Genomic DNA, 72089 nt, shown 5'->3' with positions numbered 1-72089 from the left:
GGATCTGGCCAGGAGGAAAGAGAAGGTGAGTCTGCAGAGAAGGAGGAAGAAGGCACATGGTTCTGCAATGTGCACTGGAGAACCATGGAGAAAAGCCTTTTCGGGTAGTAGCACTGTGATCCCCTCCCTGAATCCACCCGAAAAGGCTTTCCTCCGTGGTTCTCCGGTGCACATTGCAGAGCTGCGCGCCTTCCTCCTCCCTCTCCACAGACTCACCTTCTCTTTCCTCCTGGGCCAGGAGCAGAAGCCGATCACCTCCACCTGGGTCGTCAGAAGAAGGGGCAGGCAGAGCAGCTATCCACCTTGCCTTACGCCCCCTGCGCAGCACCCAAAACTGTGGTGCTCTTGTTTTGCCTGCGTATGCCTGTTTTTTGGATTTGGAGAGGAAAGGGTTTTCGGGAGGCAGTGCTGAGATCCCCTCCCTGAATCAAAAAAGTGCACTGCGTTTCAGGCGGTGGATCTGGCCAGGATCTGGCCTTCTGTGGAGAAGGAAGAGGAAGGCAGAGGAAAGCGTTTTCGGTCAAATCCAAAAACGGGGCGTGCGGCTGGCCGCGTGCCCTTCTCCTCCTTCTCCAGACTCACTTTTTCTTTCTTCCTGGCCAGACCCACCGCCTGAAACGCATGAATAATGAATATGGATGAATAATGCTGGAAACAATATGGAGGCTGATTGGAAAGATGGTTTATTGAACAGAACCACAAAGACAGTTCTGGGTCAGCTGAACAAAATGGTTGAATGAGTGGATGGATCTTTATAGGTTTCTGTGACTTTGAAGTTTGAACTGTACTGGGGTGCAATGAAGGGACTTGTGTTCTGAAAGAGTGTTGGGCAATTCCTATTGTGGCTAGTGACTTTCATCCTGTGTTGGATCTTGGGTGAGGGGCTGTTTTCTAATCCTACCATTCTGCCAAGGAGTTTCAAAATATCCTGTCTTGAATGGATTTCTGCCTGCAGTATTTGCTTTGCTAATGAATAGAGCTATCTAGATACTTGCCTTCCTCTTTTAATAAGCTCTCTATCTCTTAAGTGCTAGCATCTGCTGTGGGCTATTAAGAAAGACGTGGGGGGCTGCTTTTTGTCTTTAAGAACATGTTTCTCCATTTCTCATTTAGGGAAATATAATACTCTGCCTTTTTAATATTTCCCAAAACATTTCATTCTTCTAAGAGGGGGAGCTTCCTACAATACCTACCTACCAGTGGTGGGTTGCCTCCGGTTCGGACCGGTTTGCAAGAACCGATAGTAAAACCGGTGGGACCGCCCCGGATGTCATCATCAGCGATCTGCGCATGCACAAAAGCAAGGCGCGCGTGTGATCTCGTTGCGAACTGGTGGTAAAGGTAAGTAGAACCCAGCCCTGCTACCTATGACTTGCATTTTACAGCACTGAGAGCCCTGAAAAGGACTTGGGGGTCCTTTTGGCAGTCCAAAGGCCTCAGGTTGCCCTCCTGTGGTTAAAATTATTGTGGGAAGTTAATCCTAGGCCTGTTTCAAATATTTCTTTGAAACGTGACATGGTTAATGGCTTAGGATATTATGTGAAATTGTAGTTGGTATGCTTTTCAAACCAGCTTTTTGTGCTTAAATAAATCATAGCTTGTAATAATAAGTAAACTCAATCTTAAACTTCTTTAATCCAGTTAGAGAGTTTGTAGGATTTGTTGTTTAAATTGACATTTTTGCTTATTTGATAAATGTTATTTACTTAAAAGCAGGTCAGTAGCTTATAATCATTCTCAATTAAATAAATCTAAACTATTTATAATTCACAAATAAACATGCATTATGTATTGCAGTAAAAATAGACCTTTATATGGTGATGATGTTAGCACATAGTACCTGTGACTCATTTCTAAATATAGATCACTTTTCATTAAAGAAAGGAAGGCAAAGAATTTAAAGGCAAGCTTTGGCACCCTTTGCTCGCCTTTAAAATTTAAAATCTAAGCTTTCAATGCTTACTCTTCTGCAGCTACTGACCCCTGGTCTTTCCACACTGCAGAGGTTAGCATTCCTTATTTCAACACACCCTACACAAAGTATTTTTAGCCACATATTCATGCTCCTCAGATGGGAATCAGAAGTAGGTAATAACTCATTCTGGAAGTATTATGTCTAACTATTCACATCCAATTGCATTTATATTATGCCCTTTCAATTTTATTTGACAAATATGAAGGCAGAAATGTTGCTCGTGAAAGTAAGCCTAATTAGTCGTGCACAATTCAACAGTAATATGCTCAAAATGTATATCCTTTGAGCACACAACCGTATTTTTCTGGACAGGCAGGTATCAGCCATTCACTTACCAGATTAACAAAAGCTACCAAAAAGCTCTGTCAAAGTCCAATGGATGCTTTTCTTTTCTTTCTAAATTTATCACCTTGGTGACAACAGAAAGTCATTGTTTTGCTTTAACTGCATTGGGTCTTTTTGTCCTAGGAACTGCCTGGTCTATTTTTCCCTAAAAGGTCTGAGATTAAATGTTATTACTCACCATTTAGCTCTCAGGAGCTTTCTGAAGTAAATAGGAAAAGTAGTACAGATCAAAATAACAGAATAACAGAGTTGGAAGGGACCTTGGAGGTCTTCTAGTCCAACCCTCTGCTCAAGCAGGAAACCCTACACCATTTCAGACAAATGGCTGTCCAATCTCTTCTTAAAAACTTCCAATGTTGGAGCATTCACAACTTCTGGAGGCAAATTGTTCCACTGATTAATTGTTCTAAATGTCAGGAAATTTCTTCTTAGTTCTAAGTTGCTTCTCTCCTTGATTGGTTTCCATCTATTACTTCTTGTCCTACCCTCAGGTGTTTTGGAGAATAGCTTGACTCCCTCTTCTTTGTGGAAGCCCCTGAGATATTGGAACACTGCTATCATGTTAAACCTAGTCTTTCTTTTCATTAAACTAGACATACCCAATTCCAGCAACCGTTCTTTATATGTTTTAGTCTCCAGTCCCCTAATCATCTTTGTTGCTCTTCTCTGTACTCTTTCTTGAGTCTCAACATCTTTTTTACATCGTGACAACCAAAACTGGATGCAGTATTCTAGGTGTGGCCTTACCAAGGCGTTATAAAGTGGTATTAACACGTCACATGATCTTGATTCTATCCTTATCTTAATGCAGCCTAGAATTGTGTTGGCTTATTTGTCAGCTGCAGCACACTGCTGGCTCATATTTAAGTGATTGTCCACTAGGACTCCAAGATCCCTCTCAAAGTTACTACTATTGAGTGAAGTACCACCTATACTATACCTGCGCATTTGGTTTTTCTTGCCTAAATGTAGAACCTTACTTTTTTCACCATTGAATTTCATTTTGTTAGAAAGCACCCAATGTTCAAGTCTGTCAAGATCCTTCTATATCTTAAGCCTATCTTCTGGAGTTTTGGCTATTCCTGCCAGTTTGGTGTTGTCTGCAAATTTGATGAGTTCCCCATCTATCCTCCCATCCAAATCATTGAGGAAATTGTTGATGAGTACTGGGCCTAAAACAGAGCCTTGGGGTACCCCACTGCATACTTCCCTCCATGTAGATGCAGTTCCATTGAGGACTACATGTTGAGTGCAGTTGGTCAGCCAGTTACGAATTCATCTGGTGGAGATGCTGTCTAACCCACATCTTATCAAGTAATAGGTTGTGGTCTACTTTATCAAATGCCTTACTGAAGTCCAAGTAAATTATATCCACAGCATTCCTCTGGTTTTGGCTCCATGTCTGGTTTCTAATAAACTGGAATAGTTAGGTAATAAGCATATCAGGAGCTAGAAAAGCAAGTTCTACAAAGTGAGATGTTGGATCTAGTCAGAAGAAGAGATTGAAGTGGGAAAGAGCAACACCCTAAACAATCATCACACCAAAGAGTGCATTAGCTTGTTGCCTATTATCCCAGAAAGGAGACATAGAATAAAATAAATCAGAATAAGACAAACATTGGTTGAATATTAGGAAAACCTTCCAAAATGGTTATACCAGTCTAGGCGTGGAATAAATTATCTAGGGAAGGGAACAGGTCCTCTTCCACCAGTTTAAGCAGAGACCAAAGAGACATTGTGAGAAAGCTTCAGTTTGGGTGTATGCAATGAGCTGATTACGTGATTCAAAAAAAAAAAAAAGCATCATGTTTGCTCTTAGTAGCAAAATATTTTGGGCTTACCCTGAGTCAGTTCTCTTATTCTCAGAGGCTGGGAACAATACTGAGGTGAAAAATGCATGCTTAAGGACAATCGGTGAATTTACAGCAGAGATGACACTCAAACCAGGGACTTTCTGTTCACTGAATCTGAATCTCTGAGCAATTCTGCTATCATGTCCTATGTGTCTGAGGATGTGTCTGTTTTTAAAATGTATATCCTACATTTTGATTATTAAAAACAAATGCAAACCACATGATTCCCCTTGTTTGTTAAAGACATCTGGAATGCCGTTTTCTTCTTATGATTTTCTCAACATGTCTTGTTAAGTAATCACATGCAGCATATGGCAGGATCATATACATCTGTTTTAAATATATGATTGCTGTTAAGCACTGAGAAACCAGCTGCACATATTAAACAGTCTGGTAAGCGAAATAGAGAGTCAATTTGTCATAGTGGTTAAGATGTTAAAGTAGGAATGAGAAGATTGAATAAAAGGGGTTACAAATCTAATAAATACATAAACATATTGGCCCAGATAATATTATATTCTCTGGACACTTCAACTAGAAAAAGAATATCTGTCTGGGAAATAGAGGTTTAGTGATGACTCATATGGATCCAACTTTTTTACTACACAGTAAAAAAGTTATGGAACATCAGAATATCTCATTTTATTGGGCTTCATTTTATTGCATGTCACAAATACTGCATTTTTTTTTACAACACTCTCCACCAGCAAAAAGATTACGACTCGTTGAAGGCTCAGATGATGGTTAGCAATTTTAGCAATCAAGTATTTTTTAATGTACGTGCATTGGATTTTTTTTTAGACATAATGCTATTGCACACTTAGTAGATTACTATATAGCATAAACGTAACTTTTAAATACACTGATAAACCAAAACATTCATATGACTTACTTAATTGTGATATTCACCTATATTCAGTGGTAGGATTCAAATAATTTAAGAACCAGTTCTCTGCCCTAATGATTTCTTCCAACAACCAGTTCACCAAACTGCTCAAAAAGTTAACAACCGGTTCTCCCGAAGTGGTGCGAACTGGCTGAATCCCACCACTGCCTATATTACAGTGGTCTGGAAGCAATTCCCCAATATCTCTGAGATATGCCTGTATACTAATGATTGATAGGTAGATCAAGAGAATGAATGATGATTGGAAATTCTGACTTTATCCTATAATTTCATTCATTAACCTAAACATATCATTCACCATCCCCACTGCCAAGGAGACAAGCTGCCTATTTGGTCTTTGCTGCTCTCACAAGCAAAGAGTGAACTTTGATGATGAATTGGAGGATTAGGAATATATCAAGTTTGGGCAACTGAATGGAGCTAGCAGAGTATTTAATGCCCTTCCTGTCGCCAATGAGGAGTTTTGTTCAGCAGATATATTTTCATTGTGCCCAGAGAGAGAAATATCTGTTGTGGTCCGCCAGCAGCCTGAGGAGCTGGCAGCAGAGTCGGACAGTGAGGAGGCTGGGGAGGAACATGGGCCAGTCCTGGAGTCTGGGGAAGTCTCGGATGAGGGCTCTGCGTCAGAGGCAGAGATGGGGCCAGGGCCATCTGGGAGTTATGCATGGACTCCAAACCTCCAGAGTTGGATATCAGAGAGGCAGAGGAACAGGAGGAGCCTGTTCCTAGTGCACACATGTACAGAGCTGCCAAACAAGGGACGACTCAGGAGTAAGGCCTGGAGATGATTGGCCCGTCCCATAAGGCTTAAAAGAGGAGCAAATGCACGTGAGCCCTTTGCAGCAATAAATAAAGAGGTTTTTGGGTGTTTGGAACTACTCATCTGTTTTAATGACTCAGGAAGCCTAGGTCACAACAATATCTGCCTCTACCTAGGATCAAACTCACAGCTTCCTGATTGTGAGGCAAGAGCTCCACCTATAGGCCACCACACCACTCCAACCTCTGTACTTTTATAATTGGACTGTTTGGTATAAATGCCATATTTTGCTTCTTCCATATCAATAAACTTCTGTGGCTCTCCAGATGTCACTGAACCTGCCAACCTCTCCTCCCTCATCATTGAGGAAGCCAAGACTAATTATAATAAGTCAAGAATAATTATAAGACCTTGAGAGCCGTTCTGCCCATTGTTCTACATCACCCTTCCAAGTACTGTACATTGATTTATTTTCTCTACAGGAAGGGACAACACCTCTTCAATTAAATGAGGCCAACTAAGATGCTTGTGTCAGTATTTCAAGCTGTATTTACTCTCCTGCTGACATAAGAAGGAGAAGCGGAGGCGTCTGGAAAAGGACGTTTGACTTTTCACCTACTTATTTTCCCTGGAGATAATATCCCTTAGGAGATGGGATGGGAAGGGGAAAATTCCTTTGAGCTGGAGCAGTAGATCAGGGGTAAAGTGACTTGGAAAATGGCCAATGAGTGCAGAGGAGTGGGGAAAGGAAAGGGAGGATTTTGGGTCAGGAAGTCAGTGTTGGCTACGATGGAGTCGGAGTTAGAATGTCGTGCTTAATAAATGGGAGTTTTTCATCAAAGACTTTGTTTGAAATGCAATTTATTTGAGACGACCTCGAAACCTGACAGCTTGCTTTAATCAAGAAAGCCTAAATTGCATGGACAAATGAATTAGTCAGTTGATTTTCTAGTTCTGCAGGTATAGCCTGCCTTTCTTCAAAAGCAAACATTGTACTTCTCTCTTTAATCTCTCCCTAAAGCAATAATTCTGTGAGGTGGGTAAGTTTGAAAAATAGCGACTAGCCCATTCAATGAACTTTCAGGCTGAGGGTACCCTTGAGCCTGAGAATCCCTGAGTCTAATACAACACCTCACTACTTATACTAGCTCTAAACCATCATTACCAATACAATTGTAGAAATCAAAATGTATCTCAGGGACAATGACAGGTATCTCAGGAAGTGAAAACATCTTTGCGGTTTTAAGAACATATGAGTTTGTTTTTCCTAAGGAGATTCACCCAATGTCAAGGGTGAGTAATACCTTCTCATTTCAGCGAAAGCCTTTTTTTATTTTTGTCCTACCCTTCTAATCAGTTTAATTATTTTACCTAATGTTTACCTTTTTCTTCTTCCTTGAACTGTATTTTGTACAGGTGGATAATTCACTGAGAGGTTTATCTTAATTGGGTGCTCTAGAGAACATTGGATAAGAGCTTTGTCATCGACAAACAGTATGGATAGTCCTTGACTTATGACAAAATTTAAAGTTACATGGACCTCTCCAGGGTTACTAACATCCCAGTTCTGATGTTCTGGTGGCTGCCCTTCTCTGCAGTACCACGACCGCATTTCAGGCACTTAGCAACTGGCCCACATTTAAAGCCATTTGCTGGGTCCTGCGATCACGACAGTGTTTTATGACATTTTTGCCCAAAACTGGCATTTTCAGTATAACCAGTCCTTTGTGAACAATTGGTTTGGTTAATGACTACCACATTCGCTTTACAATCACAATGTCCGCTTAACGGCTGCTGCAAAACAAGGTTGAAAAATTGGATCAGTCATGTGTGGATGACCTCTTTTCTGTCTGGCACAATTTACAACCTTAATGAGCAGGTTCCGTTACCGTCATAAGTCGAGGACTACCTGTATGACCAACGATTGCATTAAGATGACAGTAGAAAAGTATTGTAGTATCAGCATCAGTGATGTTACCTAGTTTGGTATGTCTGCAAGAAAACAAGCAAGCTCAGAGAGCTCCAAGGACCCCTCATTTCAACCCTGAGCTACAAATATTCTCCTTTATTAGTATTGTAGTAGTTTGAAGAAAGTTATTCTAACCTAAACAAAGAAGCACACATCTACTCCTGCTGACACCTCCCTGAGAATTAAGCCTGCTATTGTAATCTCTGTCCTATCACGTAAAAATATGGCTTTAAAAAAACTCAGAACGTTAACTTAATGCTGTCATTTTCTATCCCACCTCTTGTGCAAAATACTCTGGGCTTTTCTGGACAGAAAAGCAATATAGAAATTTAAAGGCAATAAACCATGCAGATAAGTGATCTGTCCACCTCCAGTCAAAATTAACGATCAACTGATGACTCTGCGGAACAAGTTCACTTGGTTTAGCAAACCAAACCACGATGACAAAGTTCATTTTCTACAGATTGTTTCCAAGGTGAGCAAAAGGACCACGTTCCTCCGTTGTTGAGGCAAATGCCTTGAGTGGGAAAATGTCTCATTAACTTGCTGTTGTAGATGCACACCAACGCTCACAACTCCCACTTCGTTCAATTGATTTCTGGTAAGCAGTCAAACATTTGATAGAAGCTAAGGCTAGATGGTCTTTTAATAGCTGGTAATCTATTTAAAGGATTTGGACTGTAATACATGCCAGAATCAGGAAGTAAACTCCAGAAGGGAAAAGGGGGCAGAGAAACAAACATCAAGGGGGAGGGGGGAGCAATCTTAATTTCAAGAATCTGAGCCTTGGTAGCACAGTGGACTAATGCACTGTTATTAACATCTGCTGCTTGCAATTACTGCAAGTTCAAATCCCACCAGGCTCAAGGTTGATTCAGCCTTCCATCCTTTCAAAGGTAGGTGAAATGAAGACCCAGATTGTAGGGGCAATAAGCTGACTTTGTATAAAAATACAAAAGTATGAAGGCTATTGCTTAACGCATTGTAAGCCGCCCTGAGTCTCCGGAGAAGGGTGGCATATAAATTAAAGCCAAAAAAAAAAAAGAATCCAAGTAAGAGAGAACTTTAGGTAGAACAGTGTACAAACAGCCTGGTAAAACTGCCTAGTTAATTGGCTAGCAGAGTAATTGAAAGAACCCCTTTTGGGAGAAATTCTCTGACATTTTCCAACAGAATGGGTTTTTTTTCCCCTTAATTGTAAGAGGTGGTTGTTCTAACAGCCTGATTGCTATTTTGCATCCTCCACAATGCACCGAGAACAATGCTGTAATATTATGGAAGGGGATGGGTGAATACCATCACTCTCTCAACTAAATAATAATCCATCACCATGGGTTGAGATATCAATATACTGATGATACTCCGCTCAACATCTCTACACACAGTGACCTGAGTGAGGCTGTCTCTGCCTTCTCGCAATGCCTGGAGGCTGTAGAGATGAGGGACAATAGACTTCGACTGAACCCTGGCAAGACTGAGTAGCTTTGGATGCATGGAGCCTCAGGCTCCAAGTGTTTGTCCTCCTTACTTGTGGGCAGGGTAGCACTACCCGTTCAGACCCAGTTCGCAACCTAGGGGTTCTCCTGGACTCACGTGTCCTGCTCAAAGAGACTAGAAGAGATTTTGCACAGCTCCAGTTAGTACAACAGCTATAACCTTTCCGGGATCATGACTCCCTGCACTCAGTTACTCAAGCCATGGTCATCTCTTGTCTGGACTATTGCAATGCATTCTCCATGGGGCTACCCTTGAAATTCATTCGGAGGCTTCAGCTGGTGCAAAGTGCAGCGGCCAGAGCAGTCTTTGGAGCCCCTAAGATGGTTAATATTACAGCTCTGCTCTGTGAACTTCATTGGCACCAGTTTGTTTCCAAGTGCAGTTCAAGGTGTTGATTGTGATCTTTAAAGCCCTTGATGGCATAGGTTCAGGCTACTCAGTGAACTGTTTCATCCCACCAGGACAAGCCTGTCCTACTCATGTTGGCAGACAGGGTCTACTTCAGATATCGGCGGTCAAAGAATTCCAACTATCAGGATCCAGAAGAACTTTTTCTCCTGCAGCACCTACTCTTTGAAACATCCTATCCACTAAAATAAGATCCTCCCCTCCCCTCCTATCCTTCTGCAAGAGCCTGAAGACATGGCTCTGCTGGTTGGCTTGGGGACCAGATGGGGAGTTACAGCTGGAGGTGGCTGCTGGATTGATGGCAGACTCCCCACGCCCCCCCCCTTGCTCTCTGCTCTCCACCAGTCCATCTTTTTGTTATCATATTAATATATCCTCATTGTGTTCTTTTTCATTGTTTATTTTATTGTTCTATTATTTTACTTCTGTTCACACTGTTATCATTTCTTCCTTTGTATTGTTGTAAACTACCTAGAGTAGCCCCCATGGGGAGATAGGCAGCAAATAAATTTAACAAATAAATAATAAATAAATAAAACAAATTCCTTTCATTCTGTCTTTGATTTTGCTGCCTAAAGCAAATGGCAGGTGTATTCTAACTATCTCTAGAAGACACAAATTCCCCATTTCTGAAAATTTCTCATGCTTTACTGAAGTCTACAAATTCATCTACGAAATGTTTACAGTATTCAATATTACTAACTAATATTGGCAGCTAGGTTAGAAGACTCCATATTAAGGTACCATCTTCATTGTTTATATAACCTTTTGCTACAACCATTTTGATTATTTCTGGAAGCAAAGAGGCCAATACCTAATAAAACTTCTACTTATTTTACCGGCTTTATTCAGCTTGAATTTGCAGATCTATTGGCTGAGATTACAGGTTTTTCTTGTACTGCATCACAACTAATAGGATGGAATTGTGAGTAGGAAGTTCGAAGGAAATGTTTAACGGCAATGCTTTGGCAGGATGTTAGCCATGCAGCAACCCACTTTAGAGGACCAGATGCTCTGAGAGTGGGAAGAGAGGAAGGAATTATGGAAATGAGGGATATGAGAAGGCAGGAGAGTCATTGACAGCAGAAAATGATAGGAAGAGGGAGTACCACTCTAAGGAAACCTAGAAGAGAAAAACTGAGGAAGGGAATCGAAGGTGAGAGAAGTGCAGTTAAATGAAAAGGACCAAAGTAAATAGAAAGAGGAGCAAAGAGGAAGAGCAAATATATTATTATCATATTGTTTACTCCATATTCCTGAATGAGAACAAATATCTGTCAAGTAATGAGCTAGAGCAGAAGTGTCAAACTCGATTTCATTAAGGGCCGCATCAGGGTTGTGTCTCACCTCGGGGTGCCAGGGAGCATGGCCAGGGTGGACATGGCCAGCTCGACGTCACTTGTGGGGGGGGTTCCTGTGGTGGCCCAAGTGCTCTGCCAATGAAAACAGGCTCCCGAGCTCCATTTCCGGCTGCAACAGCCTCCTGCAACCCTCCTGCGGCCCTCCCGAGCCTCTGCCATTTTCACTGGCCGGTGGGCCGGTCCTTCGCTGTTTCCAGGGTGGCCCCATGGGCCAGATCTAAGCACACCACAGGCAGGATCTGGCCTCCAGGCCTTGAGTTTGACACTCCGGAGCTAGAGCAATGGTTCTCAACCTTTGCTTCACCACCAACCCCATTTAAATACCTTTTGTGGCCTTGGACCACCAAAGACTTAATTCAAGATTTAAACCATAACATTTCTTCACGGCTTTACAGATCCCCTGTGATGACATCGACCCCCCCTCCCCAGGGGTCACAGGGCACAGATTGACAACCATTGAACTATAGCATTTATGATCTTTTTTGTATAATCAGGGCTGCTGCAATAAAAAATATCTGCACATATGTTGTAGGCTTATTGTACAGAGAAAAGTAACAAAGATAATGAAGGGACTGGAGCCTAAAACATATGAAGAACGGTTGCAGGAACTGGATATGTCAAATTTAATGAAAAGAAGGACTCGGAGAGACATGATAGCAGTGTTCCAATATCTCAGGGGCTGCCACAAAGAAGAGAGGGTCAAGTTATTCTCCAAAGCACCTGAGGGCAAGACAAGAAGCAATGGGTGGAAACTAATCAAGGAGAGAAGCAACCTAGAACTAAGGAGAAATTTCCTGACAGTTGGAACAATTAATCAGTTGAACAAGTTACCTCCAGAAGTTGTGAATGCTTCAACACTGGAAGTTTTAAAGAAGAGACTGGGCAACCATTTGCCTGAGCCAAGGGTTGGACTACAAGACCTCCAAGGCCCCTTCAACTGTTACTCTGTTTGGGGATAAATACTTTTGTATGGTGACAAAGATTTTATATTCCACTTACACAATCAAACTTGGGTGCCATAATAGATGTAAACCTTCAACTTAATCTTTCAGTGCTGAATAAGCATTTTCAAAACTAATGGTATTTGGATATATAAGGAGGGTATATGTCTTCGGCAGCTCTAAATGAAGCAGATCGTAAATGTTGCTTATAACCATAGCCACAAGCTATTTGAAAAGTTGTTATAAATAGAACTTTTAAACTCACATTGAATAGCAATGACATAACCACTTCACACATAGCAACTTGGGGAAAAAAGGGAAAGAATACTGCTGAATATTGCCTGATTGTGATCTCAAATTGCAGAGATTGTCTTCTTATGTACAACCATGTTAATGGGAGAGTCACTGAAGCTGTGTGAAGATTCAAAGAAGACAGAGAAGTTGCTTGAAAGAAAGAGACAATGAGAAGGTTTTTTTAAAAAAATGGGATGTAAAACAAAACAGAACACAAATAAATGGGTATATGGTTCTGGGCAGTCCTGTCCACAAATTAGATGCAGCCCTCAACCCTCAGCAAAAAAATTCTTATAACCTTGATCATAGTTTTATGACACATTTACAAGCGCAACGGTAGCCCTCTAGATGCATTTGTTGAAAAATGTATTTCCTGTCACCCAGTGAAGTGAGTGGAGTTTCTGTAGCATGGTTCCAGCAAACTGTAGTCTATGACTGCCACTTGATGGCATGAAGAAGAATAGAATACTGTCACCTGAAGTGTTAGTTCTGTGCTTCACCTTTTTTTCCAAAACCATACAAAATGAAATATATCCATGATTCTTTTTAGAAGTTGCAGAATTTCGTTAATTCACATTTTTTTCTTTTTTTTAAATTCATACAAAGTATTTGGATTTAGACATCTTTGCCATGGAAAAATTAAACCAAAGTAATATGTAAAAAAGTTTTGGATCAGTATTTGCATTCCCACCCACCCACCCCCTCTCTCTCTCACACACACACAGTTAGATACCATTTACCCTCTCTTCCAGTGGTGGGTTGCCCCCGGTTCAGACCGGTTCACAAGAAAACCTAGTGAGATGCCCCGCACACTGCCCCAGATGTCATCAGCAATCTGTGCATGTGCAGAAGCTTCTGTGCATGCGCAGAAGCAAGGCACGCGAGCGAGAGAAGCACACACTCACGTACGATCCCGTTGCGAACCAGTAATAAAGGGAAGTAGAACCCACCCCTGCTCTCTTCCCAGGAAACATTTAGATCATTAAAGATATTTTTTTAAAAAAATATACGGTTCCTCCTGGTGGTTTTGATTTCTGCACCAAATATTCTTCTGATAATGACAACCCTAACCAATTAAGGTTCAATAAATAAATAAATAAATAAATAAATAAATAAATAAATAAATAAATAAATAAATAATGCATATTCTATATATATATTCTGTATATTCTATTTATTCAACCAACAGACTGAATACACATTTAGGGAGGCAAGATTGGAAGATCAGCATTGTTTTAAAATTTGGGGGAAGAAACATCACTATCCTGTGCTTTGCTGATGACATTCCTCTGATAGCTAAAAATGCAAATAATCTGCAAGCTTTAGTAATGACAGTTACAGAGCACAGTGAAAAAAAATAGGACAAATTAAATATAAAGAAAACCAACAGATATAACAACCAACTTTAGAACTGACAGTGAAGATATTGAATTGGGACAGTTTCTGCCTTTTAGTATCAATTATCAATATTAAAGGAATCAGCAATTAAGAAATATGCCCACTTGATAGATAGCAATAAAGGCTTTGGAAAAGATATATCAATGCAGTGACATATGTCTTTGCCATCACAATTATGCAAGGAATGTGATAATGTATGGAAGCCAAAGTTGCACTTTGAAGCAGCAGGATAAAAGACTATCTTTTGAATTTTGATCTTTTGAATTTTGACTCCTGAAAATACTATGAATGGCCAAAAAACCACAAAACAAATGGATCATTATGGGGAAACCATAAGTCTTTAGAAAAGTGTATAATGCTGATATTACAGAATTATAATATTACAGAAATACAATATTATGGAACAGTTTCTCATATGTTTGACATTCATTCTCTGATTACACAATTTTGTTTCAATCTTATCAATATGGCCTTGCGAACAGAGAAGAGAAATACGAGTTAAAGATATCAATATATTTTAAAATTATACATTGAAAAAATTAGAATCCATCGAAGTATAAAAATTCTGGATGGGCATGGTCTATAACTGAAATATGGTTTTATTGTGATGTAAAGACTATCATATACACAATTTCATAGCCATTGAAAACATGCCTTCAATGTATACTTAAAAATTATTATTTTATCATTGTAGTGACAACTTTAGTCAATATTACTGTCTAGTCAAGATTTTACCCAGTTTAAGAACTGAGATGTTTGTTTCATGTACATCTATGATAGTACCTATTATTATGTCTTTTCTGTCTATTTCTGTTTGTATCTGCATTTTTTCTTGCATTTTATTAATATTTAAACAATACCTGCCATTTTTTCTAAAGCTTAAAAATCCACACAACAATCTATGTCTAATGGTTAAATGGTATTCCAAGTATGACTGGAAAGTGCTGGCAGACCACTTATACCAGTGTTTCTCAACCTTTGTAGCTTGAAGATGGGTGGACTTCAACTCCCAGAATCCCCCAACCAGCACTGCTGGTTGGGGGATTCTGGGAGTTGAAGTCCACCCATCTTCAAGCTACAAAGGTTGAGAAACACTGACTTATACCATCTATTATTCTGTTGTGTCCCGCCAGCGGCCTGCACAGATCGTGGCTGATCCCGACGAAGAGGAGGCTGGTGTGGTGTCGTGCCAGCAGCTTGTGCAGCTGGTGCTTGCGTCGGACAGCGAGGAGGCTGAAGAGGATGTGGTGCCAGAGGCAGAGACTCAGCCAGGGCCTTCAGAACCTCCAGAGGCTCCTTCAAGTGGAGAGAGCGAAGTGGAGGAGCCTCTCCTCAATGCTCGAGCACGCAGGGCTGCCAAAAGGCAGGAGTGGCTACTCAGGAGGAGGAGGTCTCCTCAAGAGTAAGGCTTGAGGATAATTGGCCACTGCCTTAGCCTATTTAAGTCACACACCGTTAGTAAGTTTCTTGCTAGAAACAACTCGTATTTATTATCAGAGTATTTTGGTTTATCACATCTTGTTTTCTGGGCTGGTTGCCAACCTTTGCCAGTCTTGTTTATTCTCGCTGCTTAATAAATTTGATAAGGACCGTTGGTGTGTGTCAATATCCTCAGAGATCCGGAGCTGGGGCAGAACATACTCACTGAACCAGGATCATAGAAAAACCCTATAATCCTATCACTAAAGATAACTTAACAAAGACTACCTGTCTTGAATTGATCATATGGATGGTATTGATCAATCCAAACCCACAAAGCAAAAGCAATTACCTCATACCATATAACTACCATTTCAGGATATAATAATGTCATTTAGACAAAGCATGATATAAAGAATTATGTAAGGACAGTCAAGTGGGGTGGTTTCAACATAAAATATAGAACATAAAATAACAGAGTTGGAAGGGACATTGGAGGTTAATTAGTTGAATACCCTGCTCGATGAGGAAAGTCTATACCAGGGGTGTCAAACTGGAGGCCCGCAGGCTGGATGTGTCATATGCAGGCCGTGCCCACCCGAGCTCCGCAAAAGGAAAAAATATTGTGATACATCATGTAATGCAACATGATGCGGCGAGTTTGACACCTGTGTTCTATACCATTTCAGACAAACGACTGTCCAGTCTGTTCTTGAAAGCCTCCAGTTATGGGGCACCCACAACTTTTGAAGGCAAGGCATTCCACTGGTTGATTGTTCTCACCATTAGGAAATTTCTCCTTAGTTCTAGGTTGCTTCTCTCCTTGATTAGTTTCCATTCATTGGTTCTTGTGTTGCTTCTGGTGCTTTGGAAAATAGTTTGCCCCCCTCATCTTTATAGCAGCCCCTCAAATACTGGAAAACTGCTATCATATCTGCCCTACTCCTTCTTTTCACTAGATTAGATATACCCAATTCCTGCAACAGTTCTTCATATGTTTTAACCTACAGCTCCTTAATCATTTTTGTTCTTTTCTCTGCACTCTTTCCAGAGTCTCAACATCTTTTCTATATTGTGGTGTCCAAAACTGGATGCAGTATTCCAAGTGTGGCTATACGAAGACTTTGTAAATATATGATCCATCAGAACTTCTGGAAGGGATATTGGCAGTGATGATCACTGACTTCAAAATAACAGATACAAGTTGGTAATCAAAGCCCTGCTTCTTTTTAATTGTCACATACAGTGCATGCAAGTAAAAAGGAACATTGCTTCTATTGTCTGGGCAGCATGGTGACTCAGCAGTTATGCTGGAAAGCTGGCAGCCCGGTTTCGAGACCCAAGCACCATGTGACAGGGTGAGCTCCTGTCCTCAACGCAGCTTCTACCAAATTCCCAGTTTGAAAGTATGCAAATGCAAGTAGATAAATAGGTACCACTTTGATGGAAAGGTAACAGCGCTCCACAGTTATGCTGGCCATAGAATGGTGGAAATGTCTTCAGAGTGCTGGCTCAGTGACCTTGAAACAGAGATGAGCACCGTCCCATATAGTCAATGACTAGTGGAGTAAAATCCGCAGGGATTACTTTACCTTTATTTTCTATTGTTTGGTAATAATCACCATTTTGAAGTCAAAGACTATTGCTGCAGATTCCCCTAATTGTGTTTCTGTGGACCTTAAATGTTCCATGGTAACAGCTGGAACCGAAACAAGCTTTTTGATCTATAGTGTATTGTCCTGGCAAGAACAGAAGCAGTGAATCTGAACTGTTGTGTAAACATGGAACAGATGTCTACAACTTGCAAAGATGATAGCCAAAATCTCAGAACCAAAGATCCTCTGTAAAGTAGGTAGAAACTCTTAGGATTAAACTCTGGGATGGACAAAAATTTGGAATTTGATCTTGTGCTCTTCATTAGGTTTATGTTCTGTACATTATATATATGAATTATTTATTTGACTACAATAAAGCAATTTATCAAAGTTTATGAAGCCTCTGTTGTTACAATATGCAGGAGTTTTTGGAGACTTATTTATTACCAGCTTGACAAAGTTAATTGAGATAATGGTCTACTATTATGAATGTTTCTTATTAAACACAATTTGTCCAAGAGGATAATTATAAAAAAATTCAGCAGGACTAAAATTCCTAAATAATAAAGATTACAATACTTGTTTGCAAACAGCTACCCAAAGGAAAGCAACAGAATATGCAAGAATACAATACATTAAAATGAATAGTAAACAATACTGTATATGCTTTACTGCTTCTTCACCCCCATTGTATCCCTCCCCCACTTAATCAGCTCCAGACCGGGGAAACAGGGATGGAAATTATGAGTGCCATTTTATTGTCTAGTGCACTGACTTCCTTGGCTTGGAAAAATATTATTTAAAAATAAATCAGTCATGAAGCACCAGAATGCTTAAAATAACTGAAACAAAACATTCCATTTTGTCCCCAAGTTAGTGCAAAAGTCTGGAACATGGTATGCTTTGTTCTGAACTCAAAAATATGAAATCTGTAATTTCTAATTTACATCCAAAACTTGTTCATGCTTCTTTGGGTTAGAAAAGACTAAGTTTATCTCTCAATCTGGACAGCTTTCAGTTAATCTGGAATGTTCTTTGCCATCCTGACTTGATATGAGCAGAATGAGAGCAAGTCTTACAGCTATCCAGCATCATATAACAGAGACATTTTAAACAAGTTTTCACTAAGTGCTTTTTACTGTCATATTTTTCTAGGTGAATACCTTTTTCATATAGGTTTTCTTCTTCACAAAAAACATATTATAGAAATGATAATTAAATATAAATGGTTAGCTTCTAGTGACACTGAAATTTTCTGATTTCAAAATAAAAATGAAATTTATTTCATTTACATGTCAATGGTTTTATTATATACATTAAAAAGATTTCAAGTAGATAAAAGGACTTTATTTTGAATATTGTAAAATGAATTTGAAACAGAACTATATACAAATGATGTAGACATTATTGCTAAAATGTATAAACTTTTAATGTATGATAAAATCGGCTGAAATTTTGATTGTAATATCTAGTGTAGAGAGATACTTTAAATTTCAAGGCCGACACCAGTCAGAACATGAAACAACTAAAAGAAGCCATCCAAGATCTGAAAATGTATTATTAGCTAAACCATGGATTGGATACAATTGCTTGTATTTCATCATCATTATCACTTCAAATATATGTTGGAAATGTGAAAAAGTCTGTTGACACCCAAAGCAGTAAAAGAGGAAGTAAGGAAGACTGGGAACAGTTTTTTATTGTGCTTGGTGGATATGTAAAAAAGTTAAAACATTTTGGATTTAAATACATATTTTAATTCAGAAGTGCCTATGGAGATTCATAATTATCCAGGTTGTCCCAAAGGTGTTTTTTTCAAGAGGCAACTGGACTTTCTGGTTTTTCTTTAAAGACGTTTCACTGCTTATCCGGGAAGCTTCTTCCCACCATCCAGTCAAAGCTGATGAAGCTTCTTGGTTAAAAAGCAAAATGTCTTCAAAGAAAAACCAGAAAGTCCACTTGCCTTTTGAAAAAACACCTTTGGAGTTTTAATTCAGAACTTCAAGATTAATATACAACAGAAGCCATAGATATTTTCTTGATACTGAAAAAAAGCTGGAGAAAGTTATGGTACTTTGTTTTTAGATATGATTACAGCAACAAGACTTTTATATGCACATCGATGAAAAGATTTGACAATGCCTACAATGGAAGTGTGGTTTCTGAAAATAACAGAACTTGCTCAGATGGCGAAATTGATAATTTTAATTATAGAAAGCACATTAATTTATTTTAATGCTGATGGGACTTTGTTTGAGACAGAAAAAAATGAAATTTGATACATAGGTTTGATGATTAGAAAAAATAATAGAAAATAGAAAAAATGAAATCAATGTTGTAATCTTAGAATAAGAAGTCAAGTTAAATTTATACTTATAATTTATAAAAGAAAATTGGAAATAATTCCTTTATATTTTTACTTCTTTCTCCCCTTTTGGCTTCATTCGTAACCTTTTTTCTAAACCTTTTTTCTTTCTCTTGACTATTTTTATCTTTATAGCGTAAAAAGTCTTAAGTTATTAAGAAAATAAGTTTACTTCTATTAACTGCATAGCGCAGCTATTGGATTTGAGGTGAAACTGCACTTTTCAACTTGCATTTTTTACGAAAACGAAATGTATTTGGTAACTGTTAAAGATGTGGTAACATTTAAAACGTGCTACACAATATTTGCCATTTTAAGCGTCTTCCGTTTCGTAAAAAGTGAACCCTATAAAACCCAATTAAAATATTTATATACTTTCATAAGAGGCCTCAAAGGTATGTATTGTGCTGCATATACAAATAATAAAAGTACATTCATCAGCCTTTTTCTTTTTCTTTTTTTAGAAAAATGGAACCGCTCCAATTAACCAATATTCAATGGGACGGATCAGATCCGAAGGGGATCATCCGGGCAACCATTAGGTGACCGCAACGTCAAGCCATGCACAAAAGCTCTTTAATTTGTTGCAGTCGTCTAGTGGTCGTCCGGATTTTTGCAGCCGCCGTGTATGCAAAGCCAAAGTAGGTCCCTACAAAAACCTAAGGGAAGAGGAGAAAGAAAGAAACGAAGAGAAAGGCAGGACAACCGGTGATCTTATTTAGGTTTCATCCTAGCTAAAGAACCGCGCGCGTCCTCCCCGCTCGAACTAGCAACCTGTCGTCCGCCTTCGCTCTGCGTGACGTCAAACAGCGCTATTCACAAAAAAATAACAATAATCTCTGAATTGCGGCAGTTGCGTAATGAGAGCTTCCCTTCTCTCGCTCCAGCTCGGGAAGCCTCTCCGACAATACGGAGTTTTCGTAACCGGTGGGCGATTCTTTCTCCCACACACCCGGCTCTTCTCGTCGCCCCTCAACTCTTTGCCTCCCAGGAACAAAACATGGCGGGTTGGGTTTTCGAAGCCTGCTGAAGCGGGAAAGGGTGGGGAAGTGCGGACGGAAGGAGGTCGCGGGCGAGGCAGGCGAGAGGAACCGCCGCAGTCTGGCAATTCGACTGACGGGTCTTCCTCCCTCACCGCCCGGTGGGGAAACAATGAGGGAGATACTGCCACGTCTCGCCTCTCCCTTCACTGTTTGGACCAGCGGGGGGCTGCTTGGACCAACGCGCTAAAAAAAAAAAAAAAAAAACCGCCACCGCCGCCTCCGCTCCACTCAGGGCAGGGAGCGCTTAGTCAGGCCCTCTTCAGACTGCGGAGGAAAGAGAGAGAGAGAGAGAGCGAGCGAGCGCGCGAGCATCTCCGCGGCGGTTGGGACGGAGCGGGGAGCTTTTGGCGGGACGGGGAAGAAGCGGCACGCGCAAGATTGGAGTTCTTTTTTTTTTTTTTTTTTTTTGGCGGGAGGTTGAAGGGGGGGGAGAAGGATAAGATAAGGGCGGGGGCGTTAAAGCCCCGCTCCAGTGGCCGCCGCCTCCGGGCGAGCGCGGAAGGTTGCCTGAGGTAACCGCGGGAGAGGGAGGCGGAGGCGAGCTGGGCAGAACGGAGCCGGAGCGAGAAGAGGATGGCAGGCAGCCCCAGAGCCGGCTGACAGGAAGGGAGGAGAGCGAGAGAGAGCGAGAAGGAAAGAAACCAGGAGTGGAGGGAGCCATGGCGCTGCCCAACCGGCCGGCCGCCTCCAACGCCGCTGCCGCCGCAGCTTCGGATCTCTTGCCTGCGGTCGGCGACAAACGCCTCATGCTGGGTTGCGACGTAAAATTGGAAAGCGTGGATCCCCCACCGGCGGAGGCGATGGGATCCCAACCGCCGGAAGAAGGGGTGGCAGCTGCGGAGGAGGAGGAGGAGGAAAAGGAGAAAGAAAGGAAATTCGGAGTGGGAGAAGGCGAGGAACTGGTTCCTCACCTGCTTGAACCGAGGTCGGCTTCTGGGGTAAGGATCGGCCCCTGCTCCAGAAAGGAACCGGAGTAGGAGGCTTCCCTCTTTCGGAGATGCCGCCTTGTCCCAAGGGGACTGCATGCATAAATACATTATTAGATTTTTTTTGGGGGGGGGGGGTTACCGTGTTTAAGGGGAGTTGGGGTTTTGGGGATTGAAGCTAAAAATATGTTTATTAAACCTTACCATGAATCGAGTATGATAACATATTCACCCATAAAGTGGCTATAATACGGGGAGGAAAATGGGTTTTTTTTCCTAACAAGTGGATGGGGCCAAGTTGGGTCTTTTGCTTGGCAGAGAGTTCAGTCCTTCCTTAGATTTGGATCTCCTGGTTTTGCCAGTCCCTTCAGCTGTCATTAGAAACTAAGTATTCCATCTAAGCAGAGAGAGCAAAGCAAACTCTTTTTTTTTTTTTAAATTGTGGATTAGGCTATCTAGAGTACCTCTTTTGTGATATTTATGTGGATTTTTTTTAATTCATTCTTTTTTTTTCTCCCATGGATAAATATCAAGGAAAAGTTATCTAGAAGGGTTGGAGTGAGAAGTAAGTTGCAGGAACAACTTCAAAAATCCAGTTATCATCAAAACTGCTAAACAAGTCTTGGATATTAAATAGGCACCCGTTTAGTCCTGATATTCCCATCACTTCAACAAACAAATGTAACCCGATTCCACAAGTTTATCTAAATTAGTTTATAGTACCAAACATAGAAGACTGCTATAAAACAAATATTTTTATAAATAACTTATAATTTATGTCTTCTTTTGCAACCTGATGTCTTCCAGATTTGTGAGTTCAACTGCAAGTCACCATGGAGAGTACCAGGCTAGTGATAGGTCCCTAATATTATGGTGTTAAGGATCAGTTTATAATATTCCATATTGCTTCCTTCAAAATTAATCTAGCCCATTAACAAATCAGTGTCCTTTATGAACTTGCTTTTTGTTGTTTTAATGCAGATCGCAGAAGGTTATGCAAGAATAGGAAACTAGCTTCTGGAACTACTGTGTGTTGCATCATGTATTAGTCTGATAGTATATTTGTTTACTTCCCATGGGAATATGCATGCCTGTCATGAAAAACAGCAGGGGAATTATTACTGCTCTAAAAAAAGTTGAACATGGGCTGTTATTTTCCACCATAGTCACTTGTTCTGATTTCTAGCCCCCTCCCCCTCTTCTCAATAAACTCATGTACTAGAACTAGATTAAGGGTCATTTAGAGACAAAACAGTTCAGTGACGATATGAGGAATAACAGTACCAAAGTATTGTTACATTTGAAACTATAGAAAACAATTCCCATTTGTGATTTTTTTCCCGGAATTACTAGGATAAAAGCAAAGAATACAAATCAGCAAAGAATACAAATTTAAAAATACCTGGATTTTTAAAAATAATTTTTCCAAGTCAACCAGTTTCTTGCCCAACTATCTCCTTTCTTACAAAAGCTGCCTAGTTACAGCTACAGCCAAAAAAAGCCTTGGTGGCGCAGCAGACTGAAGTGCTGTTAAGTAGCACCAGCTGCCTGCAATTACTGCAAGTTCAAATCTCACTAGGCTCAAGGTTGACTCAGCCTTCCATCCTTTCGAGGTAAGTCAAATGAGGATCCTGATTGTGGGGGCAATAAGCTGACTTTGTATAAAAAAGAACACCGCTGGGGGGGAGGGGCAAAAGCCCTACTAAGCAGGTATATACAAAAGTATGAAGGCTATTGCTTAACGCATTGTAAGACGCCCTGAGTCTCTGGAGAAGGGCGGCATATAAATTGAACCAATAAATAAATAAATTGGATGGATGCATTGTTAATTCCTGCCTATTTCCACTTCCATCTAATTTATTCTGAGAAGAAATAGGAAATATTCAAAGTATCAGTGAGGCAACTGCTCAGCAGTACCTCAGAATAATAACTCTGATGCTCACTGAGGCTTGGATTTAGAAGTGCATTTTTCCTGCTTACAGGATTTTCAGTTGTATTTTTGCTTGGAAAATATCAATAAGCCATTGTAGTCTTATTTTGAAAAGGAATAGAGTTCCAGGTTACTTCGTTTCATTTCCACAACTGTTGCTCTGACACCAAGCATCTGTGCTACCTTTCGAAAGCTCTATTTCACCATAACTAAAAAATGGTTAATAAAATTAAGAATTATAGTAAGAAATATTCGGGAAAAGCAAGTCAGGAGTTTCCTTATAACTGATGAATCTAGGGGCAAATTGTATTTTGAACACTTATCATTTCAGGGCAAGATAGTTACAAACATATATGGTATACATCTGTAATTTAAAATATTTTAATTTAATTGATATAATTAAAGTAATCTTATCATATAACTTTAATTTCTCAGCTATATTTGCTCCTTCAGATTAATTTAAATAAGTTTTATTTTTATATGATTGGATTTTAAGAGTAACTTTTACAAAAGGAATGAGAAATTGGAACTGTTTGCTTATGAATTAAACTGATAACTCACAAATCTCTATTAGTTATGATGTAAAAGATCCATTGGACATTTATGGCATCCCTGTCACATTTTAGTGCACACTGTCGTAATTATGGTATATAACAGAAGCAGAAAGGGAATAGAAGCCTATGTTTTCAATACTATGATATATATAAAGGAACAAGTCTAATATATATGATAGTATTGAATACATAGGCTTCAAAAACCTACATTTAGGGCACAAAAAAAGAAAAGCAAGTAACAAATGGTCAATGATGTACAAGGAATATTGTTACAGATGGAAGGAAGAAAGGTACTTGCTGTTACTTTTTTTAAAAGACTGCATAAGCATCTCCACAGTGGAAAAAACACTTATACTATAGTGGGGAAACACATTCATCCTATATCCAATGTTAAATGATTAAAAAATACTTAAGATAAAATTATCTGAAGTGGAGATCTTCACTAACAGTGTCATAGTCACTCATATTCAATTGATTGTGCTGAATATTACAGACATAGCATAATGGAAAAAGCTTTCAATTATCAGTAGCTTAATATGTGCTATATTACTAAGAACAAGTAGTTTCTTTATAACAGATGGAAGGTAGAAAGGCATTTTGAACATGGCAACCACTGTATAATGTATTTGCAAACTGTATTTGCCAGTTCCAACTAGCACAGAAATAAAAGAAAAGAAACTTTATATTTTAATAGCTGTATTAGTTCATGTGTGAGGTTCAGTATTTAAAACAACTATCTTCCTTTTTTCTGGATTTGTTTGTGAACTGCTTTTTACTTTAAGCCTTTCTCCCAGAAAAATACTCAGTTTGCTGTCTGGAAAGGCAGCAGGGAAAGAGAATCACTAGTTATTATTTCATCAAATACTGAACATCCTCAGATGAACTAGTATTTCTAACTAACACTGAATCAATTATACTGTGTTTAGAAAATTCCTGAATTTAAAAATGTAGACAAAAGTATAGATTTTCTGATTTCTGTCTTTTTCTTTTCTTTTTATTCTATATTACTTTTTATTAGGCTTATCTTTCTTGTTAAAACTTTTAATTTCATTAAAGTATAATTCATGTTAAGATAATACGATTGACTTATAACTAATTCAGTGACAAAGTTAGATGCACCATTCCAAATTCCAGTATCAAAATAAAATATCAGAGACTATTACCGTGTTTCCCCAAAAATAAGACCAGGTCTTATTTTCTTTTAGGCTTGAAAATAAGCACCTGGGCTTATTTTCAGGGAGGTCTTTTTTTTTTTCTTTTTTTTTTTTTTTTGAGGTGCAGGAGGCCGCAAGCAGGGTCACCTCATGGCTGCTGGGCCCCTTAACTGCGGCCCGCGGATCAGAGCCAGGAGTTCTGTCTCTCTGGTTGCCTGGAGATATTTCCAGCGCACTCTTGCTAGCCCCAGCGAGATTTGATATATTGGCGCAGCCGCGTGTGGTACGACGCCAGCTGTGCCAGTATGATGAAGCTCGTGGCGATGCTGTCGTTCGTGCGTGCAATGGCAAAACAAGCTGTGCCGAGTCCTGCTCCAAGAGGCTGCAGCGACGCAACAAGTCTCACAAAGACTCATTTCTGGCGGAGTTTGGGGGAGAGAAAGAAAGACTTCTACTGCTTCTGCTGCTTTCGTTGTGTGCAGCCAAAAGTTCGCAAAAGGCAGGAAGGTGAAATGCCAAACTCAACCCATACTCTCACTTCGTGTATGGGCTACCCTGAGCGGGGCGGGGCTGGGGAGGCCATCAGAGGAGCCCCACATGGCCCCCGCCTGCTTTGCCTTTGTCAGGGCGGTGGGTGCTAGAAGGGCGCTGTCCCAAAGCATCCCTGCCATTTGGTTTGGGGCGGATGATGCCCAGCAGGCCCAGGTGCGGTGGGCGGGGAGCTGGGTGGGTGGAGTGGAAAAGAGAAACAGCGCAGAGGAAATCCTTTCAAACCGTGGTCGCCACCTGCTCCATAGCCACAAGGTGACTTATGAACAGAGAGACCCTCAGCTGCACAGTTGCCTGGTGCTGTGGACAGGACTGGGGCTAGCAAGAGTGTGCTGGAAATATCTCCAGGCACCCAGAGAGACAGAACTCCTGGCCCTCGCTGGATCAGCTGATCTGCAGTTAAGGGGCCCAGCAGCCATGATGTGACTGGGGAAGGGAAGGGCTGCTCCTATGCTGGCCACGCCCACCCCCTTCACTAGTGCTTATTTTTGGGGTACGGTGTATATTAGTCCCCCCAAAAATTGGACTAGGTCTTAATTTTTGAATAGGTCATATTTTCGGGAAAACATGGTAGAAACGAATAAACCTAAAATACATGTAAAAAAGAACGTTCTTTGAATGTTGTCAATGTAAAATTCTAAAGACCAGCTTTGAAAAGACATCAAGGCCAGTTCATGTGAGACATTTGTTACACTATATTATGTATTTTTCCTTATTCTTTTTATAGTCACTATTGATATAGTTGAAAGATGCAGAATTACATATATGGTATTTCATTTACAGTATTAATATCATGGGGTTTCAACAATTTCAGATAGATGCTCATCACTACACAAGCATGTTTGTTAATTAACATTATGAAGAATCAGCCAGTTCTGTTTTCACTAAGAAAGCCAGATGATTTCATTTAAAGAATCTTAATTTTGAAGGGAAATGTACTTATTGGTGAGGAAAGGTAATAAATTAGCAAACAGAAATTGCTTCTTTTTCTCTTCACTACAGCAGAGAAATGGCTACATGACTTTTGATAGGAATGCAATTAATAGTTTTGGCAGGGTTGTTCTAGTTAAATAGTATGGCAGAATGCACCTAGTAGAGGTGATGGCAAGAATAAGGCCAGACTGATCAGAATAGTAGAAATAACCATGGCAATGATAATGGTAATAGTAGTAATGCAACATCTTCAATCCTGGCAATTTTGCACATATGAAAATATTCCAGATTAACCTTCCCTCCAATAGTAAAAAAGGAAAGGTAGGGAATAATTTCCTCTGTGAGCCCATTCTCTGCCTTATTTAGACAAAAATAGTATTTTACCAATATCAGCACAGAAAATAATAGTGTATATTTGATAACAACCATTTGTTTAATGCTGGTTCGAAGTTACGAAGGCATTGATAAACTTATGATCTGTCCTCTAATTTACGACTTGCACCACCTCCAGAGCCACACAATCACAATTTGGGTTCTCATTTATACCAGTTGCAGCATCCTGTGGTCATGTGATTGCAATTCCTGATTTTTCCAGTTGATTTCTGACAATAATAATAATAATAATTTTATTTCTATACCACCCTTCTCCCGAAGGACTCAGGGCGGTGTACAGCCAATTTAAAAACACAAGACACAACAATAATTAAAAATTAAAATAATTAAATAGATTTGGCCGATTTAAAACCCTAAAAATTAAAATACCCCAATTTAAAATTATTATATTGACAGCCCTGCCTGGCGGAACAACTGGGTCTTCAGTGCGCAGCGGAACACCCGGAGGTCGGAGATCTTACGTATTTCCGGGGGCAGTTCATTCCACAGGGCTGGGGCTCCCACAGAGAAGGCCCTCCCCCTGGGTGTCGCCAGCCGACATAACTTGGCTGATGGCACCCTGAGGAGACCCTCTCTGTGGGAACGGACTGATCGGTGGGAGGCTATTGGTGGCAGAAGACGGTCTCGAAGGTACCCGGATCCTATGCCATGGAGCGCTTTAAAGGTGGTCACCAACACCTTGAATCGCACCCGGAAGACCACTGGGAGCCAGTGCAGCTCGCGCAGGAGGGGTGTCACGCGGGCACAACGAGTTGCGCCCATAACCACCCGCGCGGCCGCATTCTGGACCAGTTGAAGCCTCCGAGTACTCTTCAAGGGGAGCCCCATGTAGAGAGCATTACAATAGTCCAGCTGGGAGGTGACAAGGGCATGAGTGACCGTGCGCAAGGCGTCCCGGTCCAGAAAGGGCTGCAACTGGCGGATCAGGCGAACCTGATAAAAGGCCCCCCTGGCCACGGCCGTCATATGCTCTTCTAAAGACAGCCGTGCGTCCAGGAGGACACCCAGATTGCAAGCCCTCTCTGTGGGGGGCAAAGATTCACCCCCAATAGTCAGCGATGGCACCTGCTGACTATATCGGGACGCCGGCAGCCACAGCCACTCGGTCTTGGATGGGTTGAGTCTGAGCCTGTTCCTCCCCATCCAGGCCTGCATGGCCTCCAGGCAGCGAGACATCACATCAAGGGCATCGTTGGGGTGGTCTGGGGTGGAGATGTACAGGTAAAGTCAGTGGGGGAAGCTGGATTCATTTAATGACCACAGTAAAAATTGTGATAAAATCAGATGTGATGACTCGCTTAACAATTGCTTAGTGATAGAAGATCTGGCTCCAATTGTGTTTGTAAATCAAGGACTACATGTATTGGGCAAATTTTTTCTTTAAATGCCATCAATTTGATTTATTGCGTATTTCAATGTTTATACTGTTTTTCATTTTGCAAATAGTATATCAAATAAATAAAACTGAAGTCACTTCTTTAGTAAATGCTCAGAAATTTATTTGTAACGTGAGGAGATATGACACCAATTTTAAGAGAAGTCTGTTGAAATACTCATCCATACTAAATTTATTTTCTTGAATGGTTTGAGTAGAATTATCAAAAGCAGAAACCATAAAATGTGTAAAAATTACAACTATGTTAAATAAATGCTTTAGCATATCCAGGGAGAGGAACAGATGGAGATTCAAGAACACAATGATATTTTGGTAACAAGCGTCAATGCTTATAAAACATATTAAACAAATATAGAAAAAGGAAGTATTGCATCTCATTTACTTCAAATAATTTCTAAAATTCTAAAAATGGAAAAATATTCATTCCGCTATCTTGTATGGGAGTACTAACTCAAACAAGTATGATACATGTAGTCCTCAATGTCCATTACAGTTGTAAGTCATCACAGTCACAAAGGGGATCACCCCATGACTGATCTGATTTTACAACCATTTTTGTGGCAGTCATTAAGTGAACACCATGGTAATAAAAAATGACCTCCTGGTGGTAAAACAAACATAGTCATAAAGCAAGTCCATTGTTCAGTATGAGTCATTTTTGCCAAAAACTGCAAAAAGTTCTCGGAAAAAAATGTTTTAAAACATGGTCATGTAAATGCTGGATGCTGCAAACAACTAAATGCAGGACTAATGCCAAGGGTTTAGCATGTGGTCACCTGACTGTTGGGGGGAGCGACCTTTGGAACTTCAGAACCGTGTAATAAGTAGTCCAGGAGAGATTCATCATAACTTCAAATGGTCACTAAGTGACCAATCATAAGTGAAGGACTACCTGTAGGCTTGTATGGGAGCACAGAAACAGTGTGGACTGTTGTGCTATAGTAAACTAGTTATCAGTGAATCTCAAATTTAAGTTCTCTAAGGGCACATTTCTAGACCTTACTGCAGTTAATTCTTTAAAATACGTATGTAATATTTTGCCAAATTTGGGGGCAATAAAGTTAATCAAATCAAAGTTTTTAGTGGTTTAGGAGTTGAAACTGTCCATACTATAACTAGAAAAATCAAAACCTGTTATGTAAGTTAAAAATTAAAATAAATGTTTATAAAACTGTTAAATGTTTTTATAATGTGGGTTTTGTGCCGCAAAAGTCTGCATTTTATTTTATTTTATTAGCTGTATCTAAAGAATACCGTACTTAGATATAACTTTTGATAATTTAAACTTATCATTTGCTATAAAAATAGTACTTCCTTGCCTTAGGAATTCATGTCTTCCTAAGCCTGGGTCAATGAATTTTCTATCTCAATTTAATTATGCCAATGTTCAGAGTACTAGGAATTTTAAAACTTTTTCAGGATGTGGAATCCAGAACCCCTTGAATAAGAGGCAAAGCTCTATTGTTTAATTGTGTTTAAGTGACATTTTAGATTGTCTTACATTTTCATGTATCCCTGGAGTTCCACATATAGTAAAGTTTGAAAATCCCTTGTTAAGAGTGTCTGAATGGCTTTATATTAAACCATGTAATGCCTTGCTATGTTTTGGCTAAGTATGTCAGTCATTGTAGCTTTTAACATAGTGCAGTATGTGAAGTCAGTAAAATGTGGCTTATTCAATAAACCATAGTTAACATTTTCTTTTATACAGGTGGTCTACTTATGACCACAACTAAACCCAAAATTTCCATTGCTAAGCAAGACAGTTTTTAAGTGAGTTTTGCCCCATTTTACATTTCTTGCCACAGGTGCTAAGTGAATCATTGCAGATGTTAAGTTAGTAACACAGTTGTTAAGTTAATTTGGATTCCCCATGGATCTTGCTTGTCAGAAGGTCGCAAAAGGTGATCACATAACTGAACACTTGTAGTTCCCATTCATTATGACTGTAACTGTCATTGTCCCACAGTTACATGATCATGCTTTACAATAGTTATGCCAAAAACCAGTACTTTCTTCCTGTTTTCAGCAATACCAACAAACCACTGGTTCACTTAATGGCCATGATGATTCACCTAATACCCACAAAAAAGGTTGTAAATCAAATGGGTCACATGACTGACCTGTTTTACAACCGTTACAACATAAAACGGTAATGGGCAAGTTCGATTACTGTCATATGTTGAGGACTACCTGTATTGATATTACCCCATTTCCCCACAACACCATTCTTGTGAAATAGTTAGGGTTGAGAGAGAGAGAGAGAGTGATTGCCAAACGTCCATCCCCACTGAGCTTCCGTGGCTGAGAGTAGACCAGAACCTGAATTTCTTCTTCAACCCAGCATCTTAACCAGTAGCCTTTACTAACAGAATTATCATTTACATAATTAGTGAACTGAGCTTCTATGATTACTACCTGCATACCACACAAGTTAAAATGACTTATTGCTTAGATAGGTTCCAATTAGGTGTACTTTATCCATGCCCTTCTCCTGTTTGCTTGGATTATTAAAAATTTCTTCCAGTTCTATTAGATCATAACTGAAGTGGCTTCAAAGTGTTACTGCACATTCAAAATTGGTACCTCACTGCCCCTCATCTTTCTGCTTTTGTCTCTAATACTGTAATTTTAGTTCCCATTCAAGCTGTTTGTAGAATCTGAATAGCATTTAGTATTAAAAATATATTGTTCATTCATAATTACTCTACCTACACTTTAGCTTCTGTCATTTTTTTTCCTTTAGAGTAAAGGCTGAAATAACAGAGCACAGACTGAGCATTATGGACTCCTCTAAAGCTTTTAAAGTAATGTACATTTTTAGCACATAGAACGTAGTGGGTTTTTTTTAATTCAAAAACAACATTTATTAATACGTGGTTTCTTTGGGGAATATTCACATATCTTTTTCTGGCATATCTAGCCTTCAGATATCTTACTGCTTGAAAGCACCCCATAAATTTTCACATTTTCTTGATACATGAACTTTAGCATTACCAGATCAAAAAGCCAGACAATCTTGTATAATCTTGGCAGTCATCTGGATTTTTGCAGTCTGTAGCTGGTAACTGAAGTGTACCTAAAATTATTTCAAAGTTTAAAATGTTCATTTAAATTTTAATTTAGGGGAAGGACAAAATATACGTCAAGCATTTACTTCTATTTCATTACCTATAAATAAATATTATGGATACAAAAGCCACTACATTCTCTTTGAAGACAGATCTACAGTCCTCCGTGGAAATCTGATTTGATTCGATCTGCAGCCACCCATTCTCTGGAAGGGTAAAGGGACTAATAATTGAAATTTTTGCTGTCTAAAAATTATTCCTTTTTTATTTTTAATTGCCCGTAACAAAATTTTTATTATAATTATGTGAGGTAAAAAGGAGGTTTTTTTGTGTGAAAAAAAAAAAACAGCCTTGAACAGAGAAAAGAGCCTGTGGCATACTGGTTAAGGTACTAGACTAACACAGGTAGACCCAGGTTCAAGCCATCCTCAGCCACAGAAACCTACTTAGGGACTTTGGGCCAGTTATTCTCATTCTAATCCTACATCATAAAAACACTCTTGTCAATAAAATAAGGGGAGGTAAATAAAGTAAAATAAATTGCCTTAAGTTCCTAGAGGAAAGACTAATATAACATTTAACAAATAAGACATTAATTCAACTGTTGCAATTTGGAAATACTAATATCTGTCTGAATTGTTTCAATTTTATCCAGCTCTGAAAAACAAAACTTAACATTTAAAAGATTTTCCCCCATACTTAGAGTGGGGCTATGTAAAGAGCCTTACAACTAAATTTCCATCTCAGAAAGTATCAAAGAGAGTGAGTGATAGTTTGATTACCATAATCTGATAGAAATTGGTGCAAGAAATATATTCCCTACTTTCTAGATTACTTAAGTCTCCACAATTTTCTATATTTTGCACCAAGAGAATGTGACACACACAAAGCTAGACTATATGAGTAAGTGAACTACATCAAATACAGTATGCCTGGAAATATGCTTAGTGGAATTTTCCTGTCACTGTTTTCGTTTTTAGTATAGCATCTGTTTACCATGCCCAGCAATCCTTTGCTCTTGCAGTTTGAATACAACTACCATCTATCAGTTTCCTTAACTGCAGCACACACACATACACACGTCTCATCGACAGGACTAAAAGATAGGAGGTCAGGAATACTGCTTACAAAGATTGGGGATCAGGAAAGAAAGATGGGAAGAATGGATAGCCCATTGATTTTGCTTGTCAGAAGGTTGCAAAAGGTAACCATATGGCCCCAGGATACTGCAACCATCATAAATATGAGTCAGTTGCCAAGTATCTGAATTTGAATTACATGACCATGGGGTTGCTGCAACAGTCATAAATATGAAAAAATGATCATAAGACACTTTTTTCAATGGCATTGTAACTTCAAATGGTCACTAAATGAATTGTTGTAAATTGAGTACTATCTGTATGGTGTTCCATATGATGGAATCCATATGAATGTTCTGTATATTCTGTAAAGAAACAATGGGAACATGGTATGGGAAATGAGAGAAGTGGAAAATTGGATAAATGTATTGATGGATGTTAGAATGTGCGTGAAAATAATAATGTATATTCATACAGTCTTTGTGTTCACCCTTCACAGTTTTAACATCTATTCAAAAGGCTGCAGACAGAGCAACCTATTACAACTGTCTCTCCATTATTTTTCCTATCAAACCATTATATGAGAAACTCTGAAAAACATTGTTTAAAAATGTATACATATTTTTGGCAAGTAGTATGTTACTCTGCCTTTCCATCATTCATTATTTCATTCAGTAGAATTTATATGCCATTCCAATCGAGGAGGTCTCCTAGCAGCTTACATTTATTTCTTAGAGTAATAGAATTAAAATTAGTCTCCTCTCCATCCCATTTCACATTAACTTTAAAATAACCTTCATCATGCATTCTAGTTTTGGATTTATGCCAAGTAACAACACAGCCCTGGCTCCATATTCATTTTGAAATCAATCAACATTAAATATGTAGCACTGATTTATGTATGAATTCTCATTCTTCGATGAAATATAGATTTTTTTTTTCTGTATTGCATTCCAAGTTGTATTATTTTTAAATATGGAGGTTTTTAATGTGTTCCTTTTTTCTAAACCATTGCCACTGCGTTGCTAATAAGAATAATAATGTTCTATGAACTGGAGACTTGTCAAAGTACATCATCAAGCACTTTGTTTATTTTTCCTAATTTCAGGGAATGGAGAGAGGACACAAAAATGATATTTCTCCTTTCAGCAGTTTCATTTCAACTATCAGCCAAAAGAAAGAAGATTCTGTAAATGAAAATTCACCTGAACAATTAGTTATTACTGATATAAAAAATGGTGAGAAAATAAAAGATTTAATTTTTAGTCATTTCTAGCTGAAGGGGGTACTTGGTATTTGAAGATGTTCTTTTTATTTGTTTTCTGACAATGCTTTCAGTACTTTTTGTAGAACTCTCTTTATGTGAAGTATTAACATGACACATCACAGTAAGAAACAACCTTCTAGTAAGTACAGTTATAATAGCTCAGTAGGGATTGTAGGATGCAGTAACTGGAATGAATTTTAACACAGATGGTATTCAGTTTGCATATGTAAGTTAATGAATAGTAATAATAGTAACCTGCCAACTGCTTAATTATGTTTTCAAACAGTATTTGTTCTTCCAAAGATTTTATAAAACTTTGATTGCAAAAAAGATTTCATAATTGTTAGTATGTTTAGGAAAGTCTTTTTAAAATTACATATAAGAATAACTGGAGTTGAATCTGTCTTTATAAACAGAAGAATTATGAATGAATAAGCAAACATGAGAATATGCCAAATGTTGAACTTTGTAGTATTTTATTTTATAGCCCATTTACAAAGTGGTTTCTGATTCTTATCCTTCACATACCCTCATTTAAAGGATTTAACATTTATTAAATAGGAACTTTAGCTGCACAGGCTAAATATGTGAAACAAAATGTAATAATCAAAGCAAATATGAAAGAGCAGAGTTGCATCATGACATTATGAAACATGTTTCATCCATATGGATGCCTATGTTTAACTGCAGAATAGTAATGATCTGAATTATATATTTGAATATAGAATTCAAATATTAAATATTTGGGCATTCCTATACATACATACAGGGACGCGGTGGCTCAGTGGCTAAGACGCTGAGCTTGTTTATCGAAAGGTTGGCAGTTCAGCAGTTTGAATCCCTAGTGTCGCGTAATGGGGTGAGCTCCCATTACTTGTCCCAGCTTCTGCCAAACTAGCAGTTCGAAAGCACTTTAAAAATGCAAGTAGAAAAAATAAGGGCCACCTTTGGTGGGAATGCCAAAGGCGTTCCATGCCCCTTTGGCATTTAGTCATGCCGGCCACATGACCACGGAGACATCTTTGGACAGCGCTGGCTCTTTGGCTTTGAAATGGAGATGAGCATTGCTCCCTAGAGTTGCACATATGTGCGAGGGGAACGACTAGCACATATGTGCGAGGGGAACCTTTACTTTTACCTTTATACATACTCCATAGACACATCCAAATTGCCTCTGTCAAGACCACATACTTATAATAAAATGAATTATCTCGAAATCTCTTGAGGAATGTAGGAGAAAAAGGAGTCTTAAAGTTTACTACAAATTACAAGTAATTTAAATATAATATATGAACTTATCACAAAGTTAAGAGCTGGAATTAAACGTACATTTTTCCTATTTGTAAAGAGAATTAGAAAAAATGACAGTTGAGTTTTCACTACCTAAAATCTGCTTGTTAAAGATAGCTGTCCTCCAATCATCTTGTATTTTACCAGTTTTCCAAGTACATTAGCTGTTTTGGCAGTAATGTATAGAAATCAAATCATCAGAGTTAGCAGCTACAGGTAGTCCTCGATTTATGAATTTATAACATTCAAAGTTACGATGTCCTTGGAAAAAGTGACTTATGGCATGTACTCACATTTATGGCCATCTCATCATCTCCATGATTATAATACAGGCATCTGGCAACTGACTTGCATGTATGACCTGTTGTAGCATCCTATGGTGATGTGATTGTTATTTTTCGGCCTTTTATGTTGATTTCAGGAAAAGAATGCACACTGGGGAATCTGGATTTGCTTAACAACATAAAATTAGGTTCAACTCAAATTATAACCACCACATGTTATGACAGAAATTCCTGTCCATTATAGCTGTGAATCAAAGATTATCTGTACAGACTCTATTTTGCTATAATGGGTATATTGTATATATACGAATATTTTTTTTTTCCCACCTCCTTCTTAACCCATCTCCAACTTTTTGCAGTCTTTCAGTTAACATTACAAAGGACTTTAGAAATCCAGAGCCATACTTTGAGACCTTACAACTGATAAGCGCTGAAAATTTAGTAACTAGCTTAGAGAAGAATATGTGATTGATCCCAGTCTAGCACTTGCCCTCTTGTAATATCATTTTCTGGAATTATTGGAGCTAATAATGCTTTTAACAATGAAATCGTATATTTAAAATGCGGTTCTATGGTTTGCTCATTGTTGGGTGTCACAGGTGGAAATGTGCACCTCACTACGCTACGGATGCTTCTGGATTGAAAGGATTAACTAGCTATAAACTGCTGTCTAGTAGGTGCCAGAATGTGGTAACAGCACACATTTTTCAGAGAAGCTCCTTTCATGAGGACTATAGGATTATATTTTAAATGTTACGTCATGTCATATGCCTTATTTTAATTGTGATGTTTTTGACATGAATAAACAAACAAACATTCTTGAGTGTTAGTAAGAAATTTCACTCATTCCATTTTTATGTCGAAAATGTATTATTTCCAGTATGGAATTCTGCAGTATGGAATTCTGCAGTTATATTGAAATACAGTTTGATCATTGTATTCACATATTTGTTAGTTGAGCAACCTATCTTTATGTGATCATTAAATCAGATTTGGCATTCATTTGCAACTTTGTATCTCTCTTGAGCTATTTCCTAGAGCATTTTGTTTTATAATGTTTAGAATCTGAAGTGTGTATTCCATATGATACCTGAATTTGAAGAACTTTTAGTTTTATTCCTTGAAAACATGACATAATCAAAACTGGGTTCAGCTTGATCTCAAATTCTACAGAAATTAAATTTTCCTGACTTTGAATTCTATAAGGAATTGTGACTACTTTAAAACTGGGGGAAGTTGCATATTATTGCTCTCTTCTAGTTCTTATTTACATATAAATAGTTCAATTAGATCTCCAGACAACTGAACTCTAAATCATATTGTCTTCTTTATGTAAGAGGTTAACCTTTCTGCAATGCCAATAAAAATTATTAGAACATTTATAAGATCATTTGTGAATATACCAGTACTATTTTAATTAAATTGTATTATTCTTATAATGGCTTTTTAACTGAGAATATATGTTTATGTGAACTGTTTATTATGTAAAGATGCTGGTTTTCTTCCCCAGCAGAGTTCTAAACCCATTTCAAGGAAGTCCTGGAATGAAAAAGAATTATGAGGCAGCTTAGAGGCTAGGATTAGAAGCAACATCCTCTCTTAAGTATGTTTCCAGGATCAGAAGGTTATAAATTTTATAACCTTTTTTCTGCCATTGTTTCTTCAAATTCAATATGGGTGCAGAAAAAATATGTTTTATGACTTGTAGAAATATGTGGTTATTTCCTGTCAGAATCTAATTTTGAAGTCTTAAATAAGAATTCCAACTTAAAATAAATATTTATTCTAATAATATTTAGTCAAGGTTGCACTATTTTGGGTAGCTGCTTTCATGTGCTATTTACCTGAATATTGTAATACTGATTTCTTTTTTTCATTTTTCTCTTTTATTTTTAAATTAGCAAAAGAACAGTCCCTTGGCCTTGGTGTTAGGCAAAAGAAGCGTACCTCAGTGGATATACTTCCAGTAGAAATGAAAGTTTCAATCCCACTGGAACCTTCCTGTCTCACCCAAACAAAAACTATGAAAGAGTTTTGGTAAGCAGTGTTGCTACATATTTGATATACGACTAAGTTCAATTTATCAGTGTATGGTCTACTTAAGGTAATTATTGTTATTATTACTTGGTGAGGACTTTATGAGTAATAGACCAATTATCACAGAAATTACTGTAATTTATTTTCACTTTAAAAATATTACATAAAATTTCTGACTAAACCAGTGCTTACTATTTCACCTAGGCCTAGAGGGTTTTTCAAAATACTGTACATATTCATACAGGCTTGTGCTGAAGAAAAGTGTTGGAAAGTCATTTTTTTCTCAAGGATAAACATATCTAGTTCCCTTAATTTCTTCTCATGAGACATAGTTTCATCTTATTCTTCTTAACTTCTGCATCTGTTTTGTTTCCTCTGAATCTTTTATAAAAACGAATGCTCAGAAACTCAAAATAAGGATTCACCAATACAGAATGCTGTATAGTAGAACTATTTATTTATGTGTATCCTGCCTTTATTAGTTTTACAAATAACTCAAGGCAACAAACATACTAAATACACTTTTCTCCTCCTAGTTTCCTCAAAACGAGAAAGAGATTGGCCCAAAGTCACCCAGCTGGTTTTCATGGCTGCTGCAGGACCAGAAATCACGTTTTCCCGCTTTCTAGCCGAGTGCCTTAACCACTAGACCAGATTGGCTTTCTGTGGTTTGCAAGCTAAACTTCTGTTGATACAATGAAAATTGCATCTGCCTTTTAGCAATCATGTTGGGCTGCTAACTCATATCAGCAGGGTGATCATCTATTGTTCCCATGTGGATACCTGGAGTAGTATCTTCACAGTTATTTAATCTCATCCTTACAAGATAGTAAGCTTCATAAACCAGTTAATCTTACCAAACAGTCATTTTTTTTTTTATCAACACAGTAGGAAAACATCAACCATTATTTCTCTCCACTTTGTCCTTTGCAGATAACAGTTGTATCCATTCTGTTGTTCAGGGCTTTTGCAGTTGCTGAAAGTGCTGCTGTTCATACTAGTCGCTTATTCCTTTTCTGGAAACTTGCAGTCTTCTGCAAAGGTCTAAACACTATTATGGAGGCTATTATGGGCTGAAGAATATGTATTTACATATCTTGTTTCTGGTCCACTGTTGTTAAAAAAAACCATTTCTGTCATTGAAATCCACTGGGTCTGCTCCTTTCTTTGATTCTCTTATGAAGAGTGGCTTTCTCTGACAGCTTCAGTTGCAGAGCTTCATTTGTTTGACTTGAAAATCTATTCTCTATCTGTTATAGTCCTTTTCAATTAAGAACCACAAAAGCTTACATTTGCTACAAATCTATGCTAGATTTTTAGGCAGCTGCAAAAATACATCATAGGTATTGTACTCATAATAACTTCCTGGTCATGTCCATTTATCTTCATCTTTACTTCTTATCCTTAGAAAGGTTTTTTATTTCTTTTTGTCCCCATCTCAAGGTCTCAGATTAGCCAAGAGTTCACTATCATTTTACAGGAAAAGTTTCCCAGATTCTTGAACTCCATTGACAAACTATTTTTCATTTTTGCTCAATGAACTTATCTTTCTGCAATATTTGCTGCAGCCTGTACTTACCAAGAAGCAATAATTCACAATAAGCAATGTGCAGTTTTCTGGCTATGCATCTTGTAGGAAAAGTGCTGATCATGATCCTTCAAATCCATACTCAGATTCTGTTTGCTCATCTGTTTGCTTATCAGTTGATGATAAACTAATCAACTTCTGGTTTTTGTTCCTGGTCATTTGTTTTTGAGCAAATTATTTGGAAAGTATTTTATGTTATTCAGCATTAATCAAAAATAGATAGAGATCTTTGTTTTTATTAATGTTATATAAACATAATGTTTGTTATCATTTTAATATATATATATAGAACAGAAATTCAATAAGATTATTTTATAACATGTTGCATTTTGGACTTTCTTAGGGATGACATAGAAAAAGCTAAGTTAACAGGAGACTGGAAGGAAATCTATGACTTTTATTTAAAAACATTTGATTCTTTTTCAGAAGTTAACACTACATTTAAGGTAAAAACAGCAATGTTTTCACTGCTTTTTCTTTTCTTTTCCAGTTTGTGACTTAAAAACAGTAATTAGCAATAGTGTAAAATATAGGTTACCAGTAATAATATTACGTAATTAAAACCAAATAAACTAAAATAGATGATGGATAGATTAAAGGAAAAAATGTGTTTTTTAAAGAAACCAATACCATAAAATGCATTATTTTTATATTGTTTCAAAGTCGTTTTCTCAATTGAAGCTTTGTGTTTTTGGAAATGTATATTTTGTAAATATTATGAAAACTACAACTGTATCTGTAAATAAATAAAAACCAGAAAGTATGAACTCCAAAAAGAAAAAACATAGATGGAGTATATTCAGAATACAAGTTGAAAGATTAGCATTTTCAGAGCCACAATATACATCTATTCAGGAGGCAAGAATCTTAACCTTGCCACTGTCCCCCACCATATTTCCAAATGATTACACTGAAGGAGTTAGTGGAAGACTTGGGAGACTTCCTGCTTAAAGAATAGGTAGAAATTTTGACTGGCGGGACGTTACCCTGAACTGGTGAACTTCAGAAACTTCAGTTTCTGAAGTGCACCAGTTGCAGTCCTATCTGGACCGTACACATCTCAGTATCTTACACGTCATGTGAGACTATTGCAACATGCTTTATATGTAGAGCTGTCTTTAGAGACAACCCTGAATTTTGTACAGTTGGTACAAAATGCAGAATGTAGCACTGACTGTTCAGTTCCACCATGGCAATTGACATCCATTTTGAGATTGCTGTAGATTTCCAGGCAAAATTCAACGTGCTGGTCATTACACTTAAAGCCTTACATGGCCTAGCACTAGATTATATCAGGCAACCCTTACCAGAATGGGATCTGCCTCCCCAAAATGATGATTAAAAAAAAGTCCACTAGAATCCCCTCTATCATCTGAGGTATGTGATATGGACAAAATGGCAGGAGTTCTTGGTTGTTACCGCCAATATAGGATAACCATTCTTCCCAGAAACACACATAACTCCCCTTCTTCAGTCTTTTCACAAACACAGCAATTTTATTTCATTGTACCTTTGGCCATAGCTGAATTGAGGGCTATGATGCTGATGTTCATTTGTTTTTTCAATGTAAACTTTATTATATTAGTTTTTAAGTATATTGTCTCATTGTTTGCTGCCCAAAATTCCATTAAGTGAATAAAAACATTTAATTATAACGTTTTTAAAAATAAATAATACTATTCCAAAAATTATAGTTGTAACACAAGTTGAAAATACATTAGAGAAAATTATCTCATGTTTATTATTTCAATTTGCAGAAATATACTGAAACTCCTTTTAATTCCATTGAAGATTGTGGAATTGATGCTAAATATGTGAATGCAGTTTATGATACCTTACTTCAAGCTGTAAGTCAACTACTATTTGCTTTCTGCTTTGTAATCTTGTGCAGAATACTATAATATCTTTATATTACAGTTCAATTTTTTTGAGTTATTATTTTAGATATTGGGTAGCTTCTGAGTTTATACAGTTGTTGTAAGTGTCAATATTTCTAAAGTACACTTTAATAATTATCAGGATTTATAATCTCTTTGAGTTTGCCTCATTTGTTTTTAAATTATAACTGAAAAGATGGTGTAAACCTCAGAGGGTTCTTTTAAATGATTATTAAATATAAACTAAGGTATACAGATAATGTCCCCACTTGGTCTAAAATATCTTTTTGCCTTTGAAATAATCACTGCAGAACACTATAAACAATAAATGCTAATTTTATTTTTATATATTATAATGTAATGTTATTTTCAAAAATAAATTATTTAACTTAGTTGCATAATTTAATCTGTCCACATAAACCTGAACTGAACCATGAAATAAGTTTACATGAGAAAGATAATGACAATATGAATTTGAACATATATTCGTTTTAAACAGAGAACAAATCTAAATAAGTTTCCAATAACAACTGTACAGCATTGTATCATGGCTAACATATCTAAATAATATTTTCAAACTGAAATGTTTCTGAATTTTAATTAATTTCCACATCACAAAATTGTTATAGATACTACTGGTCTTTAGTTGCAGACTATTTATCTGTACGTGGTGGCTCAGTGGCTAAGGCGCTGAGCTTGTCAATCAAAAGGTTGGCAGTTCAGTGGTTCGAATCCCTAGTGCCACGTAATGGGGTGAGCTCCCGTTACCTGTCCCAGCTTCTGCCAATCTAGCAATTCAAAAGCACATAAAAAATGCAACTAGAAAAATAGGGACCATCTTTGGTGGGAAGGTAACAGTGTTCCGTGCGCCTTTGGCATTTAGTCATGCCGGCCACATGACCACGGAGACGTCTTTGACAGCGCTGGCTCTTCGGCTTTGAAACAGAGATGAGCACCTAGAGTCGGGAACAACTAGCACATATGTGTGAGGGGAACTTTTACCTTTACTTTTTATTTATCTGTAAGGGCTGGAAGAAATATTGTTTGCTTTTGGGTCTGTGAAATTCTGCATAAATGGACAGAGATACAGATGATTCACTTGAAACTGAGACAAAATAATTTCTGTAAAAAATGCATGGGAAAATGAAAGATTATCATCTCTTGGAAGTGGTTGGTAGGAATTATATGTTTTATATAATTATTTTAAAAAGAACTGTACATACTGATTCACAATGCTTTATGAATTCTCTCCCTCTTTCAGCTTCTTTCCAAATACTCACCTGACCAGAACCTGATCTATGTTGCATGGTCAGCAGTTCATTTCTAAAAAGGAGATGCAAAATAGAGAAGAGAAAAATACTATGTTGATATAAAATATGAATGAAAAGACCTAATTTTTGTGAAGTTTAATATTCATAGCAACATAGGGTATATAAAAATGTAGAAAGATAATAATTACTTTGGGAGGAAGATGCTAAAGTGATCAACAAATGCATTGTTGAGTTACAGCAATTTATCTACCTACATTAGAATGGAGAAATTTTAAGTAGTCGCTGCCATCCAGCTTCAAAAGTAGATACTATTAGAATCAGGGGTGGGTTCTACTTACCTTTACTACCGGTTTGCATCGTGCCCACGCGTGCGTGCTCCAATGGGAGGTTGCCCCCGGTTCTGACCGGTTCTATAGAACTGGTAGTAAAACCAGCGGGAGGCTCTGCCCACTGACCCTGATATCATCAGAAGCAATCTGCGCAGAAGCAAGGCGCGCGAGCAAAATGAGCGCACACGCAGATCCCATTGCAAACCAGTAGTAAAGGTAAGTAGAACCCACCCCTGGCGCGCTCGCTTCGCTCACATACGTGCACTCTTCTGCACATGCGCAGATCACTTATAATGACGTCCGGGTCAGTGGGCAGAGCCTCCCGCCGGTTTTACTACCAGTTCTTGTGAACTGGTCCGAACTGGGAGCAACCCACTACTGAATAGAATGCAACATTTGAAATTATTCTCTTGGGATATTACATACTTTAGTGATTTATAAATATGAGGAACATTTAAAAGTAAAATTCCACTAACAATTGTTTACTCCTTAAGAGCGTGTAGAAAGCTATGATTATTTTTAAATTGTAATATTTAATAGCTCAGTAAGTACAATTCAGAGAAATAGGTATGACTAAAGTCCTATTCATCTATACCATGGAACAAAGTATGTGCAGAGGTTGTGCTTCCCATTGCTCACAGTCCATTAATTTAAATGTCATTTAGTCTTACATGCTCTAGCTTTGCCACCAAAAATATAAACAGTCTGAAAAAAGATCTGTAAATTCCAAAAAGATAAATTACTCTTTCTCCATCAGAGAAAAACACACCTTTTCCTTTAGTCATAACTTTCAGTATTATGATTTAGTACAGGGGTGTCAAACTCAAGGCTCATGGCTCGCAGGGTGCTTAGATCTGGCCCGCAGGCCCTGGAAACAGTGAAGGACCACCCTGCAGTGCCTCTGTCAGCAAAAACAGTGCTTGGGAGGGTGCCCCCACCCCCATGCCCCCAAGGTCAAACATAACCCTGATGCGGCCCTCAATAAAATTGAGTTTGACACCCCTGATTTAGTATGTTATTGGCTATTCTGTAATTAAGTAATACCATAATGAAATTGGTGTCTTACAATGAAATATTTTTCCTAAAATAAACCTAGAAATGGAAAATAGATATTTTGTAAAGTTTTAGACTTAAAGGGATTTTTCCATTACAATAAAAACTTATCTTTTAAAAACTGGAATCTATCAGCCAGCCAGCCAGCCAGCCATCCAGTGGTGGGTTTCAAAAATTTTTACTAACGGTTCTGTGGGCGTGGCTTGGTGGGCATGGCTTGGTGGGTGTGGCAGGGGAAGGATACTATAAAATCTCCATTCCCACCCCACTCCAGGGGAAGGATACTATAAAATCTCCATTCCCTTCCCAATCCAGGGGGAGGATACTGCAGAATCCCCATTTGCTCCTGATCATCTGGGACTTGGGAGGCAGAGAATAGATGGAGCGGGGCCAGTCAGAATTTTTATTACCGGTTCTCTGAACTACTCAAAATTTCCGCTACAGGTTTTCCAAAACTGTCAGAACCTGCTGAAACCCACCTCTCCATCCATCCATCCATCCATCTACCTACCTATCATCTTTTTTATACATAATATGTGTATGTATATATGTGTGTGTGTGTATTATCATCAGTCTCAGAAGTAACATTTGAAAATGGTCATAACTATTTAAACAATTATATGAACATATAGAAATCTCTTACTGCCAATAGAAAGTGGTAAAAATTGCTTTTTCCTATGCTATGATAGATTCCAGAAAATTGATTGCCCCACTATATAAAAGCAAAAATCAGTTTATATCTCTATAAAGAAAGGAAAAGACACAAGGGGAGGGGGACGAATTCAGTGAGTTTGAAATAGAAAAATTGAACTTAGAAAAAAGATCACCAATCGGTAATTTTGAAAAAAAAGTTACATTTTGAGATTCTTTCTGCATTTCAGAATTATGCTTTAAAAATCTATTGCATTTTATGTAAATGTTTTTAAATTCTCATTTTTACAATTGTGATCTGACCACTTCATAATAATAATTGTTTCAACTGTGCTACTGATAAAAATCTATTTGGGTTGTTATTTCACTCCTTTTTTATTTGTTCTAGCCTCAAGATATCCAGAAGTGTGTCCTAAAAGGAATAATTAATGGTTTATTGCATGAATGGAAAGGGTAAATACAACTAACTTTTATATATGTCTATAACATATGACATTTCAATTTCCACAGAATTTGAATTTTAAATACATAACCTATTAGACATCAGAGCCAGTTTAATGCAATGGTCAAGGTGCTGGCCTAAAAACCAGGAAAATGTGAGTTCTACACAATCCCGCTTTAGGCATGAAAGCCTTCTAGGTGACTGGGCCAGCCTCAGCAAAACTCACCTCACGGGTTGTTGTGGGAACAAGAAGAGGAAGAAGTGACTTGAATCGAGTACTTACATTGTTGATCTTACAATTTTTGCAATAAGTCTATTAACAGATATCAATATTACGCCTCTGTACAAAATTGTGACATATTTCTATTCTCTGCATTTCACAATTTACAAGCTTATTAATATATAATTTTTAACATGTGAGTTTGATAAATAAAAACTCAGATGAACAAATGTAAAACATTTTCTCTTTCTGATGAAAAATCTCATTCCAAAGTGTTACATATAACGGGATAATTTTGTCACATAATCGGAGATTATTAATGTCTATGTGATATGCCTTTATATTTACTTAAATTATTTTATTTATTTATTTATTTATTTATTTTGTCGAGTACGTATTAGATAATATATATATGTATAAGCATGAATTGAATACATAAAATGAATACAATTAAAGGGAACATTAGGACAGGGATGGTAGGCACGCTGGTGTTCTTATGCACGCCCCTTACAGACCTCTTAGGAATGGGGTGAGGTCAACAGTAGCCAGTCTAAAGTTAAAGTTGTGGGGATTTGGGGAAGAAACCACAGAGTCAGGTAGTGCATTCCAGGCATTGACCACTCTGTTGCTGAAGTCGTATTTTCTGCATTCGAGTTTGGAGCGGTTTACCTTGAGTTTGTATCTATTGCGTGCATTAAGTAACTACATCATTTATGCACAGTCTAACTAGAATAAAATAGCTGTAATTCCACTTAAATACAGTTGAGTATGCATTCACACACTTAGATTGTGCCTTTCATTTTTCACTTATTCATGTTCTTTCAGGCCACAAACAAAAGATGATATCAGAGCATATTTTGTTCTTCTACAGGTAAGAAGGGGAAAAAAGATCTTTGTATGCCATCTTCTGTTGCAAGTTATGTTAATTTACCTAGCACTCATTATGCCAGTCCTTGTCAAGCGCGGGGAAATCAGGAGATTCAGGCAGTTCAAATGAATAAAAAAATTTATTGCAAACTTAAGATCCCCTACAAAAATCTGAGCTACTAACGGTCGGGAAATTAGTGGGAAGTAGGAATAGAAAGGAATTCAAGGTGGGCTGGACTTAGATCTCTTGTGGCGCACAGGGACTCATGGTTGATGATGCGTTTGACCCCTGCCTTAGGCTCAGCCTGGTCATCTCCTACAGTCCTGCCCTTTGCATCTTTACCATGCTTATGTCCAAAGAGAATTCTAACAATAATGAGCATCAAATACAAGAAAAGATTAGTCTCACTATTTGAAACATCCTAGTACATGTATTCACATTTATTTGTGTATGATAATTTATGATTGCAGTTAGCACTTCAATATATCTTCCGGAGTGAAATTTATTGAGGGGAGCTTTTATCTTGACTGGATTTTGTTCAGGTTCAAAACAAACTGTCTGGTACTGCTGTGTTTAAAAGGTTATTGCTGTGCTAATTCACTTTTGAAATCAATGAACTGATTTAATATATGCTTTTATCTCAGTGATATAATTAGAACAGGGATAGCATCATCTTATTATGTTTCTAGCTTAATTCCATCGTAACTCAACAACACTGTTGGGTAAGGTTGCTTGTATAGCAATTAATCACTGACAGAATCATACAATACTCCATCTATTTTCAATGCAAAGGAAAAGACAGCCTTTTAACTTCTAGGGGTGTTGTATGGTTACTTCAGAAAATTGAACTCGTTGATGAAGTCCCAGGAGTCAGAGGAAATGTTACTTTTTAAGAGAAAAATAATCATAAAACAATCCATGTGTTGCTCCATAATGAGAAAAATCCACAGTTGGGTTATACTTTATCAGAACCAATCAAAATAACTTAAACTTATTCCAGTAATATTATTATAATTTGGAGACAGTTTATTTTGTTTTTTTTACAATATACTAATGAAGTGTTTTTAATCTTTTTCAGAATCCTCTGTTTAGTAACACAACAACATATGTTATTTTTGCTCACTTGCTAAGACAGATTGCTGCCTTACCCGAAGATAATCATCACTACCTAATTCACTGGTTTAAGAAGTAAGGCTATTTTCTGTTGTTTAAAATTATGGGTTTTATATTTCAGTTATTATAAGTGGTTATTATTTATGTATGGTAGTCAAAATACCCTGAAGTACTCATAATTATTGAAGAAAATCTTGCTAAGATTTATAAACTCCATGAATTATGTTTTATATCAATTAAACTTTATTCATTATTACAACAAAAACTGTCCCGAATGAGCTTGACTTTCTCAGAGTACTGGAAAGGAAATTCTGTGCCTAAACCAAAATGTGAACTGATTTCAATGACATACATTCACCAATTTATAGTAGTTATGTACTTATGTAGTTACAACCACATGCTGAATTGGCAACAATAGGTTAGAAAAAGTAACTTACCTTTCATAGAAAGGGTTAATAATTCTGCTGAATAAATTTTCTCTAGAATATTTATATTTCTCATGAATGTTTCATAGAAACATTTTGTGGACTGTTATTAAGAAGTAAGGACTAAGAATTCTATTAGCACTCCTGCTATTATAAAACCAATATTAATATATTTTATAGGATGTCACAGAAGCGAATCAAGCATATTATAGAGAGAATCATACAATTTATTTCTTTGCGGCTGTTTCCGGCAAAACCTGAAGATTTGCCTCCTATGGAGAAGTGTACCTGGTGGATTCCATCAGCAACCAAAGTTTTGTCTTTATTTAGTAAGTTTGTTTAGATGCAGTTAATATTTTCTGAATTCTCATAGCTATAACGCATTAAATCATCACAAATTATGTCAGTATAAAATTAGTCTTTTCTCTTTAAACTAACATATTACATAATAGCAGAAAACATTTCAACAGAACATGTATGTATAATGTTTATATGGTACAGTATTTTATAATCATTTTTAGCCACTTTTAAGAGATTATAATAGTAGTAATATTTCTAATGGCTTGGAGGATTTGTGATTACAGCTGTTATAAAGAATGCCATTGTAAATTAATATATTATAGCAATGATCCTGTTTCAGTTATCTAAGAATATAAAAGTGAGACTGTTAATTAAAAAAAGAATGCTGCAGTAGTTCATCTTTACTAACATATTAAAAGGATCAAAATTACATGTAGTGGTCCTCGACTTACAACCATTTGTTTAGTGACTGTTTGAAGTTACAACATTGCAACATCCCCATGATCAAAATTCAGGTGCTTGGCAATTACAATATATTTATGACAGTTGCAGTGTCCCAAGGTCATGGCATCACTATTTGTAACCTTCTCATCTGGCTTCCAACAAACAAAGTCAGTGTGGGAAATGCTTAACAGCTATGGCAAAAAAAGGTCATAAAATGAGGCCACCTCTCCTAACAACTGACTTGCTTAGCAACAGAAATTTTGGGCTCAGTTGTGATTGTAAATCGAGGACTACCTGTATGTTACCACCAAAAACTATGTAAAGTTTTCTGGTTCCACTCATACTTTTAAAAGTCTAAACTTATCCCTTCTATTAGAAAATATTGTTGCATCAAAGAATATTATTGGGTTTTTTTAACAAGTCTTAATTTCATTGTTTTAAACAAGGTTGCCAAACATTATTACTAATAACTAAATTATGTCATTTCAGATGCTTCAAATAGTCTAACTAATCCTTCTCTTATTTCATATACGGATTTTTATAATTCTACGCTAGATCATATTGATCTTATGGAAGATTATCATAACTGGCAGTGTTATGGAAATTCTCATAGGTAAGGGATTATTTATTTTAAAAATAAAGGTTTAATAGTAATTTTTATTTATAAAATAACTATTTTACAATACTTGATTAGTGATACACAGGTTATCAGCCTGCACCAGATTATAATTTTCTTACAATTTTTCGTTAGCTTTTGGTTCGCAACAAATTCATTTTTGAGAGCTAAAATGTGCTTTTTTTCCAAAGTAAATTGCATATCCATTCACAACAAAACTGTAAATGTTTTTTCAGTATTCAGAATCAGTTTATTCTTAGTATTTGGAACAATCTGAACAATTTTGAAATACAAATGATAAAGGACTTTTTTTCAAAACAACTTTCCAAGAAACTTAGCATAAAAGCAATATAGCCTTTTTTGACATTTCATATTGTAATCTTTTTGTGTGTAGTTCTCTAAACATTGAAAGGAGAGAATTAAATGTTAACAATAATTTAATGTACTTAAAACTTTAAAATGCTCTGTGGAATGTAAAAAGTATTTCAATTTTTGACTAGAGGTTAGTTGAAGATCAAATATCCAGGATCATTTTTGTGTGTCGTTTATAGCTGTTATAGCTGCCTGTAATGCTATTAAGGCTGACTTATTCTCTATATGGTGTTCTGTCAATAGCCCCTTCAGTGCTCTTTATTAGTCATATCAAGTTATTCTTTAGGCTCTAGATTTTCTCTATCTAATTAGCTTAATATGGCCTGGAATACATCATTTATATTTTTCAATGACCATAATTCTGAAACATCAGACTGATACACATGGAAGGTATTATGCTGGAGAAACATTGGTTTCTCCAATAATTCTGTTTCATTTCAACTGTCCAGAATATCAATATTTATTTAAGAAAGATTCTCGTTTTTGACATTTTCAGTGGCTTTTCAATAGGGTACAAGTCAGTTGCCTCTAACTACCGTGTTTCCCCGAAAATAAGACAGGGTCTTATTTTCTTTTGAACCCAAAATAAGGGCTTGGCCTTATTATCACGGGTCTTATTATTTTGGGGGTGCTCATGGTTGCTTCTGTGTTGTGCTGCTGCTCGTCAGCTGTTCGCACAAGGCCGTGCCCGCGTCCTCATGTTCCTATGCCCAGCTCTTCGGGAGCCCACTCGCAAGAGAGCAGCCGCCCAGCACCTCTTGCCACTTGGTGCCCACCCAGCGGACACACCCCCTCTGCCCAGGCAGAGCGCCACTCACCAACCAAGCAGTATTCCAGGATCACGATGTGGGCGAAGCTAGTGAGCCCCAGGTCCTTGAGGAGTCCGCGCCGCTGCCATCCATGCGGTTTCCAAACCCTGGCTGGAAGCGGAGAAGAGGCCGGTCGGGCCAGCCACCTGCTGCTGAGTCTGGGATCCGGGGCAGGTGCATGGACCTGGAACTATAGAAAGGGAATGGTTCCAGGTCCATGTGGCTGCCCTGGCTCCCGGAAGACTCGGCAGCAGGCGGCTGGCCCAACCGGCCTCTTCGCTTCCAGTGGCTTCCAGCTGGGATTTGGAAGCCGCAGAGGAAGCCAGCCTCAGTGCTGGGATGGTGGCGGCTCAGACTCCTCAAGGACCTGGTGCTCACCGGCTTCGCCCACATCGTGATCCTGAGATACCGCTCAGTTGGTGAGTGGCACTCTGCCTGGCCGGAGGGGAGATCCCACTCAGTCGATGAGTGGCACTCTGCCTGGTGCCTGGGTGGGCACCAAATGGCAAGATGTACCGGGCAGCTGCTATCTTGCGAGCGGGGCGGGCGTTTTCAGGCGAGGGAGATGGATGGATGGGAGGCGGGTGAGCGAGTGAGTGCCAAGAACGCTGGGACAGTTCCCGATCAGCTCAGCTGATCCGCGGGTTGCCATTAAGGAACCCAGCTGCCATTAGCTGACCGGGGAAGGTTCTGTGCTGCCCATGCCCAACCCTTCACTAGGGCTTATTTTCAGGGGAGGGCGTATGTTTACGCCCACCCCAAAAATCAGGCTTGGCCTTATTTTCAGGGGAAACACGGTTGTGTGATTTCAAGTTTCCAAAGTGCAAATGAAAATAAACAGAGACGAAACAGACAGAGAAATAAGCTGTAGAGGAATAGGAATAGGAATAAAAAGATTTCTTATGAAAATGAAATGAAAGACTACATTACTTAGTGAATACAGCATTGGAAATCTGTGTCCCTTGAATTAGCTAAACAGGTATATGTTATGAACTGCTAAGCAGTTAACTTCTTTTTTAAGTTACTTTTTTAACATGGGTAATCGTCAACTTAACAACAGTTAATTTAGTGACCGTTAGAAGTTACAACTGAAAAAAGTAACTTATAATTGTTTTTCACACTTACGACCATTGCAGCATACCCATGGTCATGTGGTCAAAATTCAGATACTTGGCAACTAACTCATATTTATGATAGTTGCAGGGTACCGGGGTCATGTGATCACCTTTTGGTGCCTTTCAACATGCAAAGTCAATGGGCAAACCAGATTAACAACTATGCTACTAATTTAACAACTGCAGTGATTCACTTAACAGCTATGGCAATAAAGGTCATAAAATGGGGAAAAGTCACTTAGCTGTCTCGCTTAGCAACAGAATTAATTAGCAATTGTGATCATAAATCAAAGATTACCTATATTTACCTACAGTAATTCTGCTTATTGTCTTTATATATTACTTCCATTAGTTTCTTTCAATATAAATATATACACATACGTGCAATATTTTGTCATTTAGGTTTTCCTTCTGTCAATATCCATTCATTATTTCTGTAGCAGCAAAAAAAGCTATAATTCAAAAGGATTCAGAACAACAAATGATAAATATTGCACGGGTAAGCATTCTTATTTATTAAATCAATTGTCTATTAAAATTGAAATAATGTCATTATAGATACTTTGTCTCTTCTTTTTAACTATATTTAGACTTCTGATACGATACAGCTTAAGTTATGCTTTAAGTTAACTGCAGAGTTGCTACGAGTTGGGCAACATATACATTTAATAAATCATTATCTACAACAATGTATTTGGGATGGTTTACTCTCTGTATAGAGCGGTGGGAACTTTTCCAGGTATCTTGGAATTTAAAATAATATCTGCTACTTATTTGCTGAGCTCATTCCTACTAAAGCCAACAAGTATGATGAAACACTTGTAATATCAAAGAGGGAAGATATTTATCTAAAATAATTATGGAACAAACTATAAAGGATTATGTTCTTTTTAAATGCCAGGGTGGAATGACTTTACCATTGCTAGAATTGTACTTTTACATGTACAGATAGATGTAACTATTCTTCACTTCAGTGTTCCTCTTTCCTACAGTGTATTATAAGATATGTGGGTGTAAGGATTGTAAGGAGGAGTTAATTGCTAACAAATTCTGAAAGCTAAGTGTGGAGCATATTTTTAATTTCTGTATCAGTACTATAATTGCTGTCAAAACTATCCACAGAAGAAAGATGCCTATGTCACTGAATGCATACATTTATAGTTATTTGGTAATACGTTTCTATATCAAAAATTATTCCAATCAAATCCTATTGCTTAACTTAACATTATCCATAATTAAGATCAGGCAGAAACATGTATAATTGGCATTATTATTAGATATTTACCATATTTTTCAGAGTATAAGACGCATCTTTTTCCCCCTAAAAGGGGGTGAAAATTTAGGCGCATCTTATACACCGAATGTAGCCCCGCCCGCCCACTGGCCCCCACCCTTTGGCCTCTGCCTCACAGCAGTTACCTCCTTACAAGCAAACAGTAAGAAAAAACAGCTCCTTTCAGCTTCAGCACAGCCTAATTAGCACAAGTTGATTGGATTGGCCTCCCGACTCTCAGCTGATTTACTCTCAGCTGTTTTGCTCAGGGCTCTGCTGCTTGCTGCAAAGAGGTAAATTGCTGGAGCAGATTTTTTTTTCCTTGTGCTAATCAAGCTATGCTGAAAACAAAAATGAAAGTAAAGTAGGCTGTTTGCTGTTTGCTGCAACAAGGCAAAATTGCTCAGGGGCAGAGGGCGATTTCTTTTTCTTCTTTTCCTCATCAAAAAAGGTAGATGCATCTTATACTCCGAAAAATACGGTAGGTTGTAAAAATTAGTTTACAGTATCATAGTATCTTTCATAATTCATAGAGGACAATATATGACCATTATTTTTTTCCTTCCACAACCACTTTGGATTTGGAACAGCAAAGCCTTGTTGATAAAGTATCTCGGAGGCAGAGACCTGATATGAATATGCTATTCCTAAATGTGAAAGTGAGAAGAATGCACCTAGTTAGTGATTCATTGGATGAGGTATGCAAAATGGGTTCTCTAAAAACTGTTGAAAAAAAAACAGTCTGATAGGTTCAGATTGATATCCTTGCCATATTCAAGTCATAAATCGTTTTGATTTGTCCACAGTTCCTAGTTCAGATATAATGGTCAACTATGCTGTGGTAAGTCCAGAAATCTTTATTTCTGGCCTTTGAGGACAGAAAGTAAATGATGGAGAAGAGACCACGTAAATCACAGTGTCATGGAACCCAAAGGGCACTTCAGGACCTCATGTCCAACTCTATGCCAAATGCAGAGTTCCAAATTAAATCATCCTCAGGAAGTGGCTGTCTAGCCTCTGCGTGAGCAGATCCCGGGAAGGGAAAATCATTACCTTCCCTGGGAATTGTTCCACTTTCTTTAAATCGCTTTCTTTATTAGGATTTTTATCTTAAAGTTCAACCAAAATCTGCCTTCCAATAATATTATGTCACATAGACGAAATAATGGAGAACAAGCTTTTTTTTTTTTTTTTTGCATTATATTTGTTCAAGTACTTGATGAATGCAAATATACCCATGTTATCTTTCTTAAAGTTAAACATACTCTATTCCATTATTCTCTTGTAAGGCTTAGTTTTCAATCTATTAAACATCTATTCCAATTTCTCTGTATATTTTTTACAATATATATAAAAGAGGTGGGATATGAACTGTGCTAAATAAAGTAAAACTATTATTTCTACTAATAGAAATAGAAATTGTACAGAAAGATTAATGACACCCCTAATAGCTGAACCTTCTAAGACAAAAATTTGCTTTTCTTTACATTTGAGTGTTAGTTTGTATTATAAATGTTGCATTTATATTCCCTGTTCTCCAAAACAGTGTTCAAATAGCATTATTAACTTGTTTCATTTTATAAGATAATAGTTTTTAACTATTCACCATTTTGTTTTCGATAGCTCACAAGGAAGCAAGCGGATTTAAAAAAGAAATTAAAAGTTACATTTGTAGGAGAAGCTGGTCTTGACATGGGTGGCCTAACAAAAGAATGGTTTCTTCTTCTAATTAGGCAAATTTTTCAGCCAGACTATGGTGAGTTCTACTTAATGTTTAACCAAATAAGATAAAAATTAATGAATCCAAACTTGTTTGTTTGTGACGAAATTTTAAACAAAGACCTTTAAGTCACCTAATTGTTTGTCTATCTATTGCACACTTGGATCATTTGTGATAGCCTTGTCCTGTATTCTTCCAATAACAGAGCCTTTTAGGGCCATACAAAGCATATCAGATTCTCTTTCTGGGTAGAGAATTGACAATTTCTCCTCAATTAATAGGGAAGCTCAAAGAAATTAAGAAATTCAGGACAAAATATTTAAAGTATGAAATAGTATTAATGGGTAATTCTTCTTTGGAATGTTTTAAAGAATTATTATCATTATACCTATAATCATCATGTTATGCTTTACATTTAAGGAAATATACTGTATACACTGTATTTTATTAAATATTAATGTTACATTTCAATTGTTTTAACTATTTTACAAAACTGATATAAATTCTCAATTAAAAATGAAATTAGCATATGTTTTGTTTTCTCTAGCTGATCTTCCAGTTTTGTTATATTTCAGTATTTGAAATAAAACCAGTAATGCAATTTGTGAATAGAGAAATTATTCTTTTACTGTAATGATATAGGTATACATTTATTTAAAACCATTACTTGAACATTTTTGAGAGACAAGAATGAAAATTTTAGACATAGTTCACAGTATCTTTTGAGAACAGTAATATAATTTTATTTTAAAAACATTTATTCTCTCCTATAGGGATGTTTACATACCACAAAGATTCTCACTGTCATTGGTTTAGTAGTTTGAACTGTGATAATTACTCTGAATTCCGATTGGTTGGAGCTGTATCCTTTTTCTATCCACTAGAAGGTGCTGTATACACAGCTGATACCCCATAGTAAGATTCTTTGCATTTTTAATGTATTTTTTATTTTCATAGCATACATTTGACTGTATTTATAGATTTATGTACAGTGGAGATGAACAGTAGTTATGACAGAAAGTTTATTTATTTTCATATTTGACAGAATGGTTCAAATATAAAAATAAATAAATTATTTCGACAGAATTAGTTGCTGTTTACTGTCACAACTTATTAATAAAGGAAGATTGTATGCACAAATTAATATGTTCAAATAGAAAAGTTCTGTATTCAGTATTGAGTGATGGCCAGATTCTAGACCCAAATACTTTTAAAAAGTTGTTTGCAGGACTTGAGGATTATAGAACTAATACATATTAGGTAGTCCTCATTTAGCAGCCACAATTGGGGCCAGCAACTCTGTCATTAAGCAGAGCAGTCACTAAATTAATCTGCAATTGTGTTTATTATCTTACTTCAAATTTTCTTTGTTTTACAGAAGGCTGTAAATGAGAGAATTGATCACAAAGTTACTTTTCCATCACTGTTGCAACTGCAAAAAGTCATTAAATGAAGCAGTCGCTCAATAAGCCCTACCTCTAGTTATACCTTTGCTTGAAATGTCTTAATTTAAGAGTGCAAAAATAAGGATCATATGTTTAAATCCCATTTTAAAAAATTATTATTTCACATACAAAAAAGGATGCAGCCTTTTTCAGTGCCACATGTTGATTTGTCATGGTGGAGATTGAACTTGGTCGCAAAAAATAAAACCTTACTGAGGAGGAATTTTTTGAATAAAATTTAAATTTGCATGGTTATAATGCTGATATGTCAATATAATAGCCAAAAAATGTATTTTTAAAGCAGTTGTTTAAGTGCAATAGATTACACATGTGTTTTTGTTTGCCTTTAAGTCAGTCTTGGCTCTGAAGACTGTCTGGACAAGTCCCTGCAGTTTTCTTGGTAGCATTTTCAGAAATGGTTTTGCCATTGCCTTTTTTATTGTGGGCTGAGAAATGTGACTGGCTCAAAGTCTTGCAGCTGGCTTTGTGCCTAAAGTGGAACTAGAACACATAGTCTCCCTGTTTTTAATCTCTGTGCCAAACTGGCCCATAGATTACATATATGCATTAACAAATAATATTTTGTTGTTTAATAATCTAGCTATGAGTAATTCTTTCTCCCATAAAAAGGCCTATTCACATATGGTGTATGTAAGCAGATAATCTTTAACAGAATCAATTTAGGGCATGTCAACATTCTAAAACAGCTACTTATCTTGATTTTCCAACCACTGATCAATTAAAGAATTCCTTCAGCTACTTGAAAAGATACATTTTTTAAAAAAATTATCTATTTGTTAAATATTTATGCCGCTCATCTCACTATCGAGCAACTCTGGGTGGCTTACCACGTCATAAAACTGCAATACAAAACAATTAGAACATGAAAACGTTAAAATGTGAATCATTAACCAAAAAACTGGATAAGAAAGGAAACAATACATAAACAGAGTGGAAGTGGGATCTTCTTTTTAACCACCTCCAGGGTGGGCCGCAAGCCAATCAGCAGATCTAGGTTTTCAGGCATTTTCTGAAGGCAAGAGGGTGGAGGCATAGCTCACTTAAAGCAGCACAGTGTTCCAGAGTGGGGGAACCATGGCAAAAAAAAAAGGCTCTTTTTCTAAACTCCATCAACTAAAATTCATTTCCTGACTGCATCCATAGCATACTCCTGCCAGAGCAAGTGGGCCAGGCCAATCTCATTGGGGTGAGACAGATCCTCAGGTAGCCTTGACCCCATGCCACAAAGGCTTTTAAGGTAAGAACCAACACCTTGAATTAGATGTGCTAATGGACCATTCCTAGGGGCTCCTAAAACTGTCTGCGCAATTGCATTCTGTGCCAGCTACAGCATTTGAATGCTCTTCAAGGATATCCCCATGTAGAGCACATTGCAGTAGTCCAAACACGAGATGACCAGGGCATGAATGACTGAGCACATTTTCAGCTTTATTCAGAGGTGGGCTGCTGCCAGCTCACACCGGTTCGGGCGAACAGGTAGTTAAGATTCTGCACAGTTTGGTGAATTAGCAAATCCCACCACTGGGCTGGCCTGGCCCCTGCTCATTTTCCAGGCCATTTTCCAGCTCTTTTTGGGCTGGAAAACTGCCCAGAAAATAGCCTTTTGGCTGTTTTTCGGGCCGTTTTTTGCACGTTTTCGGGCCGAAAAACGGCCAGAAAGCAGCCCGAAAATATTTATTTATTTATTTATTTTATTTATTTATTTTATTTGGCTTATATGCCGCCCTATCTCCCAATGGACTCAGGGCGGCTCACAATAATAAAAACACAAGCCACAATACAAAATAAAACCTAAAATCTAAAAAATTTAAAATTTAACTCTTAAAACCCCCATCAGACCAAGGTTTGTGATTGGTCAAGCGATTTAAAAAGCCAAGTTTTTAATTCACAACGGAAGGTGCGAAGGTCAGGCGCTAATCGGAGCTCCAAGGGAAGTTGATTCCAGAGGGTGGGCGCACCCACCGAGAAGGCTCTACCCCTGGGGGCCGCCAGCTGGCACAGTCTAGCCAACGGCACCCTGAGCAGGCCCTCTCTATGGGTGCGCACCGGGCGATGGGATATCGTTGCTGGCTGTAGGTGGTCCGCCAAATATCCTGTGTCTAAGCCATATAGGGCTTTATAGGTCATCACCAGCACCTTGAATCTCACCCGGAGGGCAACCGGTAACCAATGCAAGCCGCGCAGGAGGGGTGTAATATGGGAGTATCGGGATTCTCCCATCACAACCCGCGCAGCTGCATTTTGCACCAGCTGAAGCCTCCGAGTGATCCTCAAGGGCAGCCCCATGTAGAGAGTGTTGCAGTAGTCAATCCGTGAAGTGACCAGCACATGAGTAACTGTGCATAGGGCATCTCGGTCCAAGTGGGGATGCAACTGGCGCACCAGATGTATCTGGGCAAATGCCCCCCTGGTCACGGTCGTTGTATGATCTAAGCTCAACCATGAATCCAGGAGGACGCCCAAGTTGCGCACCCTGTCTACAGGGGGCAAAACTTCACCCCCTATAGTCAGCGATGGCACCTCTCCTCTGAACCGAGATGCCGGTACCCACAGCCACTCGGTCTTGGCCGGGTTGAGTTGCAGTCTGTTTCTACCCATCCAGACCCGCACCGCTTCCAGGCACCGGGCCATTATGTCGAGAGCATCACTGGGTTGGTCCGGGGTGGAAATAAAGAGCTGAGTATCATCAGCATACTGATGATACCTCACCCCAAAACCACAGATGATCTCCCCTAGCGGCTTCATATAGATGTTGAACAGGAGGGGCAAGAGGACCAACCCCTGGGGCACCCCACAAGTGAGGGGCCTCGAGGTCGATCTCTGCCCCCCTGTCAACACCGCTTGCGTTCGACCCGAGAGGTAGGAGGAGAACCACTGTAAAACAGTGCCCCCCACTCCCAACCCCTCGAGGCGACGCAGCAGGATACTGGTCGATGGTATCAAATGCCGCCAAAAGATCCAATAGGACCAGAACAGAGGAATAACCTCTGACCCGGGCCCTCCAGAGATCATCCACCAGCGCGACCAATGCCATCTCCGTGCTGTACCCGGGCCTGAAACCCGATTGGTACGAGTCAAGGTAATCCGCTTCATCCAGGACCAGTGGGAGCTGACGTGCCACCACATTCTCGACAACCTTCACTAAAAAGCGGAGGTTGGAGACTGGATGAAAGTGACTCACCACCACCTCCTTCAAGTTACCCACCTCCTTCAGGTCGGGAACTTACCCTCCCTCAAAGAAGCCGCTATCACCACCTGGATCCAGTTTCGTGTCACCTCCCGGGCTGAATAAACCAGCCAGGAGGGACACGGGTCCAACACATATGTGGCCGCACTCAGCTTCCCCATGATCCTGTCCACTTCCTCTGGGGTAACAGAGTCAAACTCTTCCCAAAGCACAAGGCCCGCTGTCTCACCCCCATCTGACTCTGTCCAGTCAGAGTCCAGGCCGTCCCGAATCTGAGCGATTTTGTCTGACAGGTGCTGACCAAACTCCTCGGCTCGTCCCTGTAAAGGGTCTTCCCTCAACCTCTGATTTAAGAGGGAGCGGGACACCCTAAATAGGGCAGCCAGACGATTCTCTGCAGACGCGATGACATCGGTGAAGTAGCGGCGCTTTGCCGCCGCCAACTCCACCAGGTAGGCCCATGTGGCCGACCTTAACTGAAATCGGTCAGATTCGGAACGACTGGCATTCCAACAGCTCTCTAGGCCTCATCTATGCCGCTTCATCCCCCGGAGCTCCTCAGTGAACCAGGGAGCCAACCGGGGTCTGCGACGAGTCAGAGGCCGCAAAGGAACGACCTGGTCCAGAACCCCGGCAGCAGCCTCTTCCCAGGCCTCCACCAGGGCCGTGGCTGGGGCGTGGGAGAGAGAGAGGGATCATCCCAAGCTCCATCTGGAACCTCTCAGGGTCCGTCAGGCACCTGGGGCGGAACCAGATGGTCGATTGCGCCTCCCAGTGAGGAGGGACGGCGTAACGGAAGCCTAGCCGAAGGAGATAGTGGTCGGTCCATGACAGGGGGTAAATCGAAAGTGATCCCCCACCGAGCTCCACTCGCCACTACTCCGAGACAAAAACAAGATCGGGCGTGTGGCCCCCCCCCCCATGAGTCGGGCCCTGAATAATCTGAGTCAGGTCCATAGCTGCCATGGAAGCCATGAACTCCCGAGCCATCCCTGACACCGCACCCAGGGATGGCAGATTGAACTCCCCCAGAACAATAAGTCTGGGAAACTGCACCACCAGCCCCGAGAGGGCGTCGATTAGTCTGGGCAGGGCTGTTGATACACAGCTGGGAGACAGGTACGCAATCAACAAGCCCCCAACTATCTTAACATCACTAACTTTTTTTGCACTGTACATGACTATTTCGTTGGAATTTCAATTAAGAAAAAAATCTGGAATGTACTTTTTTTTTAAAGAAATATACCTGTTTTTCATCTTAAATTGGTTATAAAATAATGTGTTGGTAGTTTTTCCATTTTACAAACATGGTTAAATAATTTTACTTCATATTTATTACCGAAATACACTATATAAGAATAGACACAGGAAATATTGTTGCAGTTATGAACATATCCCTAGTGTTTCTCTGAGATCTACAGCCGGCATTTGATATGTTACACCCAGATGATATGTTATATGCAGACCTTGTTTGCTTATATATTAGGGTACCAGGATCTATGGTATTTTTGGCAATATTTTGGAAAAGGCTTGTTTCTTTCTGGGATTATTTTTTGAAAATAATTCCTATGATAGGGTGGAATTTCATGGCTTATTAATAAGCTTGTTGGTGGATTATTTGTTATAGAAATTAGATTACATTTAGATGCAGTGTCAGTATTCTAAATATGTAATATTTTTATCATCCCTGTTTAATATGTGTGTTAAGTCATATAACATTAATAAAACTGATAGTATGCCCTAAAATGAGAATATGATATTAAACTTAACATTCATTATCCAGCTTATGGGACTAGCTGTCTATAATAGTATCACACTGGATATTCGATTTCCACTGTGCTGCTACAAAAAATTACTTAGTCCTCCCATTGTACCATGTGACCTGAATACACCTGTAGGAATTGGTAATGTTACTATTGATGACTTGTGTCGGGTTATGCCGGTAGGTATAAGAGTTATTTTGAAATGTCAATTTTTTTTTTTAGTACAGTATTGGTGGTTTGACTGCATAATTTCAGATTGTGTTTATAGAGCAGAAAATATTATTGTACTTTATAAAGTTCCTGTTTATCATTAGCAGATTCATGCATTGTTATAAAGCCCAGAAATAGCATATATTTTACATCAGTGATAACAGGTAATGCTTCACCTCTGCTTTGTTTATACTGTGTGTGTTGGTGTTATATTTGCTGTATATGATACTTTTTTTTGTTTGTTTTAGTTCGAAATCAAACAGCCATTTCTATTTCTGGTGCATGATTAAAATTATCCATTTTAACAAATATAGCATTATTGTAAGTAAGCACAAAATGCAATCTTTAAAAAAGAAACTCAGTTGTAACTTACTTTAGCATACATTGTACTCAAATACTATTCACATGAACAATTACATTAATGTTCATAACTGACACATATTTATAAAGAGAATATTTATAGCTCAAGATTGACATGAGGTCCTTGGTGCTCTCTGAGCTTGCTTGTTTTCTTGCAGATGTTTCATTACCCAATTACATTACCTAACTACCTACTTTCAATTTGATGGACATATTTACTGTATCAACAAATTAAAAGGACACCTATGGAATCACTTCTTTCAGGACTTACAGCAGAGGTCATCATGCAACATCTAGAAGCCATAGCACTTCCACAAATACAACCAAATACACAAATACACAAATACAACAAGAGCCTTGGTGGCACAGCAGACTAAATTGCTGTTAAATAGCATCAGCTGCCTGCAATTATTGCAAGTTCAAATCTCACCAGGCTCAAGGTTGACTCAGCCTTCCATCCTTTCGAGGTAGGTAAAATGAGGACCCGGTTTATGGGGGCAATAAGCTGACTTTGTATAAAAAAGAACACAGTTCTTTTGGGGGGAGGGGCAAAAGCCCTACTAAGCAGGTATATACAAATGTATGAAGGCTATTGCTTAACACATTGTAAGCCGCCCTGAGTCTCCAGAGAAGGGTGGCATATAAATTGAACCAATAAATTGAACCAATAAATAAATCAAAAATATCGATCAGATATGTAGATGACACCTTTACCACAATAAAAAGGGCCAATTAGAGAACACCCACAGAACCATCAATAACATTTTTAAAGGAATCCAGTTTACTAGAGAAGAAGAAAACAATAACTCACTACCTTTCCTGGACATCCTGATCAGCAGATACCAAAAAACAAACTAGAAACGCAAGTCTACAGAAAAACCCAGCCTAACTAGGTGCTCCACTATCAAAGCAACAACCCAACCTCCCACAAGAGAAATTTAACAGATTAACAGAGTTGGAAGGGACCTTACAGGTAATCTAGTCCAACCCCCACTCAAGTAGGAGACCCTACACCATTTCTGACAAATTGCAGCCCAATCTTTTCTTGAAAGTCTCAAGTGATGAAGCTCCCACAACTTCCGAAGGCAAGCTGTTCCATTGGTTGATTGTTCTCACTGTCAAAAAGTTCCTCTTCATTTCTAAGTTGAATCTCTCCTTGGTCAGTTTCCATCCATTATTCCTTGTCTGGCCTTCAGGTGCTTTGGAAAAGAGCTTGATCCCTTCCTCTCTGTGGCAGCCTCAAGTATTGGAAGACAGCTATCATGTCTCCCCTGGTCCTTCACTAGACTAGCCATGCCCAGATCATGTAACCGTTCTTCATATGTTTTAGTCTCCAGTCCCCTAATCATCCTGGTTGCTCTCTGCATTTTTTCTAGAGTCTCAACATCTTTTTTATAATGTGGTGACCAAAAGTTGATGCAGTACTCTAGGTGTGGTCTTATTAGGGCTTTATAGAGTGGTATTAGTAGTACCTCACTTGATCTTGATTGTATCCCTCTGTTAATGCAATTTAGGATTGTGTTCGCTTTTTTAGCTGCCGCTGCACACTGCTGGCTCATATTTAGCTGATCGATCATTAATATTCCAAGCTCCCTCTCACAGTCACAGCTATTAAGCCTGGTTTCCCCCAGTTTATATGTATGCTTTTGGTTTTTCTAACCTAAGTGTAAGTTGAGTAAGGACTTTATTTAGATGAGCCCAAACATACTGCAGCAATCCAGAACAGCATGAAAAGGAAATAGAGCGTCTATATAACATATTCAAACAAAATGGATATCTATGCAACTTCATCAAAAAGTCCCTGATCACTCAACCCAATACAGCACAACCAATGCAAATCCTAAAAAGAATTAGACTGCCATGCATCAAGAATATCTCAGGAACCACCAACAGACTATTACAACCTCATGGTATCAGCATAGCATACATGCCAACCAAAACCCTTCAAAACATCCACCAACACTGACAGGGCAAGTCACCAGAATATAAACTGACAGCAAACCACACTCCTCACTAGCACTGATCGTTTGGATAATGAAATGTCTGCAAGAAAACAAGCAAGCTCAGAGAACATCAAGGACCCCTCATGACACATATTTTATCTAGAAATGTCTTCAAATAACTACCAGTATATAATATTTGCAACTGAATCATGAACAAGTTACAATTCTAAACTATTTTTTTCATGTTGAGAAAGTGTCAGGCAATTTAAGATTCTGTGATGCTCAGTTGATGATAGCTCTTTCACACATGTAAGCAATCATCTGATGTTTTGCCAAAAATTGAACTACTCATACATTATAACAGGGTAATAAAAACATGGGCTTTTTCCCTTTCAGCATAATTCCTGGAGAGGAACTATGAGCACCTTCAGTAACAGGAGATACATGATTCCACTCTTTTACAGATTAGGGGGCCTCCTTTGGTAATCAGTTTAGGAATGTTGCACTGGCTCTGAATAAACTCAAGAAATTTGGTGCCTCCAGGATTATACAGTAGTCATTTTAATTGCCTACTAAATTGTCAACACATAGTATTCTAAATTTCAGATCACATATAAGTAACAATATAAAATCAGCATTAAAGAAATATGGCAATGAAAGAGTCCACTCTGATTGCCATGTACATGTGTAGGTTCAACATAAAACCCTTTCTTAATGTAATGTCACAAAACAAACCTAACCATTTTTGCAGGAGCTGAACAAATACCTAAGGTCTACTTTCAGTATATTAGGTATTAGAAACAACATTTAGTAATCCTGTCCAAGAGGCTTTATCATCCACCTCAGAAAAACATTTGCCATTGAGCACATAATGTGCAATTAGGATGATTTGGAATGAAAGGGTTGCCGATGGTCCATTCCAATACTGTATTTACAGAAAGCTGTTAATGTTTAGAGCTAGCAATTCTGTGCTGCAAAACTGAATAATCACTACATGGCAGCAATCAGATATAGAATACACTCGTTTCTTACTTTCATCAAATGGCAGTCTAGATCTAAAGCAGCCTAGATTTATACCCTAGCATTCTTTGAATTGTTGGGATTTGACAGCATTAAAATATGTCAAACAAATTAATTACTATTCTTGATTTTAATAAAAATGCTGCATTTTTAAAGCTCCATAGGAGAAATCCTATTCTCAGGAGCCTGAGTGGCATAGGAGGCTAATGCCTCCTACTAAGGCAGCATTTAACATCCAGCTGCCTGCAATTACTGCGAATTCAATTCTCACCAGCTCAAGGTCGACTTAGCCTTCCATCCTTTCTAAGGTGAGTAAAATGAGGACCTGGTTTGTGGGGGCAATAAGCTGACTTTGTATAAAATATACAAAAGTATGAAGGCTATTGCTTAACGCATTGTAAGCCACCCTGAGTCTCCGGAGAAGGGCAGCATATAAAAATAAATAAATAAATAAATAATGTTTTATGAAAGCTATAATACTTGGCCAACTAGGTCTGGACTGCAAAAAACTTGATGGTCAATAAATGGCAGTAAAGTTTAATTTTCTGTATCTCTTTGTTGCTATCTTGTGGTCATCAGAACTTCGTGCAGCCCAGATCTTGTATCCTCAAAGAAGCATTTGTTATTAAAATAAGGAGTTTATGGAGTGTTCATTTTTAAAATAAGAAAACATAATGGAAATGTATTTAAATAGGTAATTGGGAGCAGAGGTATTTTCATTGGGGTTTTGTGCATGGGTTGATGTTCAAAACTTCCCAGAGCTGCTGGGAACTGAGCAGCATATAAATTTAATACATTATGGTTCATCACATCATCAGCCAGATGTTTGGACTGGATTTGGCATTTTTATCCACCTGCCAAGTCCTTCCCAAGGAGAGATAGGCAGATGTTTTATGCAGTTTTACATACATCCTGCGATGATGCCTTTCATACCATCAAACAATAGGTGTTATCTGTATATAGTATTAGTTGTGTAGGAAACACTAAATATACAATAAATTTCCATTTTTTTACTTTTACAAAACATTGATCCAGAAAGTAAAAATGGGTGGCCTTCACTAACCCATTTGAAAAGGAAAAGCAGTGATGTAAATCATATTTGCTGCAGTAAGAGTGCCATTTGGTATCTGATATGAAATGCTTGCGGCTACTCAGGTGATCTACATAACATTTCTAGGATTCATAAGGAAAGAAGGACATTCTGTGTATTTTAATTTTCAAAAAAATTTCTTACAGGAGTTAGCTCATGGATTAAATGAGCTGCTATCCTATGAAGGGAATGTTGAAGAAGACTTTTATTCAACCTTCCAGGTATAATAATAAAATCAGAATGCTTGAGTTGGAAGGATTCTAACAGGTTATAACTACTGTGTTTCCCCGAAAATAAGACCTCCCCCAAAAATAAGACCTTCCCAAAAATAAACCCTTCCCCGAAAATAAGCCCTTAATGAAAATATTTAAGCGCATGTGCAGTCTGTCCCTGCCATTTCCTCTGGTTAGGATTAGGGAGACAGAGCTGGAAATCAGGTAAGATGGCAAGAGGAGCCCTATCTTGCTCCACGTGTCCCAAAATAATAAGATCTCCCCGAAAATAAGGCCAAATGCTTATTTTGGGGTTCAAAAAATATAAGATAGGATCTTATTTTGGGGAAAACACGGTATATAATTATCTATTATATAATTGTCTAATCCAGCCCCCTTGCTAAATTCAGGAATCCATTAAATTGTTCCCTCCATTATACATTATTGTAAATTATATTAATATTATTTTGGAAAACACTTCTGTATTATTTCTGACAACAGCAGCATTTAATTAGCTTAAGAATAAAGATGGAAATGAAAACTGTCATTCAAAATATACTCCCATTGTCCAAAATTCTATCTTATCCAAATTTAGTTTTTCCCATATTCCCAAGCGCTTTATTACAATCATTTAGAATATTTTGGCTATTAATCTTTCTTTTTAGCTTCTTGCTTTTTATCCTTTCTTCATTACAGCTGGGGACAGCAAGTCAGCCAAAATTATTTAATGATTTCAGATTTTATTTTAGTCTGGTTGGCTGCATTCAGTTTTTAATCATTCCATCTTTCACTAAGCTCTTGAAAGGCATTATAGCCTCTACTTATTCTCCATGTACAACTCAGAACACCTTTTCCATGAAATAAATGTTAGTGCAAATACCATTTTAAGAATTGAAAAATAATTGTAGCTACAGCCAAGGAATACCTTGTTTGTGTGTAAATGAGTTTTAATTTCTCTTAGAATTAATAGAAATGTACACATTTACCAAATCTCATATGAACTGACTGAAAGGCTTAACATTTGACAGAAATTCTGAGTAACACATTTTTTCTTTGTACATAGGCACAAGTGGTCCTTGGCTCACAACCATTCAATTAGTGGCTACTTGAAGTTACAAAGGCATTGAAAAAGTGACTTATGACTGTTTTCACACATGACCGTTATACGATCTCTGTGATCATGTGATCAAAATTTTGATGTTTGGCAACATGCATGTACTTATAATGGTTTCAGTGTCCTGGGATCATGTGATCCCCCTTTTAACCTTCTGACAAGCAAAATCAATGGGGAAGCCAGATTCACTTAATGTGTTACTAAGTTAACAACTGCAGAAATTCACATAACAACTATGGCAAGAAAGATTGTAAAATGGGGCAAAACTCACTTAACAACTGCCTTGCTTAGCAATGGAAATTTGGGGGCTCAATTGTTGTAAACCGAGGACTACCTGTATTACATTTATATCAGGGGTGGGTTCTACTTACCTTTACTACCGGTTCGCAACGGGAGCACATGTGCGTGCTCGCTTTGCTCACGTGCACGCACTTCTGCGCATGCGCAGATCGTCCATTGTGACGTCCGGGCGGGTGGGCAGAGCTTCCCACCGCTTTTACTACCAGTTTGCAAGAACCAGACAGAACCAGGAGCAACCCACCACTGATTTATATTCTACTTTTTCTTAAGGGGCTGATTGCCTTTTTTTTTTTATAACAAAAGTTTTTTATTTTTTATATTCAAACAACCAAACACTACACAATCAATTATCATACTTCATTTTATCCCCACCCAAACCCCCCCTCCCCCATTCCCCCCGACTTCCCAGAGCAAAAACAGGATATAGCATTTAACAAACATAAGCTAAAATATGCTAACTATTACAGAATTCAAAACTCTCTCACACTTGTTAACTCCCCTTTTAAAAATTATACTTCAACCTTCCTTTTATAAATTCTCTTATCACATTTCACATTTATTAAAAAAAGGAAAAAAAACATAATCTTATTTTAAACATTTTAAAATCTCTTAATACATTAGCAGAACATTCTCCAAAATATAAGTTTCAAAACTTTCAAAAAGTTATCCATTAAATTTTAAATTATCCACCTTTAAACTTCAATACTTTAAAACTACAATAAAATTCAGAAAGTTATCCAACTTTAATTAAATCTTTTAACATCATGAGACAATCTCCAAAATATGACCAGTCTTTCTTTCTTTCTATATTTTTTCCAGTCCTTCTTCAATAATACTTTCTTCTTCAGCATTGCTCCTCCCCCTGCTTTTATTTTCAAAAGTTTTTGGGTTTGAAATTGTAGTTGGTGTGTCTTTGGAATTCGTTCTCTTCTTCGAGTTGTTTCCTTTAATTTGAAGCCCCCATTTCGACTCTTCCTGCATTTGTAGTCCATCAGTTCGTTCCTTATATATTGATTCTGTCTGTAGAGCCAAAACTTGTCAAAATATTTATCAACCTGCAGTAAAGAGTCTTCTTGCTGTTTCTCAATTAATTGAATGGAAGCCTCTTCCAGAACCTCTGTTTTCGGTACAATAACCTCCATTTTAGCCCCAACAATGTCTCTTTTATCCTCCAAAGGCACATTATCCTGATTAATTTCTTCCTCTTTTCCAGCCAGCAAGTCATTATTAATCCCCAATTTAAAATCTTGAATAGTTCTTTTAATTATCTGTCTTATCTCAACAGCAAAAGATTTTTAAAAATCTTTTAAGTCCTTTGCAGTCACTATTTGTAAGTTTGCTGACTCATATAATCCATCTTTAATTTCAGCCATTTTTCAATTGTCTCTTTATGTTTGTATTAATTTGGCTATCAGGTCATTAACTCCAATTATTTCCACGCAAATTAAGGATGTAAGTTAATTAAAATCAATACCACAGTCTTTTCCATTCCACTTCCACTTTAAAACTTTTTCTTGAATAACGCGATAGCTTTAACAATGTTACTGATGTTAACAAGGACTTTCACTTATAAGTTTCATTTTCACGCCCTAAGGCGCCATCTTTCCCCTTTTAAACGGAGTTAACATATAATACTTGCATTTTTAGTCTCCTGGATTAATTCTGCCAGCATCCAAAATCCAAATTCTTTATAATCTTTCTAGTTGCTTTGCTGGTGTGGTCGCGACGCTTCGGTCTGCTTATTTTTAAACAGACTCATCCCGGCTCCAGAGCTCTGAAGGGCTTTCAGGGAGCTCTCACCCTGCAAACCCCAGGCTTAAAAAAAAAAAAGCCTGGAGGTCTAGGGGACCTCTACCCAGACCCTTCTGCTCTTCTCTCCCCCTTTTCCCTGGGGGAGAGTTTTTAAGCCGCTAGACAGCTGATTTTCGCTGTTCTAGCAGCTATACCGAGTCACAGGGTTGGAGCTCCTAAAAGGAGCTCCGTTGGCGTTTCGCGGAGCCACCGGAAGTCATCCTCTGATTGCTTTTAACCTCCCAGCAACATTGTGAAGGGAAAAAGAATATTGGACAAAATAATTAGCAGATTTAATTTCCAATGGGGTATTCCAATCTTAGTCTGTCACTGCATTTCACTAGAATATCTTGTTTTATCAGGTTTTTCAAGAGGAATTTGGCGTCATAAAGTGTTATGACTTAAAGCCTGACGGAGATAAAATACCAGTTACCAATGAAAATAGAAAAGGTATAGTATAATATAATATAAAAATCATTTGAATTAATTTGAGCTGTTTTCAAAATTACATCTGATAATAATGAGCTAATTTTAAATACTGAATATTAGAGTTTCAAATCCACTGCAGTAAACACCTGTGATTAATACTGGCTAAAAGAAAATCTGAACTATTCTCTTTTTCAGAGTATGTGCAGCTTTATGTAGACTTTCTTCTCAATAAATCAATCTACAAACAGTTTGCTGCATTTTATTATGGATTTCACAGTGTCTGTGCTTCCTATGCATTGATGGTAAGAATAAAAAAATATTGAACAGAAAGTTAAAATGCGGTATGTTTTGGAGAATACCTATACATACATATAATCCTTGACTTATGACATGTCATTTAGCGACCATTCAAAGTTTTAAAACTCCCCCCAAAGGTACTTACAGTCTGGTTCTGAAGTTCTGACAGACGGGGAAATTAGTATACATTACTTGAATGTTCACCTTAGAAAACCCTGGTTAAATTACTGCTGTAGGAAAGATACGCTTACAGGGAAAAAATGAAAAGCTTGTCATTTTGTAAAGTATGATTTTTTTTTCAGTGTAGATGTTACTTACTCTTGCTCTAACCACAATTGCCAAAAGAAAACAAATTGATGATTAATCTATTTATATAACTAAGAAACATAAGATTGTATTTACTGGTAAGTCTTTAGCAGTGAGTGTAACTAGATTAGTTTAAATCTAGCATACTGGAGTGTAAAACTACTGGTAAGATTGCACTGAAGAAATTTTGATTATAAGCAACTTTGAATTTGACAAATATTGTATCTTTGTTTAATTAATAATTATTTTATTCATGTAACCAGAATTTAAATCCAGTGTTATGAAATTTTATATTTAGCCTGAACCTTAATTTAATAATAATTTTTGCTGGTGTTATCTATATTTTCCTTGTTTTCCCTATAATGTTGCCTTTTGTTAAGTCTGAAATGAAAGATTAAGAAAACTCAAATACTACAAAAGAAAAATATTCACCCAGTTTATACAATCCATTTTATTTTGCAGCTGCTTCATCCTGAAGAAGTTGAAATTCTGGTATGTGGAAGTCCTGAGTTGGATATGCATGCTCTCCAGAAACACACACAGTATGATGGCTATCAGAAAACTGATCTTACTATCCGGTATTTTTTTTTCTTTAACACTTTAATCGAAAATATAGAAACTGATTTTGAGTTGGAACTGACACTGTTTTGTATAAAATTCAGGAATTTCTGGGAAGTAGTACTCGAATTTCCTCTTGAACTTCAAAAAAAGCTCCTACATTTTGCTACAGGAAGTGACAGAGTACCCGTAGGAGGAATGGGAGACCTTAATTTTAAAATTTCAAAGAGTGAAGCATCCACAAACTGGTAAAAACTTTGGCTTATACTGTTATTATTCTGGCTTGTAATCAGATATTACAGAATGAAATTAATGCATGTAAACCAGTGAGTGAGTCATTGAAAGTGTTGCTTGCTTACTCCTATCTGGACATCTTTAAATGGCCCAGGCCCCCGGTCAAATATTTAAAACTGTTTATTAGGAATTCACTAAAAATAAATGAAAGCAAAAAAAATGTTCAAGGGCCAAGACCCAATTCATTCTGCTCCTCTTTCCTACTCAATCCTTCCACAAAAGTGGATTGAAAAGTGGATCCCCTTATTCTCCACCGCTAAATCAAAAATAGGGTTAGCACCATCTCAGCAAATGTGATGATGCCAAAATGTTGACATGGGCAGGTTACCCCATAAATGTCATGATTACACTTGTACAAATATCCTGTTGCCTGATGCAAGTATAAAAGTCTCATGACTGCACATTGATGAAATCATGCACATCTTGTCCTTTGCTCCCCATTGCAATTGACCATGATCATAATATTTAGCTACTCCCCGGTATCAGGAGGGTTGAAGTAAAATTATACTGAACTGCTCAACATTGTACGCTTCAGAGCTGTCAGTTGCTGGTAAAGAAATTCTACTTCTGTTCTATGAGCATTCGTCCTTTGTTGTCACGTCTTAATATAGTCATCTAAATTATTTCGTATTTAATATGCATATATTCTTTTTTATATTTTAGGTTACCTATTGCCCATACTTGCTTCAACCAGCTCTGCCTGCCTCCATACAAGACGAAAAAGGAACTGAAGCAAAAATTGACAATTGGGATTTCAAATGCAGAAGGCTTTGGTTTAGAATAAGACAACTTTTAAAAAGCATAGCGGATGTAGCACCTGCTTTCTACTGTGCCTTTAAAGCTTCTTATGTTTCAATCTCTCAATACTGTGACAGTCTTACTTAGAACTGTGTGAACTGTTGTTGTTTTTTAAGGAGTGCATTCTTTTTTCTGTATAGAAATATGTTTAGTCTTTCTTATAGAAATTTTGTATAAAAGTCTTAATCTTTGCAACCTGTCAGAACTATCAAATATATGATGCTATACAGTCATCTAATCTAAGATAGACAACCATCAAGAATTAATCTCTATCACCTCAAATTGTTTGCACTACAGGGATGAGGTTCAGAGTAAATTATTATTGCTCACAATTGGTATAGCTCATATGCACTATATTCCAGTGGGAAGTGCAATATAGAAATTGTATTCTTCATGATCAGTTAAGCTTATTTTCAATTAATAACAAATTGTAACTTATTTATCTGAGACAATTGAAACAAATAATGTTTTAAAAATATATTAAATATTATTTTGATTTTCCTTTTCAGAATAAATTATTAATTTAAGATCATGTAAATAATTGCCCACAGGCCAATATGTTTTTGATAATACCATTTACAGATAAAGATTTATTTTTACAGGGTTTCCAGTGTTAAATATTCAAGATTTTTACAATTGAACAGAACTGATTGTATAAGAATACAAAGGCTGCTATCTTACCATCTTAAATTTATCTAGATTTAATGGACCAATTGTAACTTTTAAATTGCATGTATATGATACCAGATTGATAGATTTGGCTATTATGTGTTTATAACTCCAATTTAAACAAGAAGATTGAATGTTTAATAATACAAATTTGGATTTGTTACTTGATTAAAAACAAATCACTTTGGCACAACGAGAAAGTTGTTTTAATATATTTAAGTTACGCATCTTCACATTTCTAACACCATATTGTTTTTTATACAAGATTTAAAATAAATTAAGCAACTTTTTATATAAAAATGAATGTAATCAATGTATAGTAAATGCTCCAGCTTTTATTTCTTACCTTCAAGTGTGATAGCTAATAGCCAAAATGGTTCTTAAAACCTGAGATTCATGTCCAAAGTTATTGCCACGATCTCCTCCAAGTATCACAGGCTAGAGCCAAGCATTATCTCCAGGATATTCTTTTCATGAATATATTTGGATGACAACTGCTGAAAATAGAAGGTTGGATTGGGAGCTGTGGTGGCACAGTAGGTAGAATGCAGTATTGCAGGCTCAGTGGTTTACAGTGTCAGCATATTAGCCCCAACAATCTGGGTCCTCATTTTATTGATCACAGAAGGATGGAAGGTTGAGTCAAGCTTGAGCTGGTCAGGATCGGACTCTTGGCTGTGAGCAGTGTTTGCCTGCAATACTGCCTTCTAGCCACTACACCACCATGGCTCCTTTTGCTGCTTTCTCTGGGAATTTGTACAAGTCAGTAGTTCGGACAAAAAAAAATCTTATTACTTATTCCT

General features: G+C 37.8%; 1 protein-coding gene across 2 annotated transcripts; it reads left to right on the top strand.

Annotated features, from left to right (window-relative positions):
• Positions 1–19938: 19938 nt before the first annotated feature.
• On the top strand, positions 19939–71586 carry HECTD2 (HECT domain E3 ubiquitin protein ligase 2). Of its 2 annotated transcripts, none has more exons than XM_034430386.3 (21): positions 19939–21068; positions 33224–33353; positions 36858–36993; positions 38925–39027; positions 40339–40428; positions 44151–44215; positions 45250–45295; positions 46371–46480; positions 47011–47159; positions 48064–48187; positions 50889–50985; positions 52350–52457; positions 53383–53515; positions 54253–54341; positions 59916–60074; positions 64665–64739; positions 68298–68385; positions 68560–68666; positions 69430–69545; positions 69630–69773; positions 70483–71586. In XM_034430386.3, exons 1-21 carry the CDS (start codon positions 20790–20792, stop codon positions 70601–70603), a joined length of 2469 nt encoding a protein of 822 aa, XP_034286277.2. In that variant the 5' UTR covers positions 19939–20789; the 3' UTR covers positions 70604–71586. The 2 variants fall into 2 exon arrangements, with proteins under 2 accessions (XP_034286277.2, XP_034286278.2); XM_034430387.3 differs by having other exon boundaries at positions 20392–21068; positions 48130–48187.
• Positions 71587–72089: the final 503 nt, after the last annotated feature.

Source organism: Pantherophis guttatus, chromosome 6 (assembly GCF_059756535.1).
Source record: "Pantherophis guttatus breed Tessera chromosome 6, ASM5975653v1, whole genome shotgun sequence".
NCBI classification, from domain to species: Eukaryota; Metazoa; Chordata; class Lepidosauria; order Squamata; family Colubridae; genus Pantherophis; species Pantherophis guttatus.
Note: the sequence above shows the minus strand (reverse complement) of the source record. Positions and strands in the feature narration are given on the sequence as shown.

Bases quoted from the DNA above. Each gene is read 5' to 3' on its own strand.
- HECTD2 (XM_034430386.3), top strand. From the start codon at position 20,790: ATGGCGCTGCCCAACCGGCCGGCCGCCTCCAACGCCGCTGCCGCCGCA. The intron at 21,069-33,223 runs GTAAGGATCGGC...TCCTAATTTCAG, and splicing joins AACCGAGGTCGGCTTCTGGG to GGAATGGAGAGAGGACACAA. The intron at 68,386-68,559 runs GTATAGTATAAT...TCTCTTTTTCAG, and splicing joins TACCAATGAAAATAGAAAAG to AGTATGTGCAGCTTTATGTA.